Genomic DNA, 72,089 nt, shown 5'->3' with positions numbered 1-72,089 from the left:
AGCTCATGACCATAGGTGAGGATGGGAACGTAGATCGACCGGTAAATTGAGAGCTTTGCCTTCCGGCTCAGCTCCTTCTTCACCACAACGGATCGATACAACGTCCGCATTACTGAAGACGCCGCACCGATCCGCCTGTCGATCTCACGATCCACTCTTCCCCCACTCGTGATCAAGACTCCTAGGTACTTGAACTCCTCCACTTGGGGCAGGGTCTCCTCCCCAACCCGGAGATGGCACTCCACCCTTTTCCGGGCGAGAACCATGGACTCGGACTTGGAGGTGCTGATTCTCATTCCGGTCGCTTCACACTCGGCTGCGAACCGATCCAATCATCAATCAATGTTTACTTATATAGCCCTAAATCACTAGTGTCTACGACATCCTCGGTAGGCCCACATAAGGGCAAGGAAAACTCACACCCAGTGGGACGTCGGTGACAATGATGACTATGAGAACCTTGGAGAGGACGAAAGCAATGGATGTCGAGCGGGTCTAACATGATTCTGTGAAAGTTCAATCCATAATGGATCCAACACAGCCGCGAGAGTCCAGTCCAAAGCGGAGACCGCAGGAAACCATCCCAAGCGGAGGTGGATCAGCAGCGCAGGGATGTCCCAAGCCGATACACAGGCAAGCGGTCCATCCTGGGTCCCGACTCTGGACGAGCGGTCCATCCTGGGTCCAGACTCTGGACAGCCAGTACGTCATCCATGGCCATCGGACCGGACCCCCTCCACAAGGGAGAGTGGGACATAGGAGAAAAAGAAAAGAAACGGCAGTCAACTGGTCTAAAAAGGGAGTCTATTTAAAGGCTAGAGTATACAAATGAGTTTTAAGGTGAGACTTAAATGCTTCTACTGAGGTGGCATCTCGAACTGTTACCGGGAGGGCATTCCAGAGTACTGGAGCCCGAATGGAAAACGCTCTATAGCCCGCAGATTTTTTTGGGCTTTGGGAATCACTAATAAGCCGGAGTCCTTCGAACGCAGATTTCTTGCCGGGACATATGGTACAATACAATCGGCAAGATAGGCTGGAGCTAGACCGTGTAGTATTTTATACGTAAGTAGTAAAACCTTAAAGTCACATCAATCAATCAAAAAGTCTGTTAGTGATGGATGCTAGATACTGTATTTTGTCAGCACTCAGTCACCGGATCATTAGGTACACATTTTCAACCACATTAGGAGATGGATTACATTTTTTTTTTTACCAATACTATGAAGACCTAACATTTCAGAGGCACCGTTCATATTGTTGTTTAATCCACTGCCAACTGTTAAATGACACAAACTGTTCTCAAACAGGTCGCACAATAATGTCTACGATTGACATGTGCTATGCAATAGTCTTTCACAAAGTTTATTCTTTAGCCTACGGAATTTCCAGACAGTCGCGGAAAAAGCACACAAGGCTGAACTTTGATTAATGGTGTGCTATTTCTTTAGCGTGGTACACAAAAAAACAAACACCAACAGATAAACGAATAATGTCCATCGATCTACTTTCTACCGCTTGTCCTTTTCGAGGTCACTGGAGCATAGCCCAGCTTAACTTGAATGGTAGAAGTCGCCAGGGCCAACACAGATTCAAACTTTCACACAAAAGGGCTAATTCAGTGTTGCACTTATAAAGTTAAAGTTAAAGTACCAATGATTGTGACACACACTAGGTGTATTCGACCCATCCCCTTGTTCACCCTTGAGAGGCGAGGGGAGCAGTGGGCAGCAGTGGTGGCCGCGCCCGGGAATCATTTTTGGTGATTTAACCCCCAATTCCAACCCTTGATGCTGAGTGTCAGGCAGGGAGGTAATGAGTCCCATTTTTATAGTCTTTGGTATGAATCGGCCCGGGTTTTGAACTCACAACCTACCGATCTCAGGGCGGACACTCTAACCCATGGGTGTCAAACTCTGGCCCGCAGGCCAAATCTGGCCCGCCGTGTAATTTAATTTGGCCCTTGAGGCAATATCAATTTAGCATTAGAGCTGCCCCGCCGGTGTTATACAGCGTCGGTGCCGCTTTAACACCGCATTCACTGCTAATCCTCATACTTGCCAACCCTCCTAATTTTCCCGGTAGACTCCCGAAGTTCAGTGCCCCTCCCGAAAATCTCCCGGGGCAACCATTCTCCCGAAATTTCTACCGATTTCCACCTAGACAACTATATTGGGGGCGTGCATTTAAGGCACTGCCTTTAGCGTTCTCTACAACCTGTCGTCACGTCCGCTTTTCCTCCATACTAACAGCGTGTCACATAATATTTGTGGCTTTTACACACACACACACACACGCACAAGTAAATGCAAGGCATACTTGTTCAACAGCCATACAGGTCACACTGAGGGTGGCCGTATAAACAACTTTAGCACTGTTACGAATATGCGCCACACTGTGAACCCACACCAAACAAGAATGACAAACACATTTCGGGTGAACATCCGCACCATAACACAACAGACTAAATACCCAGAACCCCTTGCAGCACTAACTCTTCCGGGAAACTTCCAGCAAACTGACCAATAACTAACGTTTTATTCATGCATTTTCTCTTGCTACTTCAAGGCTTGAATGTTTGGTTCATTCATTATTGTTATTTTATTTTCAAATGTATTATTAGCCTGTGGAAAAAAATTGATATTTACCTCAGAAGATTGCAAATAGAAAAAAAGGCATAACATTTTTATTTAAATTTTATTTGATGTGCCATTGATATTTTTTTAATTATTATTATTATTATTATTTGAAACTGGATTTTGCATGTTACTAAAGTTATATAAGCCTTGCTTGTTCAATATTTAATGCAAAACTTGTTTGGGTCCCCAAGGTTGAGCAAAGGTTAATTTGCTCAACCTTGGCCCGCGGCTTTGTTCCGTTTAAAATTTTGGCCCACTCTGTATTTGAGTTTGACACCCCTGCTCTAACCACTAGGCCACTGAGTAGGTGCAGGTCTTTGGAGGTGGGAGGAAGCCGGAATACCCGAAGAAAACACATGCAGGGCCGTGCTGCCCCCCGCTATTAATGTATTCTGACTAAATAAGTCATCCATCAATACGGCATTTGCGGAAATTTGCCCCACGGACATGATTTTTTTTTTCTAGATATTTAGATGGATCAAATAGTTAACATTATTAAGAAGTGCATACAATACAAACGCCTTCACAGATGTGTAAATTACCCATGCCTTGGGCACTAATACACCCCCATACCATCACAGATGCTAGCTTTTGAACTTTGCGCCTAGAACAATCCGGATGGTTCTTTTCCTCTTTGGTTCGGAGAACACAACGTCTACCGTTTCCAAAAATAATTTAAAAATGTCAACTCGTCAGACCACAGACCACTTTTCCACTTTGCATCAGTCAATCTTAGATGAGCTCGGGCCCAACGAAGCTGGCGGCGTTTCTGGGTGTTGTTGATACATGGCTTTCGCTTTGCACAGCAGAGTTTTAACTTGCACTTACAGATGTAGCGAACGACTGTAGTTACTGGCGGTGGTTTTCTGAAGTGTTCCTGAGCCCATGTGGTGATATCCTTTACACACTGATATCGTTTTTTTTTTATGTAGATCCGCCTGAGGGATCCAAGGTCATTCAATGTTACGTGCAGTGATTTCTCCAGATTCTCTGAACCTTTTGATGATATTATGGACCGTATATGGTGAAATCCCTAAATTCTTTGCAATAGCTGGTTAAGAAATGTTGTTCTTAAAATGTTCAACAATATGCTCACGCATTTGTTCACAAAATGGTGACCCTCGCCGCATCCTTGTTTGTGAATGACTTCTTTTATACCCAATCATGTCACCCAGCTGTTCCCAATTAGCCTGCTCACCCGTGGGACGTTCCAAATAAGTGTTTGATGAGCATTCTTCAACTTTCTCAGTCTTTTTTGCCACTTGTGCCAGCTTTTTCGAAACATGTTGCAGGCATCAAATTCCAAATGAGCTAATAGTTGCAACAAATAACAAAGTTTTCCAGTTCGAACGTTAAGTATCATGTCTTTGCAGTCTATTCAATTGAATATAGGTTGAAAAGGATTTGTTTATCTGTTTTTATTTACCATTTACACAACGTGCCAACTTCACTGGTTTTGGGTTTTGTAGTACCGTAGGTGAGGAAACACGAAGTGACTCATGGGTGGTGACTACGTCACAACAGGTGTAATCGATACACACCTGCAGTACAGTAAGACCAGGGACGTCAAAAGCTTTACTGGAACCAGCAGACACGTGTCATAGGAAGGGTGCAAATAAGGCAAGTGTGAAAAGTTGAAACTTGCTTGTTTTCTCTTTGGTGTCAGAAGTGGAGTTGAGAGGAGAGGAGCGCTGATTGAATTTCCTGGAAAATCAGCCGGGAGGATGTCCTGCTTTCAGCCAAGGGCAGAGGAACGCCCGACGAGAGAGGACCGGCTTTGCGGCTGACAATCCTGAGAACGAGCTATGAGGACAATGGAAAAGACAAACACACATGCTTTATTCAGGGGTGTCCAAAGTGCGGCCCGGGGGCAGCTAATCGTTTACCGCCCGCCACACATTCTGCAAAAATTGCCAAATTGATAGTACTGCAAAAAGAAAGAAGAAAAAAAAAAAACTTTATAAAAAGTGGAATGAGGTGAAATGTAATGAGCAAAAAAGTTGCAATGTTGACACAAAGCTGCAATGCAGGCAGTTTTTTTTTCCTTTTGTCTTTTTTTTTCCATTGCTCAAAAAAAAGAAAAAGAAAAAAAAATCGATGTTATAATGAAATATTACTTAAAAATGATCACTTTAAAATGTTTTATGTGGAAAAAATATTGCATATGTTGTAGGGCTGTGAATCTTTGGGTGTCCCATGATTCCATTCAATATCGATTCTTGGGGTCATGATTCGATAATATATCGATTTTTTTCGATTCGACTCTCGATTCAAAAACGCTATTTTTCCGATTCAAAACGATTTCATTCAATACATAGGAATTCAGCAGGATCTACCCCAGTCTGCTGACATTCAAGCAGAGTAGTAGAGCGGAGTCTGTTTGGAGGGACTGGCGGAGATGCGGATGAGGGGACAGGACTGCAGAGTTTGGAGGGACTGGAGGAGATGCGGATGAGGGGACAGGGCTGCGGAGCTAGCACTGAGCGCTGGGACGGAGAGGCTTCGCGGTGTCTTGGCTGGGTGAGCAGGTGTCGGACACCTCAGTCACCTTGGACGTATCCTCGCTCATCCATGCGGACTGGACACAGGCCGAAAAAGGAGTCGGCTGTCTTGCTTGCTTTGTTGGGTCTGCTCCTGTCTCTGGCCATGCTCCCTCCACCCCAGCGGACGATGGCGTGGAACACCGCAGAGGCCACCACAGTGGATATGTTTCTTTTACTTTTTATTCATAGCTAGTATGTAGAAGTGTCTGGTTGTATCTGCTGCTTTAATGTCTTTAATGTCCTCTGTGTTCTTTGATGTTTCCCTCTTACACACATGGAAGAGGCCTGTGTACCATGGCTATGAGTTGTCGTTTTTTCCCCTTGGCCTCAGTCTGCACCCCCTCTCCAGGGCCCAGGCTAAGATCGATTTTTTTTATTTTGTTTTAATCTTCTATTCCCCCTCCTTGTTTACCTGTATCTCATCTTTTTTGTAAGGAGCGCTGGAAGCCGGCAGACCCGTCAGCGATCCTGTTCTGTCTCCCTGTAATGTTTGTCTAAACTTGAATGGGATTGTGCTGAAAATTTTAATTTTCCTGAAGGAACTCTCCTGACGGAATAAATAAAGTACTATCTAATCTATCTAGATTTAAAAAAAAAAAAAAGCTTTTATAAATGTAAAAGACAATGTTTTATCAACTGATTGCGATAATGTAAATTTGTTTTAACTATTAAACGAACCAAAAATATGACTTATTTTATCTTTGTGAAAATATTGGACACAGTGTGTTGTCAAGCTTATGAGATGCGATGCAAGTGTAAGCCACTGTGACATTTTTTTTAAATGTTTTATAAATGTCTAATGATAATGTCAATGAGGAATTTTTAATCACTGCTATGCTGAAATTATAATTAATATTGATACTGTTTTTGATAATATTCATTTTTGTTTCACTACTTTTGGTTTGTTCTGTGTCGTGTTTGTGTCTCCTCTCAATTGCTCTGTTTATTGCAGTTCTGAGTGTTGTTGGGTCAGGTTTGGTTTTGGAATTGGATTGCATTGTTATGGTATTGCTGTGTAGTGTTTTTTTTGGATTGATAATAAAAAATAAAAAAATAAATCGATTTTTAAAAAATAAGAATCGATTCTGAATCGCACAACGTAAACGATTCGATTCGTATTCGAATCAATTTTCTCCCACAGCCCTAATATGTTGTGTGGTTGCCATATAAAAACATAAAAGTTTTGACAAAAGAGCGTAAAATAAACAAAATAATAGTTTAAACTTAAAATCGACAGATATATAGGAAGTTGATCTTGAAATACCAACCTCGTCACGTCCGTTGTGTCCTGAGCAAGACACTTCACCCTTGCTCCTGATGGGTGCTGGTTAGCGCCTTGCATGGCAGCTCCCTCCATCAGTGTGTGAATGGGTAAATGTGGAAGTAGTGTCAAAGCGCTTTGAGTACCTTGAAGGAAGAAAAGCGCTATACAAGTACAACCCATTTATCATTTATTTATTTATAAATTTAAGTGTTAAAAGTAAAAACGAAAAAAAAAAACTAATAAAAATTTATGAGTGTGGAACCTTTTGGATCTCAAATATAATTAGTAGGATTTTATTTAACTTTTCACTGTGATTACTCAAAAATATTAAATAATTAAAATCAATGGTGTCCTGCAATATTGATCTTTCAGTGCTTTAATTGCTAAATAAAGGAACTCTCCTGAAGGAATCAAAAAAGTACTATCCATCTATCTATCTATCTAAATACTGCATATTTCAGTTTTACTATAAAAAACAAGTTGTCTTTGACAGAAAAGGCATAAAACCTTATTTGTTTTACTTTATATCAACCTCAAGTTGATATAGAGATTCACTGTAAGCATTAAATTTAAAAAAATTTGAATAATTTGACTTATTTTTAACATTTTAGTGACTGAGACCCTCAATGCTCCCCAGGAGCCCAAAGGATTAAAAAAAAATCCATATATTTTGTTATGGTTTGAAAATGTAAAATATCAAAATGGCCCGCGCATGCCTAAATTTTTCCGTGTGCGGCTCTCTGTGGAAAAAGTTTGGACACTCCTGACCTTTTTCATCTAAAGCAGACCTCGGCACATTAAGGCCCGGGGGCCAGATGCGGCCCGTCAAGTTTTTCAATCTGGCCCGCCGGACATTCCCAAATATATTTTTTAGATCTCTAAGATGGAAAGTGTAGCTGCCACTATGATGTGCAGTCATGTTTTCTAATGAACGTAAGTCTTCAACTATACAAAGTATTTCAATGGTTGAAATCTGCACTTTTGCATGATATACTAATTACTATGGTCATCGAATTAGTTACTATAGTAATGTGATTAGTTACTATGGTAATCTAAGTCACAGCAGCTCAGACCAGGCACCAAGCAGTGTGGGTGGGGAGCGTTTCCACAAAGTGTTTCCAGAGTGGCCAGCCTGAAATGCGGGTGTCAGGGACAGACAGAAGTAGATTTTTACTACAAAGTTCTAAAGCTTACTGATATATCAGATATATCAGATCGTAGATGTTTTTTTTCTTACACTTAGCGTTCATATTTCGCTCTTTGTTGTTCAATATTCACTGTTTTATCGTTCATAGTGAATATTGTAAATTCCAAATTCTTTGTATACATGTACATTCTGGGTGTCTCATTCAGTAAAAACAATTTTGATTCCATTGTGTTATTTAAGGCCGTATTTATTAAGCATTCAATCAGACATTATTGTGAGGTTTTGTATTAGTGTTCCTAAAAACACATTTTTCCTTGAAATTTGGCTCCCCGAGTCAAAATATTTGCCCAGGCCTGAACTAAAGTGTGTGCATGCAGTCCAACAAAGTACTAATGAACTAATACAGTAACACAACACTGTCATGTTCTGTGGTCTGGATTCCGTTTAGTTATGTTCGGTTTAGTTTTTCCCTCCATTAAGTCCTGTTTTAGCGCACCCTGGTTTGTTTTAGTTTCAATGACAACCATTAGTTTCACCTGCCTCATTTGTTTGAACTCACGCACCTGTTGTTAATCATGTCACTTTTATTTAAGCCTGTAGTTGCCAGGTAGTCGACCTGGCGAAATTACCCCTGATACTCTACTGACATTATTCATCTCTTGCTCTGCCCATGTTGGATCTCCTGTGTTTGTTCAGTCCATGCCACAGTTTTTGTCACCGTAAGTGTTTTTGTTTCATGTTCATAGTTCTGCCTTTGTGTTAGTTTTGTCCCCTGCATTAAGTTTTGTGCCTCCACTGTGAGCGCCTTTTGTTTGTAGCTTTTGAGTTAGAATTAAAATCATGTATTTACCTTAGTGCCATGTCCGGTCCAGTTCGTTTGCATTCCGGGAAAACAACCCTGGCAGCAAGCTGCGAAAGCCACACAGCAAGTTGCACCAAAGTCCACGTTCTTACAAACACAACATACAGTCCGGGCCAAAAGTTTGGACGACACAACTGATTGTCCAAACCCCATTGATGAAGCACGAAATTCCACTAATCAACCCTGATAAAGTGAAAACCCTTTCAGGTGACTACCTCTTGAAGCTCATCGAGAGAATGCCAAGATTGTGCAAAGCAGCAATCAGAACAAAGGGTGGCTATTTTGAAGAAACTACAATATGAAACATGTTTTCAGTTATGTCACCTTTTTTTTGTTAAGTACATAACTCCAGATGTGTTCGTTCATAGTTTTGATGCCTTCAGTGACAATCTACAATGTAAATAGTCATGAAAATAAAGAAAATGCATTGAATGAGAAGGTGTGTCTAAACTTTTGGCCTGTTAAAGAATAGAATAGAAAAGTGGATTATTGGCATCCGCACAGGTACAGGACAGTACAGGTGCACTGAAATTGTTGTGCGTTTCTCACTGAGTCAGCTTGCACACACACAGAAAAAATCGAATGGCATCGTAAGAAAGAAAAGGGTACAAAAATAAAGTAAAAATAGTTAACAGAAGTTATGCATTGTATTAAGGTACATATATAATAATTTAAAGGGGAACATTATCACAATTTGCAAAGGGTTAAAAACAATAAAAATCAATTCCCGGTGGCTTGTTGTATTTTTGGAATTTTTTTTCAAAATTTTACCGGTCCCGGAATATCCCTAAATAAAGCTTTAAAGTGCCTTATTTTCGCTATCTTCGTAACCACTATCCATTTCCCTGTGACGTCATACAGGGCTGCCAATACAAAAAACATGGCGGTTACCACAGCAAGATATAGCGACATAAGCTCGGATTCAGACTCGGATTTCAGCGGCTTAAGCGATTCAACAGATTACGCATGTATTGAAACAGATGGTCGGAGTATGGAGGCTGATAGCGAAAACGAAAATGAAGAAGAAATTGAAGCTATTGAGCGAATAGATATTGACGCTATTCGGCCATAGCGTGGGTGTACCTAATGAAGTGACCCATAGCATGGCTGCCTTATTAGCATCGCCGGTAAACTGCGGACCAAACGATCATGACTTTCGCATCTTGTGACACTGGAGCAACTGAAATCCGTCGATTGGTAAGTGTTTGTTTCGCAGTAAATGTGGGTATCTAGTTTCAAATGTACATACAGCTAGCGTAAATAGCATGTTAGCATCAATTAGCGTAGCATGTTAGCATCGATTAGCTGGCAGTCATGCCGTGACCAAATATGTCTGATTAGCACATAAGTCAACAACATCAACAAAACTCACCTTCGTGATTTCGTTGACTTAATCGTTGCAAATGCATCTGCAGGTTATCCATACATCTCTGTGCCATATCTGTCTTAGCATCGCCGGTCAAATGTGAAGACACTTTGGTATATTCAATGGGGGTCTGGCGGAAGATTTCTTGCCAGTGGTGCAACTTGAATCCCTCCCTGTTAGTGTTGTTACACCCTCCGACAACACACCCACGAGGCATGATGTCTCCAAGGTTCCAAAAAAATAGTCGAAAAAACGGAAAATAACAGAGCTGAAACCTGGTGTTTGTAATGTGAAAATGAATATGGCGGGTGTGTTACCTCGGTGACGTCACGTTCTGACGTCATCGCTAAAAGACCGATAAACAGAAAGGCGTTTAATTTGCCAAAATTCACCCATTTAGAGTTCTGAAATCGGTTAAAAAAATACATGGTCTTTTTTTCTGCAACATCAAGGTATATATTGACGCTTACATAGGTCATGTGATAATGTTCCCCTTTAAAAAACAACACAATGAGCTCATCAAAGTTCTTATATATGACAAGAGCACTTTGCTGTTTGTGAGGTTATGTTGCAGAAATCCAAGTAAAATATCCTTTATATGACAGAAGCGTTGCATTTTTTTAAGACGAAGAGCAAAAACACTTGTCAAAGATTGTCTATATGACAGAAACACTGTATTGTTTTTACAGACAAACTGCAAAAACATTAGTCAAATATCCTTTGTATCAGTGTGTCTTAACCAAGTGCCCCTTAGAGGGCCGCCAAAATAATGTCTGTTTCTCAGCTGTGGTCCCTATGGGTTATAGCGGTATTCAGTTGTAATATACTTTTCCACCACTTGTGGCAGTAATGACAATATCAAACAAACAGAAGAAGTCTGGAGCTAAAGTCAGAGAAGTTTCTTAAGCGCAAAAAATATGACAATGGTGAAGCTGTATTTTCATTTGCATTTGAATTTCTTTTGACAATTTAAGAAAATTATATGTATATAATTTTTTAAATGATTGTTTGATCATTTATTTTAGCACTAAATACTGTAATAAATTTTTTTGAGTCCTTCATATGCAGTATATTTGATTAGTATTTATTTTTATAATCATCTTGACCTAAGCCTAAGGATTATGTGTTAAATAAATAATAATCTGTGTGATTTACACATGCTTTCATATCATTTGACAAGGTGAATCCGTTATTTATTTATTTTTTTTCTTTGTCATGAAAAAGGGAGGATTTTGTGGTTCGTGCACTAATTGTAAGTTTATATTGTGTTTTTTTTATGTTGATTTAATAATTTTTTTTTTTTTAATTTATTTATTTATTTATTTTTTAAATAAAAATTAATAAAAAATTCTTCTGCGGCCCGGTACTAATCGGGCCACGGTACCGGGCCGGTGGTTGGGGACCACTACTTTATATGACAGGAGCTCTGTACTGTTTTTAAGGACCAACTGCAAAAAACACTAGTCTAAGATCCTTTAAATGACAGGAACTCTGTACTGTTTTAAGGACCAACTGCAAAAAACACTAGTCTAAGATCCTTTAAATGACAGGAACTCTGTACTGTTTTTAAGGACCAACTGCAAAAAACACTAGTCATAGATCCTCAATATGACAGGACCTCTGTATTGTTTTAAGGAACAACTACAAACACACTAGTCGAAGATCATTTTTAAGACAAGAAATCTGTACTGTTTAAGGACCATCTGCAAAAAACACTAGTCCAAGATCCTCAATATAACAGGAGCTCTGTACTGTTTAAAGACCATCTGCAAAAAACAATAGTCCAAGATCCTCAATATGACAGGAGCTCTGTACTGTTTTAAGGACCAACTGCAAAAACACAAGTCAAAGATCCTCAATATGACAGGAACTCGGTACTGTTTTTAAGGACTAACCACAAAAAACACAAGTCAAAGATCCTCTACATGACAGGAGTTCTGTACTGTTTTAAGGACCAACTGCAAAAAATACTAGTCAAAGATCCTCAATATGACAGGAGCTCTGTACTGTTTTTAAGGACCAACTGCAAGAAACACTAGTCAAAGATCCTTTATATGACAGGACTTCTGTACTATTTTTAAGGACCAACTGCAGAAAACACTAGTCCAAGATCCTCAATATGACAGGACCTCTGTATTGTTTTAAGGAACAACTACAAACACACTAGTCAAAGATAATTTTTAAGACAAGAGCTCTGTACTGTTTAAGGACCATCTGCAAAAAACACTAGTCCAAGATCCTCAATATGACAGGAGCTCTGTACTGTTTTAAGGACCAACTGCAAAAAACACTAGTCAAAGATCCTCAATATGACGGGAGGTCCGTACTGTTTTTAAGGACCAACTGCAAAAAACACTAGTCAAAGATCCTCAATATAGATGGATAGTACTTTATTGATTCCTTCAGGAGAGTTCCTTCAGGAAAATCGAATATGACAGGAGCTAAGTTCTATTTTTAAGGACCAACTGCAAAAACACAAGTCAAAGATCCTCAATATGACAGGAACTCGGTACTGTTTTTAAGGACTAATGGCAAAAAAAACACAAGTCAAAGATCCTCTACATGACAGGAGTTTTGTACTGTTTTAAGGACCAACTGCAAAAAACACTAGTCATAGATCCCCAATATGACAGGACCTCTGTATTGTTTTAAGGAACAACTACAAACACACTAGTCAAAGATCATTTTTAAGACAAGAGCTCTGTACTGTTTAAGGACCATCTGCAAAAAAAACTAGTCGAAGATACTCAATTTGACAGGAGCTCTATACTGTTTTAAGGACCAACTGCAAAAAACACTAGTCAAAGATCCTCAATATGACAGGAGCTAAGTACTATTTTTAAGGACCAACTGCAAAAACACAAGTCAAAGATCCCCATTATGACAGGAACTCGGTACTGTATTTAAGGACTAACTGCAAAAAAACACAAGTCAAAGATCCTCTACATGACAGGAGCTCTGTACTGTTTTTAAGGACCAACTGCAAGAAACACTAGTCAAAGATCCTTTATATGACAGGACTTCTGTACTATTTTTAAGGAACAACTGCAGAAAACACTAGTCCAAGATCCTCAATATGACAGGACCACTGTACTGTTTTAAGGACCAGCTGCAAAAAACACTAGTCCAAGATCCTCAATATGAAAGGACCTCTGTATTGTTTTAAGGAACAACTACAAACACACTAGTCAAAGATCATTTTTAAGACAAGAGCTCTGTACTGTTCAAAGGACCAACTGCAAAAAACACTAGTCCAAGATCCTCAATATGACAGGATATCTGTACCGTTTTAAGGACCAACTGTAAAATACACTAGTCAAAGATCCTCAATATGACGGAGGTCCGTACTGTTTTTAAGGACCAACTGCAAAAAACACTAGTCAAAGATCCTCAATATGACAGGAGCTCTGTACTGTTTTAAGGACCAACTGTACAAAACAGTAGTCAAATATCCTCAATATGACAGGAATTACGTACTGTTTTTAAGGACCAACTGCAAAAAAACACAAGTCAAAGATCCTCAACATGACAGGAGCTGTCTGTACTGTTTTAAGGACAAACTGCAAAAAAAAATAGTCAAAGATCCTCAACATGACAGGAGCTCTGTACTGTTTCAAGGATCAACTCCACAAACACTTACTGTAAATAAATAAACCATTTTAACAGGTGTTGGTTATAGTTGATGTCTGCAGCCACAAGACAAGGTGTATGTTAAGTTTTATCCACTAGAGGGCGCCATCAGTCTATGATGATTAGTTCTTGAACGATCACTTTGGTCCATCATAGATTCACACTTTCTATGTGCATTTTTGTTTGTGTTTGTTGACGTCATCTACCTGTGAAGATGTCCTCTTTCTGCTGTGAAGGATGACATCATCTTGGAAGGGAGGAGGAGCATCACTTTCACTTCAAGTTGTACAATCTGCACGTCAGGATATCAAAACAGTTTTTCAGATGAATCATGATTTTTATTTACAAAGATTACTATAGATAGAAAGTATTTGTATTTATTTATTATTTTAAATCTGTCCTGTCAGGTCATTAAGGCAAATCATATTGTTGATGTAAATGCTCATATTTGCTGTATTGATTCACTTTAGAGAAGAAAAGTGTAGAATATTTCTACTGTTGCCTTATTTGTATTTGACTTTATTGTTATTATTATTATTATTATTATTAAACAAATGCAACAAATGTTTTTCTTTTAAGTCAGGGTTGTCCAAACCTTTAGACTATGGGGCAGCAATGGGCAAAAAAAAATTGTTCAGGGCCAAAAGCTGAGTGCATTTAAAGTTGCATAAACATATATCCATCCATCCATTTTCTACCACTTGTCCTTTTAGGGTCGCGGTGGGTGCTGGAGCCTATCTCAGCTGCATTCGGGCGGAAGGCGGGGTACACCCTGGACAAGTCGCCACCTCATCACAGGACCAACACAGATAGACAGACAACATTCACACTCACATTCACACACTAGGGCCAATTTAGTGTTTTATATATATATATATATATATATATATATATATATATATACATATATATATATATATATATATATATATATATATATATATATATATATATATATATATATATATATATATATATATCCTCAATATAGATAGATAGTACTTTATTGATTCCTTCAGGAAAATCAAATATGACAGGAGCTAAGTTCTATTTTTAAGGACCGACTGAAAAAACACAAGTCAAAGATCCTCAATATGACAGGAGTTCTGTACTGTTTTAAGGACCAACTGCAAAAAACACTAGTCATAGATCCTCAATGATTGGTCCTGGGTTCAATCCAGGGCTCGGGATCTTTCTGTGTGGAGTTTGCATGTTCTCCCCGTGACTGCGTGGGTTACCTCCGGGTACTCCGGCTTCCTCCCACCTCCAAAGACATGCACCTGGGGATAGGTTGATTGGCGACACTAAATTGGCCCTAGTGTGTGAATGTGAGTGTGAATGTTGTCTGTCTATCTGTGTTGGCCCTGCGATGAGGTGGCGACTTGTCCAGGGTGTACACTGCCGTCCGCCCAATTGTAGCTGAGATAGGCACCAGCGACGCCAAAGGGAATAAGCGGTAGAAAATGGATGGATATATACACACACACATAGTTTTGCTGTGGTTACCTCCCTGCTTGACACCCAGCATCCCGGGTTGGAATTGGGGGTTAAATCACTAAAAATGATTCCCGGGCGCGGAGACTGCTGCTGCCCACTGCTCCCCTCACCTCCTAGGGCAGGGGTGCCCACACTTTTTCTGCAGGCGAGCTACTTTTCAATTGACCAACTCGAGGGGATCTACGTCATTTATATATATCATTTATATATATCATTTATATGTATTTATTTATGAAAGAGACATTTTTGTAAACAAGTTAAATGTGTTTAACGATAATACAAGCATGTGTAACACATATAGATGTCTTTCTTTCACAAAGACAAGAATATAAGTTGGTGTATTACCTGATTCTGATGACTTGCATTGATTGGAATCAGACAGTAATGATGATAACGCCCACATTTTCAAATGGAGGAGAAAAAAAGTTGTCCTTTCTGTACAATACCACATGAAAGTGGTTGGTTTTTGGCATCTAATTCATCCAGCTTCCATACACTTTACAAGAAAAACATTGGCGGCAAATTCCGTAGCTTGCTTGATTGACATTCACGGCACCCGAGGGTCTTGTGAGATGACGCTGGCTGCTGCCAGTTCATTATTATGAAAAAATGACAGAGAGGAAGGCGAGAAACACTTTTTATTTCAACAGACTTTCGCGCCGTCCCTTCCGTCAAAACTCTAAAGGCCGACTGCACATTTCCTATTTTCACAATAAAAGCCCTGCTTCATGCTGCCTGCGCTAACAAAATAAGTGTCTCGGAAAGCTGGCGTGCACAAGTGCTGTGCACGCCAGCTTTCTGAGGGGTCGCTTGTGCACGCCAGCTTTCCGAGACTCTGTATTTAGTTAGCGCAGGCAGCATGAAGCAGGGCTTTTATTGTGAAGATAGGAAATGTGCAGTCGGCCTTTAGAGTTTTGACGGAAGGTACGGCGCGAGAGTCTGTTGAAATAAAAAGTTTTTCTCGCCTTCCTCTCGGTCATATTTTCATAATAATGATCTTGCAGCAGCCAGCGTCATCTCACAAGACCCTCCGGTACCGTGAATGTCATTTAAGTGACGTCTTGGTGAAGATTGATGATCACTAATTTTTAGGTCTATTTTTTTTAAAAGCCCGGCTCGAGATCGACTGACACACCCCCCGCGGTCGACTGGTAGCTCGCGATCGACGTAATGGGCACCCCTGTCTTAGGGGGTGATCAAGGGTGATGGGTCAAATGCAGAGAATAATTTCGCCACACCTAGTGTGTGTGTGACAATCTTTTTTTTTTTAAATATCTGTCATGTGGACGCTATGGATCCTTTAGGCGTGTAAACGAGACCTTCATCACTCTGCACCTTGCGTGCAACCGACCCAGAAAGCTGAGCTGCAAGACAAGAAGCGTAAAGACGCATGTGAGACACCTGTAAGACACCTGTGAGGACGCTTTTTTTGACGAAGCACATCCTTCACCCCCTCTCCTGTCCGCCCAACAATGGAGGAGCAGCAGGTCTTTACAAAACCTGACACACACAAAGCGGGCGGGTCGAGACGCCCATTCCCAAGGGTGGGGGGGGGGTTCTCGCACGCACCGTCACATGACTTCGGACCACTTCCTTTGCCCTGTCGAGGGGGCTTCGCTTCCCCCTTCCACTGCCGTCTCAGTCAAAACACACAGAAGGTTAGCGTGCCAAAGGGAGGCACAAACGAACACCTGCACACGGACGACTAAACATAGGGGACGCATGGAGGTGGTGGCTGGGGTGTCAGCTTTTATCATTTCTTCTTCAGAGAGACACAAAAAAATGGACGGATTAAATTTCCCTATGGGACAGATGGTAGTGTCGTGCTTGACATAGCAATATATTATATAAAAATATGATCCAAAATGTTTTATTATATACAAATTATATATAATTTTGTATATTGTATTTTATTATATATAATATATATTTTTTTATATAGTATATTTTATTATATATTTTTAGTCTACTCTATACCTGCATTATCCTTTCCATCCTTTGTAACTGAGCTATTGTGTGGAACAATTTCCTTTGTGAATCAAAGTCTAAGGGACCAATTCACGACGACCTATATGTTCATTTTAGTGCTGTCAAATTATTATATTTTTTAATCAGATTCATCACACTTTTGAATTTGGATTACTCACCCGTTATTACTCATGTGCTAATAAAAATACTCTTTTAAAAAGGCAGCAAAATTTGGAAACAAATGCAGTTTTATTTACCTCCTCCAATCTTCGAGGACCAAGCTACAAACAATGGGAGACCATGCTTTCTGCTCCGCCGCTCCCAGTCTGTGGAATGCTCTCCCTGACCATCTGAGGGCACCACAGACTTTTAAAAAGGCCACAAAATTTGGAAACAAATGCAGTTTTATTTACCTCCTCAGACCTCCAAGGACAGAGCTACCAGCTATGGGAGACCGGGCTTTCTGCTCCGCCGCTCCCAGTCTGTGGAACGCTCTCCCTGACCAACTTAGGGCATAGCAGACTGTGGATGCTTTTACAAAGGCCACAAAATTAGGAAACAAATGCAGTTTTATTTACCTCTACCAACCTCTGAGGACCAAGCTACGAACAATGGGAGACCGGGCTTTCTGCTCCGCCGCTCCCAGTCTGTGGAACGCTCTCCCTGACCACCTGAGGGCACCACAGAAAGTGGATGCTTTTAAATAGGCCACAAGATTTGGAAACAAATGCAGTTTGATCTACCTCCTCCAACCTCTGAGGACAGAGCTTTGAACAACGGGAGACCGGGCTTTCTGCTCCGCCGCTACCAGGCTGTGGAACGCTCTCCCTGAGCACCTGAGGGCACCACAGACTGTGGATACTTTTAAAAAGGCCACAAAATTAGGAAACAAATGCAGTTTTATTTACCTCCTCCAACCTCCGAGGACCAAGCTACAAGCAATGGGAGACCGGGCTTTCTGCTCCGCCGCTCCCAGTCTGTGGAACGCTCTCCCTGACCAACTTAGGGCATAGCAGACTCTGGATGCTTTTACAAAGGCCACAAAATTAGGAAACAAATGCAGTTTTATCTACCTCCTCCAACCTCTGAGGACAGAGCTACGAACAACGGGAGACCGGGCTTTCTGCTCCGCCGCTCCTAGGCTGTGGAACGCTCTCCCTGAGCACCTGAGGGCACCACAGACTGTGGATACTTTTAAAAAGGCCACAAAATTAGGAAACAAATGCAGTTTTATTTACCTCCTCCAACCTCAGAGGACAGAGCTACAAGCAATGGGAGACTGGGCTTTCTCCTCCGCCGCTCCCAGTCTGTGGAACGCTCTCCCTGACCACCTGAGGGCACCACAGACTGTGGATACTTTTAAAAAGGCCACAAAATTAGGAAACAAATGCATTTTTATTTACCTCCTCCAACCTCCAAGGACAGAGCTACGAGCAACGGGAGACCGGGCTTTCTGCTCCGCCGCTCCCAGTCTGTGGAACGCTCTCCCTGACCACCTGAGGGCACCACGGACTGTGGATGCTTTTACAAAGGCCACAAAATTTGGAAACAAATACGGTTTTATTTACCTCCTCCAACCTCCGAGGACCAAGCTATGAACAATGGGAGTCCGGGCTTTCTGCTCCGCCGCATCCAGTCTGTGGAACGCTCTCCCTGACCACCTGAGGGCACCCCAGACTGTGAATGCTTTTAAAAAAGGTTTAAAAACCCTTCTTTCAAAAAAAAAAAATATACATATATATATATATATATATTTTTTTTTAGATATATGCATACTTGTTTTAACTATTTGGCTGTTCTCGTTTTTATTTTGATTTATTTTTTATTATCTTTTAATTTTAATTTTTTTAATACACTAGCACTTTGAGGTTGTTTACTCAATGTAAAGGTTTTTTTTTTTTTACAAGTAAAATCTATTACTATTATTATTATTGTCAGAATGTCCTCCAAGAACATATTTTACAGTGTTTCACCTTATTTGGGTCGGTATAGCTTGGTTGGTAGAACTGCCGCGTCAGGGTTCCAGGTTCGATCCTGGCTTCCGCCATCCCAGTCACTGCCGTTGTGTCCTTGGGCAAGACACATCACCCACCTGTTCCCAGTGCCATCCACACTGGTTTAAATGTAACTTAGATATTGGGTTTCACTATGTAAATCTCTTTGAGTCACTAGAGAAAAAGCGCTATATAAATATAATTCACTTCACCTGCGCTTCCCCGATACGACTCATCATGTACCACCGCAAATAGCCAAATAAGGCTGGTTTTCTACCGCTCCGACATTAGTGGCTCGCATGTCAGAGTGCAACGCAGCTCATGAATGACTTACAGTAGATCCCTTTATTCCAGCTGCCAAAACAGGGAGGGATCAAGCCCGTCTCCCCTGGTTGTCCTCAAGTATCCTTGACCCGACTGCAAGATGGGCCAACAAAGGTTCACGCCGCACATCAGCCGAAGGTTTCAAGGAATTTTGTTAAAACCATCCCATGATATTGACGCCAATTTGGTTATCCTTTGACGTCATTTCATAGAGATCCAATAAGAACGCAAGACTCGAACAGCACGCACTAGAATGCAGACCCTCCGCCGGGTCAAACAATCCTAAGTAGACTCGGACCAAAACATTTACAGTGGGGCAAAAAGTATTTAGTCAGCCACCGATTGTGCAAGTTCTCCCACTTAAAATGATGATAGAGGTCTGTAATGTTCATCATAGGTACACTTCAACTGTGAGAGACAGAATGTGAAAAAAAAAATCCAGGAATTCACATTGTAGGAATTTAAAAAAATATATTTGTAAATTATGGTGGAAAATAAGTATTTGGTCAACCATCCAAAGCTCTCACTGATGAAAGGAGGTTTTGGCTCAAAATCTCACGATACATGGCCCCATTCATTCTCTCCTTAACACGGATCAATCGTCCTGTGCCCTTAGCAGAAAAACAGCCCCAAAGCATGATGTTCCACCTCCATGCTTCACAGTAGGTATGGTGTTCTTGGGATGCAATTCAGTATTCTTCTTCCTCCCAACGACGAGTTGAGTTTATACCAAAATGGATACATGGATGATACAGCAGAGGATTGGGAGAATGTCATGTGGTCAGATGAAACCAAAATACAACTTTTTGGTATTAACTCAACTCGTTGTGTTTGGAGGAAAAAGAATACTGAGTTGTATTTTTACCCTTCCATCACGCAAGACCTACTGACCCAAGCACTAAACTTCGCCTCGGACTACGATTCAATCACAGGCAACGAAAGAAACATCATCATCCATGCAAAGAACTCCATACTCATCCACAACAGTTCACCATGGCAGAAAAAGAACAATTCAACATTTGACGTTACTATGGGGAGTTTTGACGGAGCAGAAACGTGCGAACTCGTTGGGAGTTTCCTCCTCTCCCAGCTTGCTAGCCTCAACCTGAACCTTGGTATTTACCGTGATGACGGACTGGCAGTGTGCCGCACCTCGCCAAGGAGCAGCGAGAACACCAAGAAACGCATCTGCCAAATCTTCAAAGAAAACGGCCTACGGATCACGATTGAAGCCAACAAGCAAACCGTCAACTTCCTCGACGTCACTTTCAACCTGAGAAATAACAGCTACCAACCATTCACGAAACCCAACACAACACTCCAATACGTGCACCACGACAGCAACCACCCACCCACCACCACGAAAAGAATACCTACCGGAATCAATAAAAGGCTATCGATGCTGTCATCTAGCAAAGCTGAATTCGACCAAGCAACCCCCCTGTACCAGAAAGCACTTGATGAAAGCGGATACAACTTCACCCTCACCTATGAACCCACTCCAGGAAACCAACCAAAAAAGAGCAGAAAACGAAACAACATCATCTGGTACAATCCGCCATTCAGCAAAAACGTCTCAACCAACATCGGCCACAAGTTCCTCACTCTGATCGACAAACACTTCCCCAAAGGCAACACCCTAAGAAAAATATTCAACAAGAACAACATTAAATTGAGCTACAGCTGTATGAATAACATGCAACAAATCATTTCAAACCACAACAAAGCAATTGCAAAAGGACTGCCTACCCCCAGACTAAACGACTCTGAAACCAATAAGGAATGTAACTGTCGCAAGAAACCTGATTGCCCTCTCAACGGAGGGTGCTTACAGACATCAGTCGTTTACCAAGCAAAGGTAACACGCAAGGACATTAACACATCCGACACGTACGTAGGATTAACCGAAGGAGCGTTCAAAACAAGATGGAATAATCACAACGCCTCCTTAAGAAACCAGACTTTGCGGAATTTTACAGAACTCAGCAAGCACATTTGGAACCTCAAAGACAATAATGTTGAATATTCAATAACATGGCAAATTCTTGCATCCAGCACACCTTACAACAGTGGCAATAAGAGATGCAACCAATGCTTGAAATAGAAACTGTTTATTATATATCATCCAGTTCTATCATCCCTCAACAAGCGCAGTGAAATCATTTCAACATGCCGCCACGGACGGAAACACCTCCTAGGTAACACATGAGCCAATCACCACACCCTACGCCTGCTTGTACCCACCCACTATGTGCCCTATATAAACCATTGTATGTGAATGCTTCCATTAAAATCTCCTGATGATTGAGGGAACCCCTCATGAAACAGTTCTGTAGAGATGAAGTAGTCTTGTGATTTTTCCCACACCTACATATATATATATATATGTATATATATATATATATATATATATATATATACATATATATTTATTTTATTATATATAAGAGAAATACTTGAATTTCAGTGTTCATTTATTTACACATTTACACACACATAACACTCATCTACTCATTGTTGAGTTAAGGGTTGAATCGTCCATCCTTGTTTTTCTAACCATATGCATGTACAGTAGGTGGCAGTATTGTCCTGTTTAAGAGTGTCACAACATTGCTGTTTGGCAGACGAACTGCTTTACGGTAGACGAAAACGGACTGCTGTTGTTGTGTGTTGTTTTACCGCGCTGGGAGGACGTTAATGAAACTGCCTAACAATAAACCCACATAAGAAACCAAGAAGTCGCCCTCGATCATTCTATAGTTATAACGCTCATTATAGAAGCATTTAAGTCTCACCTTAAAACTCATCTGTATACTCTAGCCTTTAAATAGACCTCCTTTTTAGACCAGTTGATCTGCCGCTTCTTTTCTTTCTCCTATGTCCCCCCCTCCCTTGTGGAGGGGGTCCGGTCCGATGACCATGGATGAAGTACTGGCTGTCCAGAGTCGAGACCCAGGATGGACCGCTCGTCGGGACCCAGGATGGACCGCTCGCCTGTATCGGTTGGGGACATCTCTACGCTGCTGATCCGCTTGAGATGGTTTCCTGTGGACGGGACTCTCGCTGCTGTCTTGGAGCCACTATGGATTGAACTTTCACAGTATCATGTTAGACCCGCTCGACATCCATTGCTTTCGGTCCCCTAGAGGGGGTTGGGTTGCCCACATCTGAGGTCCTCTCCAAGGTTTCTCATAGTCAGCATTGCCACTGGCGTCCCACTGGATGTGAATTCTCCCTGCCCACTGGGTGTGAGTTTTCCTTGCCCTTTTGTGGGTTCTTCCGAGGATGTTGTAGTCGTAATGATTTGTGCAGTCCTTTGAGACATTTGTGATTTGGGGCTATATAAATAAACATTGATTGATTGATTGATAGACGTCACGGTCACTCAGGTCCGCATGGAGCTGGAGGGGGGCGTGGCCTCCAGCTCCGCCTGAATTTCGGGAGATTTTCGGGAGAAAATTTGTCCCGGGAGGTTTTTGGGAGAGGCGCTGAATTTCAGGAGTCTCCTGGAAAATCCGGGAGGGTTGGCAAGTATGCTTTAAGTTGTTGAAAAAGTAATTATCCACTTACGAATGTTTTCTTTAATTGTGGTTTGACACTGTCAGGAAGTCTTTGGGAAGAATATTTTTGTTTTGTGGGGGGGCACCTGCTGCTCATAAGTGCTAGATGAGTGACAGTGTTTGTGCAAAGTGGAGCGCTTTAAAGAGCAAGCACTAATCCGCTGTGCTCTCCTGCCAGTAGCACATTAGCAGGCTAATGAAAGTCAAGCTGCGGGAACTGCACGGCTCAGGATCTCTTTGATAAATAAAGCTGCCGGGAGCCAGTTAAGTCTTTAATGGCCCCCTACGGACCTCTTGGCCTGTTCGCTGAGAACCTGATGGCCTCGCCTTGCTGGGCGCGCATGACCCCTGCCGCCCCCCCCCCACCCACATCGGCTGCACTGACGTGCAACGCGGGGCCCCGACGGACACGCACACCGTCACGCAACGCGGGACAATTACACGGACGCACGCAGGGCGCATGACACTCATCTCGGGCTTGACCGGCTTGCCTTATCGCTGGGGTTTGTAAGTGGCCAGGAGAGATGGGCCACACGCTGGTGAGGGAACACGAGGGCGGGGGGGACAGGCAAACTGCCTCTTGTCGTGCAAGCTGCCGCCTCCAGTGCCAAAAGTGGGCAGGAAGTGGAATTGTCCCATGCGCGCGCTGATTGCTTCTAACTATTCTGCCAGGTGAGTTTCTTGGCTGGAACAAATCATTGGAACCGCACCAAAGAATTCCTGAATATTGGTGAAAATGCCGGTTATTGATGTAGATCAGAGCTGGGCAAATGTTTTCACTCGGGGGGCCACATTTGTCAGAGTTAGTGACGAACCCCAAGATGCAGAGAAGGAGGCAGGCATTGAGTAAGGAAACATGATTTAATTAAAATACTAGGACAAGCACAAAAAAAAAAATGGTACTAACAAAATGCGCACACAAAGCGGATAACAAACTAAAAGAACTAGCACGGGAGCTAGAAGATAACGAGCAGGAAACAGAAGTCGTTACTTGTAGCATGAAAACAAACTGGAAGCAGGGAACAATAAACGGTAAGCTGCAAACAGCTACCGAAATATGGCTTACCGCTACGCTGCAAAGACACGTCACGAGACGAAAGGAGCGACAATACAATAATTCAGCACTGACTGGAGGATAAAACAGGTCTAAATAGGTGCGGGCTAATTGACACCAGGTGTGGCCGCAGCTGAGGGGACACAGCACTCAGGGAGACAAACAGGAAACTGAACCAAAAAAGAGTTATACTTGTATAGCGCTTTTCTACCTTCAAGGTACTCGAAGCGCTTTGACACTATTTCCACATTCACCCATTCACACACATTCACACACTGATGGCAGGAGCTGCCATGCAAAGCCCTAAACACGACCCATCAGGAGCAAGGGTAAAGTGTCTTGCTCAAAAACGACGGACGCGACGAGGTTGGTAGAAGCTGGGGATTGAGCCAGGAACCCTCAGGTTGCTGGCACGGCCACTCTCTGTCAGGTTCAAACACTGATGACATCTATTAATCAGACAAGAAGCAAGGAACCATGCAGAGACAGAGTTCAATTTAGCTCATGAGGAGAACGCATGGAGCTGCACACTTAGTCACAGTCACAGTCTCGCCCTATGCTCTAAGGTTCAGCTTCCGCATCCCTCTATTTATTTACGAGTTCCCCAGTCAACATCACTGGGGCCGCCTCTAAAAGGAGTGGTCACATATGTCATGCAAAGCAGGTCCAGGACACACAATACGTGACATAATGTGCTGTGATTTCGCCTTGTCTCTGCTTCGTCTGCGTGCTGTCGTCTTATCTGCGTTGAGGTCCTTGAAATCCTTGGCTGTTAGTGGGCTAAAACAAGATAACATCTGCGGCTAAGGCCACCCCTCAGACAAGAAGTTTTTGTCCTTGCACAGATAGAAAAATACCACTTCAGCACAATTGACAATAATTTATATCGACGGCCCTTAAGCATAAAGTTATGATGATAATATCTACATCATTATTTCAACACTCACCTAACTCTCCCCTCTTCCAACGACAAAGCACCACGCAAACTTTGGACCCGCACCGGCCTGCCGATCACTTATCGGGTGTTGGTGCTGGCTGGGTACGTAACAACGTAGATTCCTTAAGTGAGCGTGAAAGCTTCCGCAGTCAAAAGTCCGCCCGCCGCGCTCGACAGTAACATGCCCCCCCCCATACCTTGTTGTCACGCCGTGAAATGCAAGGTGTCAGCACGTGTGCAGTGCCTCTCAAGGGCTCAGAACCTCCAAGGAAATATTCTGGAAAACATGTAAATAGCAGTAATGTGTTACAGAGTTAAACAGTGGCAATCATCAAAACCTGTTTACGTTCCTAACTGTCATACAAGGGTGACTTTGATGACAAGTACTGGACCTAAGATTACTGCCTATGCTAGGCTGATCATATTCTGAAATCCCAAAAAGAGGACACGTATATGCGTGCCAAGGCCGGGACTAGGTGAACATTTGCCAATGATACTCTGAACTTGCTTTATAATTGTGAATTGTATTTATATAGCGCTTTTTCTCTAGTGACTCAAAGCGCTTTACATAGTGAAACCCAATATCTAAGTTACATTCATACCAGTGTGGGTGGCACTAGGAGCAGGTGGGTAAAGTGTCTTGCCCAAGGACACAACGGCAGTGACTAGGATGTCGGAAGCGGGAATCGAACCTGCAACCCTCAAGTTGCTGGCACGGCCACTCTACCAACCGTATTACCTTGAATAGCCGCCGGGGCGCTAATTGATCTAAAACCTCTTCTCACTCCGGCATTTACCAAAGGCATGCAGTAAATTTAGGCCTGCGCTTATCAATTTGAGTGTGATGTAAGGATACCATCATGAAAAGACGTTATTATGTTCTTACCTTTACTTATAAATGAAGTCCATGCGCAGCTCCTTCTGATCAAAAGCATCGATAACTTGTTTAAAGAAGTCATCCTTATCTTTCTTTAGTTTTAAAAGTCTCTCTGTCTCGATGGAGATTTTCCTTTATTACCTCCTGCTTCGATTGAAAGTCCAGTTTAGAAAACTGTTTTATTTTAGATATGTAATCCTCCATGTTAAAAGTGCAAGCGAGAGGAAAAAATAAACGATATTTGCTCATTCTTGCTGCTTGTTGTCTCTTCTTCTGCAGCCGAGTATTCGCAAGAAGGATCACTAGCGGCCTTGATCACCAGGAGGCGGGAGTCATTTAATGACTCATTTGACACACGCAGCTATGGTATATCAATAAAACATAGCTGCTTACTGTTGTTTTTAGCATATTCAATAGCTTGGACCTTAAATCCTACTGAATAGCTCTTAATTTTCTTCCCTTTATGCGATTTCAAATGATTGATATCGGCCTTTGACCCGGCGGAAATTCTAGGCATATGCTAATTATTTTGCGAAATGAGTTTGACCCGGCATTAATCCTGAACCGGCGGTAATACTAAGCATGCGCTAATTATTTTGCCAAACAAGTTTGACCTGGCAGTAATTCTAGGCAGGCGCATACTATATGCCAGGCGGCAATTCAAGGAAATATGTTAATATTTTTATTCAAATAAAGCATTTTTTCTCCTCTGTTGATAGCAATGTTGGCGCTAGGAATTTTTAATTTTCAGAGTAAATTTTTGGGGTCCCACTTTTTTGTAAGCGTTTTGAAAAAAAAAAAAAAGATAAATGTATGCATTATCCTGTTATATCTCACATTCTATATTGTGTTTTGGGAAAAGGTTGTCATAAACGTTACTTAATTCATTAAAAAGAAAAAAAGAAAAAAAAGAAAACAGATTTGTATGCATACGTAAATGTATTCAGTTATAAACATTCATTCACTTTCTTCTTTCCTTCATGGATCTGAACTTTTCCGCTGCTAGTAGTTTTTTCTATGTTTTTATTTAGTAAGTTGTAGGTGTATTTATTAAATATTAAATATCGGTGTGACGCTTTGCTGGCATCGTGGTGTGGTTGCGTTCTCTCGTGGGTGCAGCGGAGATGGAACACAGCTTGAAGGTAGGAATGATGATTTATTTATAATGACAAAACCAGACTAGGAACAAAAACACTTGCACGAAGGCACTACAAACAAAACCAACAGAAAGCACTAGCATGAGCTAGGGACAAACAACACAATAGCGTGGAAGCTAAAGTACACAAAAGTAATTACCACAATGCGGGAAGAGCGATGTCACCTGTTGCATGGAAGCAAATAAGAGTCCGAGAGCGAATTGCCAACAAAGGCAGTCTTAAATGGGTAACTATAACAACGGAACACAACAGGAAGTGCCACCAGGAACTAAGGACGTCAAATAGCAGGATGTGAATATACAAACGGAACAAAAACAGAACATGACATGATCCAAGTCGTGGATCATGACAATCGGATCGGTGCGGCGTCTTCAGTAATGCGGACGCTGTATCGATCCGTTGTAGTGAAGAAGGAGCTGAGCCGGAAGGCAAAGCTCTCACTTTACTGGTCGATCTACGTTCCCATCCTTACCTATGGTCATGAGCTTTGGGTTATGAACCGAAAAGACAAGATCACGGGTACAAGCGGCCGAAATGAGTTTCCTCTGCCGGGTGGCGGGGCTCCCCTTAGAGATAGGGCGACAAAGTAAAGCCGCTGCTACTCCACATCGAGAGGAGCCAGATGAGGTGGTTCAGGTATCTGGTATTTAGGGCCACGGGGAAGACCCAGGACACTTTGGGAAGACTATGTCTCCCGCCTAGCCTGGGAACAACACCTCAGGATCCCCCAGGAGGAGCTGGACAAAGTGACTAGAGAGAGGGAAGTCTGGGCTTCCCTGCTTAGGCTGCTGCCCCCGTGACTTGACCTCGGATAAGTGGAATAAGATGGATGGATGGACATAAAAAACTAAAATGTCACCACCGCTGACGCACTGGAGGTCTTGAACCCCCTGTTAGAAAAGTAAAAAGTTAAAGTACCAATGATTGTCAACAAACACACACTAGGTGTGGCAAAATTATTCTCTGCATTTGACCCATCACCCTTGATCACACCATGGGAGGCGAGGGGAGCAGTCGGCAGCAGCGGTGGCCACGCCCGGGAATCATTTTTGGCGATTTAACCCCTTAAGATCCTTCTGGTCTAATAAACCTCTGTTTAAAAACATTTTACAAAAAAATGTTTTTTTTGTTGTTTACATTGAATTTTGAAAATTATGAATCGGTTAAAAACAGTATGAATTAAAGTTAAAAGTTAAAGTACCCATGATTGTCACACACACACGAGGTGTGGAAAAATTATTCGATAAAAATAACAAGAATCGTGATTCGGATGTAAATGTATTTATTGTGCACCCCTAGAAAAGAAGTACTGTAATGCATATCATACTTTAATAACAACAATTTAACACCTAATTTAGTCCAAAAACATGTAGAATTATTTTTTTTTTAAATTGATTAAAAAAAAGGAATACAATAAAACATCTAGATGTAAGGAAGTTGTGATATTTAAAGAACGATCTAGCGAGGGACGACTGTTTTGCTTAGTTTATTGCTGAGAACGCTATTTTGATTAATTGTGCTTAAAAGTAATTGCATTACTGGCGGCAACCAGCAGAGGCACTCAACTAGTTTGGGACCAATTTGGAATTGTCTTTTTTTTAACAATAAATCCATTAATGGATGGCTTAATTTTACCATCATCGGTCAAAGAAACGTTTCCCAAAAAAACATTCCCTACTGGCTGTCCAGAGTGGACCACTCGGGATGGTCTCCTGCTGACCCCACTATGGACTGGACTCTCACTATTATGTTAGATCCACTATGGACTGGACTTTTACAATATTATGCTAGACCCACTCGACGTCCATTGCATCCGGTCTCCCCTAGAGAGAGAGAGATGGGGGGGGGGGGGGGGGGGGGGAGTATCCCACATCTGCGGTCCTCTCCAAGGTTTCTTCTAGTCATTCATATTGACATCCCTGTCATGCCTTGTGCTCATGTTATGTTTAGTTATGTTATGTTTTGTTTAAGACTCCATTGCTTCCTGTTTTTGCTCTTCCTTGTTTGCTTTGTATTTATGCCAACCCATTAGTTTTCACCTGTCCCCATGTCCCGTACCTGTTTTCAATCACCACAGTATTATTTAAGCCACAGTTATAGTTAGCCTGGCGACATCATGTTCTACTCACCCTCCACACCCATGTATCCATGCAAAAGACCCATGTTCCTTTCTCGTCACAGTAAGTGTTTTTGTTTTAGTTGTTCATAGTTTTGCCTTAGTGGAAGTTTTTGGTTTCATAGTCAAGTTTTCAACCTCCACTGAGAGCGCCTTTTGTTTATACCCTTTGTTTTTTGTAATATTTTTGAGTTAAGATTAAAGATGTCACTACCTTCATGCCATGTCCGTTACAATCATTTTGCACCGCGGGAAAACAAACCCCGCCAAAGTCTACGCCTTGACAATCCCACTGGGTTGTGAGTTTTTCCTTGCCCTTTTGTGGGCTCTGAAAAAAGGATGTTGTTGTGGCTTGTGCAGCCCTTTGAGACACTTTAGGACTATATAAATAAACATTGATTGATTGATTTATTCCCAGTTTTATGTTTTCATTATGCTTAACCGAGTTCACTTCTTTTTACACTTGTAGGGCCGGAGGTGACATCAACCTGCCAGTCACACTAACAAAGCCACAGCTGAGGCATACGTGAAAAAACACTCCGCGACAAACTCAGAAAAGTTGACATAAAAGTAAGCGCAGGAAAAAAAAAAAAAAATGAAGTGAGAACAAAAAAAGAAAAACTGGAAAAACCTGGCCTTCAGCCCTTAGCTCTCACGCTAACCAGGAGTCGAGGAGGTAAAGTCGCACGCTACCGTCACCGCGGCAGCTAAGAACCTCTGGATTCTCACGCGAGAAGTCGGAGGCTCACGCAAAGACAAAAAGCACCACAAGCCTGACGGACAGGACTTCCTTTTCTTGTTACAAGCTTTGATTTATCCTTTTTTTGCTGACCCAAATCTGCCCTTAAAACACAGACGAGTGTGGGAAGGAAGAGGGAGGGTGGATAGTTGGCGCGCTCACCTGTGTGAACAGAGCGGCCGGGCGTCTTTATTGCGCCGAGCAACAATGACATTAGTGGCTGGGAAAGGTTTTTGTCACGCTGCCGATAGACACACGCGAAGGAAGCGGGCGGCCGTCCAAGTCAAACGGGCCGATGATGTCGCCGCTTTAGTTTAGACGAAGCCCAAACAAACACGCGCGACACAATGACGAGCATAAACACCCTTCACACAAGTGCACATTCTACACATCGTTGCAACATTTAAAACCGATACGGTACCAACTCCCACTACATTGGGATTGATCGCAGTACTAGTTTTTGGCACTTTTTATGCGGTAATAAATGTAAATTGTGTGTTAATAACACCTATCTTTTGTTTAAAGGCCTACTGAAAGCCACTACTACCGACCACGCAGTCTGATAGTTTATATATCAATGATGAAATATTAACATTGCAACACATGCCAATACGGCCGGTTTAGTTGACTAAATTACAATTTTAAATTTCCCGCGGAGTTTCCTATTGAAAACGTTGCGGAATGATGCGTATGATGACGTCACTAATTGTTGGGGACATCTTAAGTCAGCCTTTACCGATCCGTTGTGGTGAAGAAGGAGCTGAGCCGGAAGGCAAAGCTCTCAATTTACCGGTCGATCTACGTTCCCATCCTCACCTATGGTCATGAGCTTTGGGTCATAACCGAAAGGATAAGATCACGGGTACAAGCGGCCGAAATGAGTTTCCTCCGCCGTGTGGCGGGGCTCTCCCTTAGAGATAGGGTGAGAAGCTCTGCCATCCGGGAGGAGCTCAACGTAAAGCCGCTGCTCCTTCACATCGAGAGGAGCCAGATGAGGTGGTTCGGGCATCTGGTCAGGATGCCACCCGAACGCCTCCCTAGGGAGGTGTTTAGGGCACGTCCCACTGGTAGGAGGCCACGGGGAAGACCCAGGACACGTTGGGAAGACTATGTCTCCCGGCTGGCCTGGGAACGCCTCGGGATCCCCGGGAAGATCTAGACGAAGTGGCTGGAGATAGGGAAGTCTGGGCTTCCCTGCTTAGGCTGCTGCCCCCGCGACCCGACCTCGGATAAGCGGAAGATGATGGATGGATAGATGGGTATATATATATATATATATATATATATATATATATATGTATATATATATATATATATACATGTGTGTGTTTTTTAATTTATTATTAATATCAACTTGTCAGCTTTTTTTCATTACATGATGCCTTTATCTCTATTTTTACATGTTGATAGAGGGAGTTTATTTTTTTATTTATGTTTTTAAGTTATGTACATACATATGTACATGTAAATGCTGTATCGGGACAGATCCATTAAGAGTTTGAGCAGAAATATGTCGTATAGGAATTAACTGTACAAAATTAAACATTAACAAAATGATGTATCACATGAATGTTTTTTTAAGTTTGTGACATAAAAAAACTCACGAGAAATGGAAAAAAAAACATGGCGTTTACTTTTTGATATTAGTCTAAAACTCAAAGCAGTTTGGCTAATGAAGATGAAGTCTAATAAACAAGCTTTGTCCTTTCTCTGTTCTCCAACAGGGCGGTCGCGGCTTTTGCCACGGTTGCCGTGGTTAAATTCGAGCCCTGGTATTGTACTTACAGAATTACACACCAGCTGTTTGATTGGAAAGTGCATCTTAGCTGTAGTTTTATTTATTTATTTATATGTTTGGAGGAGAAAAGGTGTGACTTAACACCCTTTTCACCAGCATAGCCAAAACGGCCTTTTTTTTATCTCCGTAATATCGCTAAAATTCGCTCCATTCTGTCCACTAAAGACGCTGAGATCATTATCCATGCCTTTGTTACGTCTCGCCTCGATTACTGTAACGTACTATTTTCGGGTCTCCCCATGTCTAGCATTAAAAGATTACAGTTGGTATAAAATGCGGCTGCTAGACTTTTGACAAGAACAAGAAAGTTTGATCACATTACGCCTGTACTGTATATACCTTTATATACATATATACATACATATATACCTGTACTGGCTCACCTGCACTGGCTTCCTGTGCACTTAAGATGTGACTTTAAGGTTTTACTACTTACGTATAAAATACTACACGGTCTAGCTCCAGCCTATCTTGCCGATTGTATTGTACCATATGTTGCGGCAAGAAATCTGCGTTCAAAGGACTCCGGCTTATTAGTGATTCCCAAAGCCCAAAAAAAGTCTGCGGGCTGTAGAGCGTTTTCAATTCGGGCTCCAGTACTCTGGAATGCCCTCCCAGTAACAGTTCGAGATGCCACCTCAGTAGAAGCATTTAAGTCTCACCTTAAAACTCATTTGTATACTCTGGCCTTTAAATAGACTCCCTTTTTAGACCAGTTGATCTGCCGTTTCTTTTCTTTTTCTCCTATGTCCCACTCTCCCTTGTGTAGGGGGTCCGGTCCGATGGCCATGGATGACGCACTGGCTGTTCAGAGTCGAGACCCAGGATGGACCGCTCGTCCTGAGTCGGGACCCAAGATGGACCGCTTGTCCTGAGTCGGGACCCAAGATGGACCGCTTGTCCTGAGTCGGGACCCAGGATGGACCGCTTGCCTGTGTATCAGCTTGGGACATCTCTGCGCTGCTGATCCGCCTCCGCTTGGGATGGTTTCCTGCTGGCTCCGCTGTGGACGGGACTCTCGCTGCTGTGTTGGATCCGCTTTGGACTGGACTCTCCAGGCTGTGGTGGATCCACTATGGATTGAACTTTCACAGTATCATGTTAGACCCGCTCGACATCCATTGCTTTCCTCCTCTCCAAGGTTCTCATAGTCATCATTGTCACAGACGTCCCACTGGGTCATCATTGTCACAGACGTCCCACTGGGTGTGAGTTTTCCTTGCCCTTATGTGGGCCTACCGAGGATGTCGTGGTGGTTTGTGCAGCCCTTTGAGACACTAGTGATTTAGGGCTATATAAGTAAACATTGATTGATTGATTGAACTCTAGTCAACAAGCTGCCCGACTACTCTGGTCGCTTTGGTGTAGAAAACATTAAAGCCTAGTACAGAAAGTTAGGAGTATCCAAACAACGATTTCAAATTAAAAAAAGGTCTCAGCTAACGAGGTGCATAAAAAATTGAGCATGCTCCACCTAAACCGCCCACAAAACGGCCCATCCTGAAGCGACTGTCAGAAAGCGGCTTGAAGATGATCTGTAAAACATAATCCATGCAACATTTTGACCAAAGAACCACCATTACATGTTATATAAAACACAAGGAAGTTTTTTACATTTAGAAAAAATAATATCAATATGATTTCTTTAGGTTAGATTGGGGCTTCACGGTGGGAGAAGGGTTAGTGCGTCCGCCTCACAATACGAAGGTCCTGCAGTCCTGGGTTCAATCCCAGGCTCAGGATCTTTCTGTGTGGAGTTTGCATGTTCTCCCCGTGAATGCGTGGGTTCCCTCCGGGTACTCCGGCTTCCTCCCACTTCCAAAGACATGCACCTGGGGATAGGTTGATTGGCAACACTAAATTGGCCCTAGTGTGTGAATGTTGTCTGTCTATCTGTGTTGGCCCTGCGATGAGGTGGCGATTTGTCCAGGGTGTATACCCCCTTCCGCCCGATTGTAGCTGAGATAGGCGCCAGCGCCCCCCGCGACCCCAAAAGGGAATATGCGGTAGAAAATGGATGGATGGATATATTAGATTGGATTAGATAGTATTTTATTGACCCCCAAGGGGAAATTACATTGCGCCCTATAATCCGGTGCGTCTTTTGTATGAAAATAGACCTGACTAGACCCGCTTATGGTCCGGAAAACACGGTAATTGATTTATTGTCCCTTGAAGAACTATACCGAAATGCTCGCTGAAACATGAGCTAATGTTTGTGCTGTAGTACTCTTATGCAGGGATGGAAGGGAAAACGCGTCCCCTTTGATTAGGGTTGTTTATCTCCCACGGACGGGACTTAAAGTTGCTAAGGCCGTTCTCCCACACAGATCAATGGCAGATATCATTAAAGAACATTCCAGCGGCAAGAGAGGGCCCAACCCGCTTTCCCTCGTCTGTGGCCTGAAGCAAGGGTGGGCAAGGGGTCTTGTTGGGAGCATGGCATCGCGTGTGAAGGCGGCCGCCCCGCCCGGGATAGTCGGCACGTCGGCCCTCGACTCCCCGACCTCACGCCTGAGAGCTAGAGATTAAAATAAAAAAACTCTCAAGGTAAACATTGCTTCCACAATTGATATCGCGCCGGCCTTTTCCGAGCACTCCGGGACTTCACGGCTTCCTGTCTGGGGGCGGAGGGGTGCGTCGGGGTGGTTTCCTGTGCTGGGCAGGAGGGAGCGGAGATTGGGCGGAGGAGGAGGACACGGCGTAACCTTCTCTTTAGTGGCAGACAGAGAGAGGGAGGGGGGATGTTTATTGATCTTAGTCAAACACGTATTGTAAAAGGGAACTTTGGTACGAGACGCTAGCACGCTATGGGAATTTTTCAGGGGTCGATCGTGTCGGATGGCAGCTTTCTTGGTGCCATGCTCGGGCATCTTCACATACACACGGCAGCAGGACACAGATATAATACTTGGTAGCCTCACACTACAGGTCGATTCCGATTGTTTTGCCCATATGTGACCCGTATCGTATTTTCTCATGCCATTGTGAACTGTGCAATTATGAATTTTTTTACGCATCTTTCGTATGTGGAAATAAATTGGATATGTATCCTGATGCGACTGGTCTTCATTTTTGATAGGCCATAAAAAATATCAACAAATATCGATATCGACCGATATAAAACGCTTACCGTATTTCCTTGATTAGCCGCCGGGGCGCTAATTAATTTAAAACTTCTTCTCATTCCTGCGCTTATTCAAGGCATGCGGTAAAAAATAAGCAGGCGCTAATCATTTTAAAACCTCTTCTCACCCCTGCGCTTACCAATGGCATGCAGTAAAAAATTGAGTGCGATAAAAAAAAAATGTGATAAATAATTTTTCTGCAGCCGCGGCCCGGTGGTTGGGGACCACTGCTCTACAACATGTCATCGCGCCCACCTTTACACCATGCTATCTGCGTGCCGGTCGGACGCATGCATTTCGCTGCTTCTCATACGAGATTGCAATGCATATTTGCTCAACAGCCATACCTTTTACATTGATGGTTGTGATATAAACATCTTTAACACGCTTACTAATATGCGCCACACTCTGTGAACCCACACCAAACACATTCCTGGAGAACATCGGCTCTGTAACACTTTATAAACGCAACATAAGAATTACCTAGAATGCAATGCATCCATGACTCTTGGCTGTATTATACACACGCCCCCAACCCTGCCCACCTCAACTGACGCACGGAGAGGGAGAGGGAGTTGGTGCTAGCGGGGTGTATAATATAGCCAAGAGTCATAGATGCATGGCATTCTGGGTAAGTGGTATGTTGCATTTATAACGTGTTACAGAGCCGATGTTCTCCAGAAATGTGTTTGGTGTGGGTTCACAGAGTGTGGCGCATTTTAGTAAGAGTGTTAACGTTGTTTTATGTCACAACCATCAGTGTGATCTGTATGGCTGTGGAACAAGACCCCTGGTTTACACATAGTAAAAGCAAAAATAACTCCTCCACCATTTTGAAAAAGACAACAGGGGAAGCATCACTCGTGATGTCAGCAGTTTGACCCGGCAGTAAAAGTAAGCATGCAAGCATGCGCTAATAAATTTGGGGAGCGAGGTTCACCCGGCAGTAATTCAAGGCAGGCGCATATTACATGCCCGGCGGTAATTCAAGGAAAAACGGTATATTGTGAGACTGTTTTCAGTGAAGTATGTCTCGTGTCTAGTGCAGGTGTCTGCAACCTTTCCCATCTAAAGAAACATTCTGGTGCCTCGTCCACTAAAGAAAGAGTATTGTGCTGCAAAACATTACTAGACTGCTTGGAAAGTACAGACTGGGACGTGTTCAAGGCAGCCGCCACCGAAAATCATTACACATGTGTGGAGGAGTGTGCTTAGTCCGTGTCCTCATACATTCAGAAGTGCATGGAGGATGTTAGTGTGATCAAGAACATCCCCACATGGGCCAACGAGAAACCCTGGATGAACAGTGAGGTACATTCTACAGAGAGCCCGACTGAATCACTGTCTGGACTGGAGCCTGCAGTGCCTATGACTGGAAGTCTCTGCAGAGTGGTGAGGACGGCGGAAAAGATCTTCAGGACTCCTCTTCCTCCTATACGGGAAATCACAAAAAGCCGCTGCCTGACCAGGGCTCAGAAAATCTGCAGAGACTCCTCCCACCCCTACCAAGGACTGTTTTCACTGCTGGACTCAAGAAAGAGTTTCCGCAGCTTCCGTAGCAGAACCTCCAGGTTCTGTAACAGCTTCTTATCTCAGGCCATAAAACTCTTGAACGCATCATAATAATCCAATCAGTTTCCCCCCCAAAAACGGATTAACTCGCTGCAATTTAAAGACAATCTTACATACATCCATAAATGCGTATGATAAAGTGCAATATACTTATCTGTACAGTAATCTATTTATTTATAGCTGCACCTCATTCCTCTTTTATCCTGCACTGCAATGAGCAAGTCTAAGTCTAAGTCTAAGTCTAAAACGTAACTTTTAAAAGTTATCATCTTTTTTATTTTCAATCATTCAATCAATTTTTATGTGTATAGCCCTTAATCACAAGTGTCACAAAGAGATGCACAAGCCACAACGGCATCCTCGGTTCAGATCCCACATCAGGGCAAGGAAAAACTCAACCCAGTGGGATGACAATGAGAAACCTTGGAGAGGACCGCAGATGTGGGTGACCCCCCCCTCCTCTAGGGCGACCGGTGCAATGGACGCCCAGTGGATCTAGCATAATATTGTGAAAGTCCAGTCCATAGTGGATCTAACATAATAGTGAGAGTCCAGTCTATAGTGGGGCCAGCAGGAGACCATAGCGAGCGGAGACAGGTCAGCAGTGCAGAGATGTCCCCAACCGATGCACAGGCAAGCGGTCCACCCCGGGTCCTGACTATGGACAGCCAGCACTTCATCCATTGCCACCGGACCTGTGCCCCCCCCCCTCCACGAGGGAGAAGGGGGCACTAGAAAAGCATATTAAACACATTTTAATTGTCTTTCTTCTTGTTTGGCAAGTATCCATGGTGAGTTTACCCACAGGGTTGCACACTCAACTGAACCATTAGGCTTCCAGTCTCTTTTATTTGCTTTTCTTGCGCCTCAGAACACAGCCTGTTTGCGGTCACTGCCTCACAGACAGTCAGAAATGTTAGAACTCTTTAAAAATGTACACTTTTTTCACTCTGGGTTTTTAAAAAAAAACACCCAAAGGAGCCGCAACAAGGAAGCAGAGGAGCAACATTAGGCTCCAGAGCCGCAGGTTGCAGACCCCTGGTCTAGTGGGGGCATTTCTTTTGAATATGTGATGAGACAAGGCGAAGAAAAAGCCAAACACAAGCCTAGAAATTAGCATTTCATTTCCAAAATGCATATCTTCCTGAAAAAAATTCAGAATTTCAATACTTAATGGCCATTTTTGGCTTCACGGTGGCAGAGGGGTTAGTGCATCTGCCTAACAATACGAAGTTCCTGCAGTCCTGGGTTCAAATCCAGGCTCGGGATCTTTCTGTGTGGAGTTTGCATGTTCTCCCCGTGAATGCGTGGGTTCCCTCCGGGTACTCCGGCTTCCTCCCACTTCCAAAGACATGCACCTGGGGATAGGTTGATTGGCAACACTAAATTTGGCCCTAGTGTGTGAATGTGAGTGTGAATGTTGTCTGTCTATCTGTGTTGGCCCTGCGATGAGATGGCGACTTGTCCAGGGTGTACCCTGCCTTCCGCCCGATTGTAGCTGAGATAGGCGCCAGCGCCCCCCGCGACCCCGAAAGGGAATAAGCGGTAGAAAATGGATGGATGGATGGATGGCCATTTTCATCCCACAGTTTGTTTTAGACACATTGTAAAGCTGACATCATTGAATTACTATTGAGATATAACAATAAATATTACACTAGTATGCTTTGTCAGCTCTGTGATGAGGTGGCTACTTGTCCAGGGTGTACCCCTCCTTCCGCCCGAATGCAGCTGAGATATGCTCCAGCACCCCCCTCCCGACCTCAAAAGGGACAAGCGGTAGAAAAAATGGATGGATGGATGGAGGGCTTTGTCAGCCACAGCACATAACGTGGGTGTTTTGGTCGGATAGCCTAGCATGTATTATTATCGTACTGTGTGCAGGAAAAAGTCATACAGGTCATTTTCAGCAGCAACAACAAGAGCATGTCTTCAAACATTAGCCGGCAATTTTAGCGACCCCTGACCCCGCTCCATTGTTTGCAGATCCTGAGTGTGAAAGTGAACTGTGTGTAACTTGATGGCATGTGCATAACACACTTCTTGCTGACTCCTGGAAATGCTTAACTACTCGGGAATGTACAACAACACGCTGATCGACAGCTCTGCTGTATGCATGCCAGGCCACTAGTTGGCGACAGCGATTACCTTACTGACCTGTTTTTTAAGACACAATAATTATGACTAATACAAAACCAAAAACCAGTGAAGTTGGCACGTTGCGTAAATTGTAAATAAAAACAGAATACAATGATTTGAAAATCCTTTTCAACTTATATTCAATTGAATAGACTGCAAAGACAAGATATTTAATGTTCGACTGACAAACTTTTTTTTTTTGGCAAATAATCATTAACTTCGAATTTATTGGCAGCAACATGTTGCAAAAAAGTTGGCACAGGGGCATTTTTACCACTGTGTTACATGGCCTTTCATTTTAACAACACTCAGTAAATGTTTGGGATCTGAGGAGACCAATTATTTCAGGTGGAATTATTTCCCATTCTTGCTTGATGTACAGCTTAAGTTGTTCAACAGTCCGGGGTCTCCGTTGTGGTATTTTAGGCTTTATAATAAACATGAAAAACAAGCTCATCATGCGTGTATCGCTTCTAGCAGAGAAAATGACAAAGTTTGCGATTTCTAAGGCGTTCTTATTCAGCCAAAAAGGAGGGAAAAGTATTCCTCTGTCTCAAAATAACGACTTTTTTCTAGAGATCATGATATCATTTTTTTACTGCTTCTCAAGAGCGATAACTGATAACTTATTCCTATGTTTATTTTTTTATAGAGATGTCCAATAATGGCTTTTTTGCCGATATCTGATATTGTCCAACTCTTAATTACCGATTCCGATATCAACCGATATCGATATATACAGTGGTGGATTTAACACATTATTATGCCTAATTTTGTTGTGATGCCCCGCTGGATGCATTAAACAATGTTACAAGGTTTTCCAAAATAAATCAACTCAAGTTACTGAGCCATATTTATTATTGAAGTCACAACGTGTATATATTTTTTTAACAGGCCTCAAAACAGCAGCTTGGAATTTGGGACATGCTCTCCCTCAGAGAGCATGAGGAGGTTAAGGTGGGCGGGGTTGAGGTGTGGGAGGGTAAGGGGTAGCGGGGGTGTATATTGTAGCGTCTCGGAAGAGTTAGTGCTGCAAGGGATTTCAGGGTATTTGTTCTGTTGTGTTTATGTTGTGTTACGGTACGGATGTTCTCCCAAAATGTGTCTGTCATTCTTGTTTGGTGTGGGTCCACAGTGTGGCGCATATTTGTAACAGTGTTAAAGTTGTTTATACGGCCACCCTCAGTGTAACCTGTATGGCTGTTGACCAAGTATGCCTTGCCTTCACTTGTGTGTGTGAAAAGCCATAGATAATATGTGATTGGGCCGGCACGTAAAGGAAATGCCTTTAAGGTTTATTGGCGCTCTGTACTTCTCCCTACGTCCGTGTACCACTCTGTACACCGGTGTTTTAAAAACTCATACATTTTACTTTTTGAAACCGAAACTGATCATTTCCGATATCATGTTTTAAAGCATTTATCGGCCGATAAAATTGTCAGTCCAATATTATCGGACATCGCTATAAATTTGTAAAACCTTTGCTGAAATATAGCTTCCAAAGGCCCATCTCTTATTAAATACCAATAGTAAGAACCAGATTACCAGTTTTTTCTACTAATATTTCATTTCATTATCACAATATTTTTATTTTCTAACCTCATAATCTAGGAGTTTTCCTTTCTTAAATGTGGCTCTAGTAGCACAGTGTGTACTGTGCAGACTGGGTTTAATCCTGAGGAGGATATCAAGCACCTGAATGTAACCTTGTGTGCTCCAAGTTTGGTTCCGACTGATAGATGACATCCCGGATAACCTCAGCAGTTCAAGGATGATAGACACAACATTGGCCAAACAGTCTGTGGCCCCTGCTGCTCCCTTGTTCCTATTCCTGCGGCACAAGACATAACATTAATTAACACACATGCGCTCAGTGGTGCATGGCGCTGAGAGGGAATCTTCATTAAAGGGGAACATTATCACCAGACCTATGTAAGCGTCAATATATACCTTGATGGTGCAGAAAAAAGACCAAATATTTTTTAACCCATTTCCGAACTCTACATGGGTGAATTTTGGCGAATTAAACGCCTTTCTGTTTATTGCTCTGGAGGCGATGACGTCAGAATATGACGTCGCCGAGGTAATACAGCGGCCATTTTCATTTTCAACACATTGTAAACATTGGGTCTCAGCTCTGTTATTTTCCGTTTTTTTGACTATTTTTTGGAACCTTGGAGACATCATGCCTCGTCGGTGTGTTGTCGGAGGGTGTAACAACACCAACAGGGAGGGATTCAAGTTGCACCACTGGCCCGAAGATGCGAAAGTGTCTGCCGCCAGACCCCCATTGAATGTGCGGGAGTGTCTGCACATTTTACCGGCGATGACAGACATGACACAGAGATGTATGGATAACCTGCAGATGCATTTGCAACGATAAAGTCAACAAATCACAAAGGTGAGTTTTGTTGATGTTGACTTATGTGCTAATCAGACCTATTTGGTCGCGGCGTGACTGCAAGCTAATCGATGCTTACATGCTATGCTAATCGATGCTAACATGCTATTTACCGGCGGTGCTAAAGCAGACATGGCACAGAGATGTATGGATAACCTGCAGATGCATTTGCAACGATAAAGTTACCGAAATCACAGAGGTGAGTTTTGTTGATGTTGACTGCCAGCTAATCGATGCTAACATGCTACGCTAATCGATGCTAACATGCTATTTACCGGCGGTGCTAAAGCAGACATGGCACAGAGATGTATGGATAACCTGCAGATGCATTTGCAACGATATTACGTTTCCATTTTACCCGCGATGCTAACGCAGCTACTCGGCCATGCTATGGCTATGAATAGCGCCAATAGCAATTCGCTCAATAGCTTCAGTTTCTTCTTCAATACTTTCATACTCCAACCATCTGTTTCAATACATGCGTAATCTGTTGAATCGCTTAAGCCGCTGAAATCCGAGTCTGAATCCGAGCTAATGTCACTATATCTTGCTGTGGTATTCCCATTGTTTGTTTACATTGGCAGCCCTGTATGACGTCACAGGAAAATGGATAGTGGTTTCGAAGATAGCGAAAATAAGGCACTTTAAAGCTTTATTTAGGGATATTCCGAGATCAGTAACATTTTGAAAAAAAATTCAAAAAATACAACAAGCCACTGGGAACTGATTTTTATTGTTTTTAACCCTTTTGAAATTGTGATAATGTTCCACTTTAAAGCTTTCGCGAGTTACACTGAAAAACATTTGGGCAATGCCAAAGAAAAACAGGTAAATAAATATTTTAAAATAAAGATTTAAAAGATAAAATTAAAACATAATGAGAATAGACAGAATTCAGGATGAATATCAAATAAAATAAATCAGAATAGGCAAAGATATTAAGGATGAAGGAAGGAAAAATATTGGCGTACAAATGATCATTTTCACTGAGGGGCCACATAAAAAAGAGTTTTGTTTGGCCCAAAAGGGCCACTTCTAACAATGAATACTATTATTACACCATTTTTTAAATGCATTTTATTAGTAAATTTTTTAAACACTAAAATGTAAAAAAAAAAAAAAATGGTAAGCTGCAATCATTTCACCTCAAAATGTAGTGTATATTACTGCAAATGAAAAAACAGTACTGCTGTTTTTATGGTAAAAGACAGCTCAGTTGCCAGAATTTTACTGTAAAATTTACATGAATTTTTTTACTATAAATTTAAAAAATGCTATTTTACAGTAACATTTTGGCAACTGGGCTGCCATTTCTTTTTTTTTTTTTTTCTTACCACAAAGCTGTAAATTTTCTTTGGTGTATTACTGTAAATGCCAAAACGGCACCACAGTTTATTACAGTTAGATAAGTACAGTTTTCTTCATTTAGAGAAAAATGCTGTAAAATCCACAGTAAATTTCACAATTTTACCATGAAATCTATGGCTACTTATACATTGCACAATTTGATGGATAACTTGCTTTGAAATCTTTATTATTAGTATTTATTTCTATTTAAAAATGGTTTGAAAGTTTGATAATATATTTTTGCATAATTAGACCAGTGGTTCTCAAACTTTTTTCAGTGATGTACCCCCTGTGAACATTTTTTTAATTCAAGTACCCCCTAATCAAAGCAAAGCATTTTTGGTTGAAAAAAAGAGATAAAGAATTAAAATACAGCACTATGTCATCAGTTGCTGATTTATTAAATTGTATAACAGTGCAAAATAATGCTCATCCATAGTGGTCTTTCTTGAACTATTTGGAAAAAAGATGTACAAATAACTAAAAACTTGTTGAAAAAGTGAAAAGTGATTCAATTATAAATAAAGATTTCTACACATAGAAGGAATCATCAACTTAAAGTGCCCTCTTTGGGGATTGTAATAAAGATCCATGTAGATTCATGAACTTAATTCTAAACATTTCTCCACAAAAAAAGAAATCTTTAACATCAATATTTATGGAACATGTCCACAAAAAATCTAGCTGTCAACACTAAATACTGAATTGTTGTATTTTTTTTCACAGTTTATGAACTTACATTTATATTTTGTTGAAGTATTATTCACTCCTCTCTGAGCTGCCACCTTATCGGGGTAGAGGAGTTTGCGTGTCCCAATGATCCTAGGAGCTATGTTGTCCGGGGTCTTTATGCCCCCTGGTAGGGTCTCCCAAGGCAAACAGGTTCTAGGTGAGGGATCAGACAAAGAGCAGCTTGAAGACCTCTATGAAGAAGATAAAACATGGACCCAGATTTCCCTCGCCCGGACGCGGGTCACCAGGGGCCCCCTCTGGAGCCAGGCCCGGGGTTGGGGTACGATGGCGAATGCCTGGTGGCCGGGCCTGTTCCCATGGGGCCCGGCCGGGCACAGCCCGAAGAGGCAACGTGGGTCACCCCTCTAATGGGCTCACCACCCATAACAGGGGCCATAGAGGTCGGGTGCAATGTGAGCTGGGCGGCAGCCGAAGGCAGGGCACTTGGCGGTCCGATCCTCGCCTACAGAAGCTAGCTCTTGGGACGTGGAACGTCACCTCACTGGGGGGGAAAAAGCCTGAGCTAGTGCGCGAAGTGGAGAAGTTCCGGCTAGATATAGTCGGACTCACTTCGACGCACAGCAAGGGCTCTGGAACCACTTCTCTGGAGAGGGATTGGACCCTCTTCCACTCTGGCGTTGCCGGCAGTGAGAGGCGACGGGCTGGGGTGGCAATTCTGGTTGCCCCCCGGCTTAAAGCCTGTACATTGGAGTTCAGCCCGGTGGACGAAAGGGTAGCCTCCCTCCGCCTTCGGGTGGGGGGACGGGTCCTGACTGTTGTTTGTGCTTACGCACCAAACAGCAGTTCAGAGTACCCACTCTTTTGGGGTACACTCGAGGGAGTACTGGAAAGTGCTCCCCCGGGTGATTCCCTTGTCCTACTGGGGGACTTCAACGCTCACGTTGGCAACGACAGTGAAACCTGGAGAGGCGTGATTGGGAAGAATGGCCGCCCGGATCTGAACCCGAGTGGTGTTTTGTTATTGGACTTTTGTGCTTGTCACAGTTTGTCCATTACAAACACCATGTTTAAACATAAGGGTGTCCATATGTGCACTTGGCACCAGGACACCCTAGGCCGCAGTTCCATGATCGACTTTGTAGTTGTGTCATCGGATTTGTGGCCTCATGTTCTGGACACTCGGGTGAAAAGAGGGGCGGAGCTTTCTACCGATCACCACCTGGTGGTGAGTTGGCTGCGATGGTGGGGGAGGATGCCGGACAGACCTGGGAGGCCCAAACGCATTGTGAGGGTCTGCCGGGAACGTCTGGCAGAGTCTCCTGTCAAAGAAAGTTTCAATTCCCACCTCCGGAAGAACTTCGAACATGTCCCAAGGGAGGTGCTGGACATTGAGTCCGAGTAGACCATGTTCCGCACCTCTATTGTCGAGGCGGCTGATCGAAGTTGTGGCCGCAAGGTAGTTGGTGCCTGTCGGGGCGGAAATCCTAAAACCCCTTGGTGGACACCAGCGGTGAGGGATGCCGTCAAGCTGAAGAAGGAGTCCTATCGGGTCCTTTTGGCTCATAGGACTCCGGAGGCAGTGGACAGGTACCGACAGGCCAAGCGGTGTGCGGCTTCGGCGGTTGCGGAGGCAAAAACTTGGACATGGGAGGAGTTCGGGGAAGCCATGGAAAACGACTTCCGGACGGCTTCGAAGCGATTCTGGACCACTGTCCGCCGCCTCAGGAAGGGGAAGCAGTGCACTATCAACACCGTGTATGGTGCGGATGGTGTTCTGCTGACCTCAACTGAGGGTGTTGTGGATAGGTGGAAGGAATACTTCGAAGACCTCCTCAATCCCACCAACACGTCTTCCTATGAGGAAGCAGTGCCTGGGGAATCTGTGGTGGACTCTCCTATTTCTGGGGCTGAGGTCGCTGAGGTAGTTAAAAAGCTCCTTGGTGGCAAGGCCCCGGGGGTGGATGAGATCCGCCCGGAGTTCCGTAAGGCTCTGGATGCTGTGGGGCTGTCTTAGTTGACAAGACTCTGCAGCATCGCGTGGACATCGGGGGCGGTACCTCTGGATTGGCAGACCGGGGTGGTGGTTCCTCTCTTTAAGAAAGGGGACCGGAGGGTGTGTTCCAACTATCGTGGGATCACACTCCTCAGCCTTCCTGGTAAGGTTTATTCAGGTGTACTGGAGAGGAGGTTACGCCGGATGGTCGAACCTCGAATTCAGGAGGAACAGTGTGGTTTTCGTCCTGGTCGTGGAACTGTGGACCAGCTCTATACTCTCGGCAGGGTTCTTGAGGGTGCATGGGAGTTTGCCCAACCAGTCTACATGTGCTTTGTGGACTTGGAGAAGGCATTCGACCGTGTCCCTCGGGAAGTCCTGTGGGGAGTGCTCAGAGAGTATGGGGTATCGGACTGTCTTATTATGGCGGTCCGCTCCCTGTATGATCAGTGCCAGAGCTTGGTCCGCATTGCCGGCAGTAAGTCGAACACATTTCCAGTGAGGGTTGGACTCCGCCAAGGCTGTCCTTTGTCACCGATTCTGTTCATAACTTTTATGGACAGAATTTCTAGGCGCAGTCAAGGCGTTGAGGGGTTCCGGTTTGGTGACCACAGGATTAGGTCTCTGCTTTTTGCAGATCATGTGGTCCTAATGGCTTCATCTGACCGGGATCTTCAGCTCTCACTGGATCGGTTTGCAGCCGAGTGTGAAGCGACCGGAATGAGAATCAGCACCTCCAAGTCCGAGTCCATGGTTCTCGCCCGGGAAGGGTGGAATGCCATCTCCGGGTTGGGGAGGAGACCCTTCCCCAAGTGGAGGAGTTCAAGTACCTAGGAGTCTTGTTCACGAGTGAGGGAAGAGTGGATCGTGAGATCGACAGGCGGATCGGTGCGGCGTCTTCAGTAATGCGGACGTTGTACCGATCCGTTGTGGTGAAGAAGGAGCTGAGCCGGAAGGCAAAGCTCTCAATTTACCAATCGATCTACGTTCCCATCCTCACCTATGGTCATGAGCTTTGGGTCATGACCGAAAAGATAAGATCACGGGTACAAGCGGCCGAAATGAGTTTCCTCCGCTGGGTGGCGGGGCTCTCCCTTAGAGATAGGGTGAGAAGCTCTGCCATCCGGGAGGAACTCAAAGTAAAGCCGCTGCTCCTCCACATCGAGAGGAGCCAGATGAGGTGGTTCGGGCATCTGGTCCGGATGCCACCCGAAAGTCTCCCTAGGGAGATGTTTACGGCACGTCCAACCGGTAGGACGCCACGGGGAAGACCCAGGACACGTTGGGAAGACTATGTCTCCCGGCCGGCCTGGGAACGCCTCGGGATCCCCCGGGAAGAGTTAGACGAAGTGGCTGGGGAGAGGGAAGTCTGGGTTTCTCTGCTTAGGCTGTTGCCCCCGCGACCCGACCTCGGATAAGCGGAAGAAGATGGATGGATGGATGGATGAGGTATTATTCAATAAATATATTTATAAAGGATTTTTGAATTTTTGCTATTTTAAAAAAAATCTCACGTACCCCTTGGCATGCCTTCAAGTACCATGAATTGATTTACGCGGACCCCGACTAAAACAAGTTGAAAAACTTATTGGGGTGTTACCATTTAGTGGTCAATTGTACGGAATATGTACTGAACTGTGCAATCTACTAATAAAAGGTTTCAATTAATCAATCAATCAAAAAAGTACCCCCAGGGGTACGCGTACCGCCATTTTGAGAACCACTGAATTAAACAATATTTAAGTTAAACTAATTTGCGGTTACATGGAGTTTTTTCTCCCACAATAAAAATAAAGAATACATTTAGTAAGAAATTTTACAGTACTTTATTGATACATATAATTTCCAGGCAAATAAAATGAAGTGGTGGTCCACATCTGGCCCCCGGGCCTTGAGTTTGACACCTGTGATCTAGATTAAACAGTAAGGAAGGGCCGAATGCAGCTGAGATAGGCTCCAGCACCCCCCGCGACCCCAAAAGGGACAAGCGGTAGGAAATTGATGGATGGAAGGGAGAAACATACAGAAGAAAAGGTGTTGACAAAAATATAAATAGGAGTTGAATGACAGACAAAAGTCCATCCATCCATCCATTTCCTACCGCTTATTGCCTTTGGAGTCGCGGGGGGCGCTGGTGCCTATCTCAGCTACAATCGGGCGGAAGGCGGTATACACCCTGGACAAGTCGCAACCTCATCGCAAGGCCAACACAGATAGTCAGACAACATTCACACACTAGGGCCAATTTAGTATTATACTAAAATAAGAGTAAGAAATAGAGACTCAATGCAGTACATAAGATTATTAATAAACATTGACTAAAACTATAAAATACAAGTTATTGGTAAGACTGCGCACTTGTAGATTAAATGTTCGAAATGTAGGTAAACTTTAGCCTAGCTTAGCCTAATTAGCTCCGCTGTTTTCTACCTACGATTTTATATTTTATAGGCTGTCATTAAAATTAATTTGAATTAAAATATCTTGTCCGACCCCGATTCAGTTCAAATTAATCACGGGAAACTTTACCTTGACGTCTTAATGTGACAGCCGGCCATGTTTCTGGATGTGACGGCATTTCCGGTTTGGAGCATGATGTCACTTCCTCTACGCGCCACGCGGGTTTGTTATGGTCGTTTATTTCATGACGTTGGCGCATGACAATTTTTACTGTGGTATTTGTTTATGCATTAAACATAAAAATTACAATTTATAATCTTAAATAAAGCATCTAGAGCTTATTGTACATTATATCATATTTTGTCTTACTCATACAATCATGGAAAAGTTATTACAAATAGAAATGTAAAATTGTCTCGCTAACAGTTGTATTAAAAACAGTTAAATAACTATTTTAAAATAAAGATTTAAAATATCAAATGAAAATGCAATAAGAATAAACAGAATTCCTGATGAATAGCAAGTAAAATAAATTAGAATAGGTAAAGAAGGAATATCCGGTTTGGAGCGTGACGTCACTTCCCTTACGCCCCACGTGGGATTGTTATGTTCGTTTATTTAATTACTAGACAATTTTACCGTAGTATTTATTTATCAATTACACCTACACGTGAACTTTACATTAAAACGCTCTCTACCTCTAACAACAAAAAAAGCTGTGAAAACGATGATACTGTGTTCCAAATTTAAGTTATTTAATGAATCTGAATGAGCCTATGGCTTTGCACTTTGTTTATTATATATATATATATATATTTTTGTATTCTATTTTTGTTATTTTCATGTTTTATAATGATTTATATTGTTCTTTCACTTACTGTTTGTAATTGTTGAAATTTATAAATAAACATTTAAAATAAATAAATATATATATAAACAAATTGCACCTACACATAAAGATTACATTTGATCCTCATCTTAAAGCAGGGGTGTCCAAACTTTTTCCACTTAGGGCCGCAAACTGAAAAATTAAAGCAAGCGGGAGCCATTTTGACATTTTTTAAAAAATTTAAAAAACAATACAATGTATGTAAAACCAATAAACATTTCGGCCTCCACTCAAGCTTGATCTCGGGGACCCCAAAGGGTTTTGGTCCAAAAAATATTAAAAATGTGTCATTATTCAGTATTATTGTGTTTTATTATTATTCAAGTTTCAAATCGCCAGATCAACATCAGGTCCATGTGTCATTATAATGATTTTAAAGATTTAAGTTGGATGCTCTTTTTGTCAAAGAAAACCCTGTTTTTATATTGAAAAAAAAACACAAAACATGCAATATTATCACTAAATTTTTTTTTTAAGTGGAATATTTGAGATTATATAACAATTGGAGCCTTAAAAAAGTCTCTAATAACACCATTGATTCATTATTATTTTTGAGCAGTGACACTTAAAAACAAATCATACTAAAATGATTGGGGATCCAAAACGGTCTTACTATTGGAAGTGTTTTACTTTTTACTTTTAACACAATAATCTCGAGATCAACTTCAGATTTATTCGTCAATTATAAGTTTTATTGTTGTTTATGTTTTTTGTTTGTTCATTTTAGTCCCTTTTATAAAAAAACAGCTCGGTTTTTTATATGGCAAACACAAAATATGCAACATTTCCCCCCCAAAATATCTCAAAGTGGAAAAATTTAACGTGACGTATTTGGAGCCTTTAATAGGTCAAATATTCATAATCAATCAATCAATCAATGTTTACTTATATAGCCCTAAATCACTAGTGTCTCAAAGGGCTGCACAAACCACTACGACATCCTCGGGCAAGGAAAACCCACACCCAGTGGGACATCGGTGACAATAATGACTATGAGAACATGATACTGTGATACTGATGATACTGATGACTATGAGAACATATGAGAACATGATACTGTGAAAGATCAATCCATAATGGATCCAACACAGTCGCGAGAGTCCAGTCCAAAGCGGATCCAACACAGCAGCGAGAGTCCCGTTCACAGCGGAGCCAGCAGGAAACCATCCCAAGCGGAGGCTGATCAGCAGCGCAGAGATGTCCCCAGCCGATACACAGGCGAGCAGTACATGGCCACCGGATCGGACCGGACTCCCTCCACAAAGGAGAGTGGGACATAGAAGAAAAAGAAAAGAAACGGCAGATCAACTGGTCTAAAAAGGGAGTCTATTTAAAGGCTAGAGTATACAAATGAGTTTTAAGGTGAGACTTAAATGCTTCTACTGAGGTGGCATCTCGAACTGTTACCGGGAGGGCATTCCAGAGTACTGGAGCCCGAAATGAAAAAGCTCTACAGCCCGCAGACTTTTTTTGGGCTTTGGGGATCACTAATAAGCCGGAGTCCTTTGAACGCAGATTTCTTGCCGGGACATATGGTACAATACAATCGGCAAGATAGGATGGAGCTAGACCGTGTAGTATTTTATACGTAAGTAGTAAAACCTTAAAGTCACATCTTAAGTGCACAGGAAGCCAGTGCAGGTGAGCCAGTACAGGTATATATGTATGTATATATGTATATAAAGGTATATACAGTACAGGCGTAATGTGATCAAACTTTCTTGTTCTTATCAAAAGTCTAGCAGCCGCATTTTGTACCAACTGTAATCTTTTAATGCTAGACATGGGGAGACCGGAAAATAATACGTTACAGTAATCGAGGCGAGACGTAACAAACGCATGGATAATGATCTCAGCGTCTTTAGTGGACAGAATGGAGCCAATTTTAGCGATATTATAATGACATTGTTTTTGATTCATTATTATTTTTTAAAGAAAGAAACAGCTTGCATGGCAGCTTTGTATTATTATAGTAAACATTGCAACATTTTCTTGTTACATTTCACCCGTTTGCACTTTTATACCACTTTTTGTTTTAACATTTTTTCAATCTTAATTTTAAAATGTGCCGTAAAGAGGGTGTTAAAAAATGACATACGGGCCGCACTTTAGACACTGCTGTCTTAAAGCATCAAGAGTGTCATGATCCGCCTCCCGGATCATACATAGTTTTTGTTCTTGAGTCCTTTTGTGTGTTTTCTGATTATTTTTGGACTCTTCCTGTTCTGAGTTTTGCATTTCCTGCTTTATCTTGTTTCCATGGTTTTTAATTTGTCCCACCTGCTCTTGCTTGTTAGGCGCACCTGTGTTCTATTGTTTCTGTATTTAAGCCTACCTCCTCTCTTGGTTCGTTGTTTGCTCCATGCAACACTCACGTCGATGTCTATACTTGTGCTAAGTCTCGCCTTAGCTTCTCGTCCGCTCGGCACGCTTATTTTGGACTCTTGACTCTCTGCTACGTTTAGCATTAGCTTCTCATGCATAGGCACCCACTTTCTTTTGCTTTTTGTACCAGTGTTTCTTTTATTCTTTGTATTAAACCAAGCTCCTACCTGCAATTCCTGCCTGTTTGGTCCTCATGCATCCTTGGGTGACAAAACGCGCATCCGCAGTGCGTTTACAAAGTGACAAAGAGCTTCTTTTACATATTTTATTGTGTTTGTCTTACTCATACAATCATAGAAACATTATTTCAAATAGAAATGTAAAATTGTCTAGCTTACAGTTGTATTACAAATAAACAAAAATCATTCTTTTGGTATTCAGGCAAATCCAACACTCACACACACACCGACGCAGCAGCAATTTCCCCTCAACAGTGTACAAATATCAGGCACAAATTACTTAAAAAAAATACAAACCGCTTGATACAGGATAAAAATCACATTTTGGGATAGAAATATAGCTTCGGTGTCACATACAGTGGGGCAAAAAAGTATTTAGTCAGTCACCGATAGTGCAAGTTCTCCCACTTAAAATGATGACAGAGGTCTGTAATTTTCATCATAGGTACACTTCAACTGTGAGAGAAAGAATGTGGAAAAAAAAATGTAGGAATTTAAAAAAAATTATTTGTAAATTATGGTGGAAAATAAGTATTTGGTCAACCATTCAAAGCTCTCACTGATGGAAGGAGGTTTTGGCTCAAAATCTCACGATACATGGCCCCATTCATTCTTTCCTTAACACGGATCAATCGTCCTGTCCCCTTAGCAGAAAAACAGCCCCAAAGCATGATGTTTCCACCCCCATGCTTCACAGTAGGTGTGGTGTTCTTGGGATGCAACTCAGTATTCTTCTTCCTCCAAACTCGACGAGTTGAGTTTATACCAAAATGGATACATGGATGATACAGAAGAGGATTGGGAGAATGTCATGTGGTCAGATGAAACCAAAATAGAACTTTTTGGTATAAACTCAACTCGTCGTGTTTGCACTGAGTTGCATCCCAAGAACACCACACCTACTGTGAAGCATGGGGGTGAAAACATCATGCTTTGGGGCTGTTTTTCTGCTAAGGGGACAGGACGATTGATCCGTGTTAAGGAAAGAATGAATGGGGCCATGTATTGTGAGATTTTGAGCCAAAACCTCCTTCCATCAGTGAGAGCTTTGAATGGCTGACAAAATACTTATTTTCCACCATAATTTACAAATAAATGATTTAAAATTCCTACAATGTGAATTCCTGGATTTTTTTTTCACAGTTGAAGTGTACCTATGAGGAAAATTACAGACCTCTGTCATCATTTTAAGTGGGAGAACTTGCACAATCGGTGGCTGACTAAATACTTTTTTGCCCCACTGTACATCCACATTAAATTGGGTTTAGGATACATAAAAAGTCCATCTATTGCATTCAGAGGCAGAGGAGAAGATGCAGGTGGCAGTGGCCTAACTACATGCAGCAAAGGAGTCTTTCAAAAACACAGAAGCTCTCTGGGACCCGAAACCGTGAAAAGGTTTAAATTCCGCGTCCCTTGCCTTACATTCTGACTCTGACCTATGCCGGCGTCACACGCGCTCTGAAAACTTCATCTTCACTGCTCGCCGCCTTGTCGCATGGCGGCCCTCACTTGGCAGCGCTTGTGCTTCATGGTGAGGCCGTACTCCGGAGTCATGTCCACGGCTTCCCCGGGCGCCGCGTGGAACCGTAGCTTCTGCACCAACATGGCCAGGAAGAGGAAGACCTCCTGTTGCGCGATGACCTGGCCGATGCAGCGGCGCTTGCCCAGGCCGAAGATCATCACCTTCTCGCCGTCCACCTTGTTGAGCTCCGTGCCGTCGGCGCTCAGGAAGCGGTCTGGGTCGAAGGACGACGGCTCATCCCAGAGTTCGCTGAATAGACGAAATGCATTCATGGCGTGTCCACATATGAGCCTTATGGTTAAATTGGCATAACCTACAAAACCAGTGAAGTTGGCACGTGGTGTAATTCTTAAATAAAAACGGAATACAATGATTTGCAAATCCTTTTCAACTTATATTCAATTGGATAGACTGCAAAGACAACATATTTGATGTTCCAACTGAGAAACTTATTTTTTTGTGCAAGAATTTAATGGCAGCAACACATTGCAAAAAAGTTGGCACAGAGCATTTTTACCACTGAGTTACATGGCCTTTCCTTTTAACAACACTCAATAAACGTTTGGGAACTGAGGTGACCAATTTTTTTAAGCTTTTCAGGTGGAATTATTTCCCATTCTTGCTTGATGTACAGCTTAAGTTGTTCAACAGTCCGGGGTCTCCGTTGTGGTATTTTAGGTTTCACATTTCCAATGGGAGACAGGTCTGGACTACAGTCTAGTACTCGCACTCTTTTACTACTTGGCATTGTCTTGCTGAAATAAGCAGGGGCGTCCATGATAGCGTTGCTTGGATGGCAACATATGTTGCTCCAAAACCTGTATGTGCCTTTCAGCATTAATGATGCCTTCACAGATGTGTAAGTTACCCATGCCTTGGGCACTAATACACCTCCATACCATCACAGATGCTGGCTTTTCAACTTTGCGCCTATAACAATCGGTAGGGTTCTTTTTCTCTTTGTTCCGGAGTACACAGCATCCACAGTTTCCAAAAACAATTTGAAATGTGGACTCGTCAGACCACAGAACACTTTTCCACTTCGCATCAGTCCATCTTAGCTTGGGTACAGCGAAGCCAGCGGCGTTTCTGGGTGTTGTTGATAAATGGCTTTAGCTTTTGTTTTGGCAAACTCTACACAAGGCCAAGGCCTTCACCCACACAGAAGGCCTCATGTCCAAATATGAGTTTGGCTCCCATTTCCCCCCAGAGGACACCAAATCCCAACAGCTGAAGACCACCACTAATCAGGAAGGCTCTCACCTGAAGCAATCAAATTCACTCCTTTTAAGTCTGCAGCTCCAGCTCAAACTTCAGGCCAACAAACACTGCTCAAGGACAAATGACCAAATACAGAAGTGACAACTCTTTACAGAGACTAGGGTGGCTGACGGTGAGATAACTTTATATCATTTTGATGTTTGGATTTGATATGTTGAATGTATTTTAATTGCCAAGTGGTTGCTTGTTAAATGTTTAAATGTCAAATCCAAGCTGTTAAGGGTCACTATATGTACTTTTGGTAACACGTTTACTTTAAGAATGGTTTATTGTAATTTGTTTATATTTGTCTCTAATTTATCAACCTTTTCCAAAGGTTTTTTCACCTTACAGTTATTCAATAAAAAAAAAAAGAGACAATCAAGTCCAAAATAAAAGGAGAAACAAAGATTTGTCTACAAAACTACTATCGAGGTGCAAAACCGTTATTTTCAAATTAAAATTATTTATAACTTCTTACCCACGGGGAAAATGTTAAAACTATGGAATATGACTGAGTCAGATGATTGCCGCTTTTGCTGTGAGGAATCTGAATCCACCCTGCATTTGTTTTGGTATTGTCATATTGTGTCTTCTTTTTGGGTGGAAGTTGAAAAAACGTGTTCAAGGATTGGTTTGTTTATGAAGCTTGATATAGTTTCTGTTATTTTAGGAGAGTTTATTGACAAGCATGACTTAGTCAATTTAATCATAGTACTTGGTAAAAGGTTTATTTTTAAGGCCAAAAATAGATATTCACTTAGTATTACTTTCTTTAAAACATTTATTCAGTATTTTTTAACTTTAGAAAGATACATGATTGACAACGATAATGATGCCAAAAAACATGAAAAAAGATGGGAAATCCTTAAAGGCTTATTATGAAAATGTAATAATGTTTATAGATATGCAACAACAGTAACATATATGCTATCTGTTGTTGTGTTCCCTTTTTTGGAGTGTAGAAAATGAAGGTGTGTGTTGAGTCTGACTTGGACATAATATGGACTATACACAAATGCTTTTTATGAAAATGTAATTTTGTTAATAACTTATATGCAATCTGTTGTTCCCCTAATTTTTGTTGTTGTACATGGATGAGGGTGTGTGTTGCTGAGCCCCACTTGGACATTGTCTGGACTGGACCTGGTTTTAAAAACCTTTTAGACAAGTCTAATTCCATTAACAACCTGGTCTGATGAAGATAAGGTTATTTTTTTTATTTTTTTAATAAAATAAAATGAGATTTTAAAAAAAAGGAAAACAATGACATTTTTTTGGGATAAAAAAGAAAGTAAAATCATATAAAACAATTATATTGAAAATAGTAATTAATGATAGTGTTAGTGGACCGGCGACAGACACAATCATGTGTGTTTCAGGGACTGTGTCCCTTGCAGACTGTGTTATATATGTTGTGGGAACCAGCATTTTGGTAGCAGAAAGAAACAACCCTTTTTTGTGTGAGTGGGTGTGGCTGGGTGTGAATGGGGGAGGGAGGGGTTTTCTTTGGGGGGTCGATGCACTGATGGAAAGTGTATCTTGTGTGTTTTTGTGTTGATTTAATAAAAAAAAAAAAAATAAATAAAAAAAAAGATTAGTCTCATCATTGGATTGAAGCAAGGAGTAAAGTTCCAGTGAAACCCCTGGTCAAAATATATAAACCCTTTTCAAGTTAGGGGAGAACACAAACAAACAAACATAACTTGACAGCTTTACATAGTAGCCTTTTAACTTGCATTTACAAATATAGAAACTGTATTTACTGACAGTTGTTTTCTGAAGTTTTCCTGAGCCCATGTGGTGATATCCTTAACACACTGATTTCGGATTTTGATGCGGTACCGCCTGAGGGATCAAAGGTCACGGCATTCAATGTTGGTTTTTCGGCTTTGCCGCTTACGTGCAGTGATTTCTCCAGATTCTCCGAACCTTTTGATGATATTACGGACCGTGGATGGTGGGAATCCCTAAATTCCTTGCAATAGCTTGTTGGGAAATGTTGTTCTTAAACGCATTTTTTCGCCCCATCCTTGTTTGTGAATGACTGCGCATTTAATGGAAGCTGCTTTTATACCCAATCATGGCACCCACCTGTTCCCAATTAGCCTGTTCACCTGTGGGATGTTCTAAATAAGTGTTTGATGAGCATTCCTCAACTTTCTCAGTCTTTTTTGCCACTTGCATCATATTCCAAATGAGCTATTATTTGCAAAAATAACAAAGTTTTCCAGTCCGATCGTTAAATATCTTGTCTTTGCAGACTATTCAATTGAATATAAGTTGAAAAGGATTTGCAAATCTTTGTATTCTGTTTTTATTTACGATTTATAGTATGTGCCACCTTCACTGGTTTTGGTTTTTGTACTTACGGGTCGTGGTTGATCTGCCACTGGTTGATGAAGACACAGGTGTCTTTGGGGATGAAGAAGCCATTCAATGATGTGTCCTTGGTGGTGCTGGACGGACATAAAAAGATAATTACTGAGGCGTCCAACCCTTGTGAAAGCATCGCACACCTGCGGCCGGGTGAAGCTCACCAGTGGGGGATGGTGAAGGGCAGGAATGAAGAGTGCCGAAAGATCTCCAGGATGAAGGCCTCCAGCTGGGGCAGGCTGCTTTTGTCGGATAAAAGAGGATTGCGGTGAAGTCCCACTTTGTTTTCTGGAAATGAGAAGGGGACGTGAGTAGATGTGATGTGTGTGTGTTGGAATTCCACGGCTGAATCCCCAACCGATGCTTACTAAGTTCCTGATGAAGTCGTTCCTGGATCTCGGGATAAGCCACCATGTACATGACGGCCCAGGACAGCGCAGTTGAGACGGTGTCGAAGCCTGGAAGGGAACAGTACTCCTTCAGAAGCCGCCAAGAGACATCTCCGGAACGCTTCGCAAATTCCAACCCACCTGCTCCGAAGAGGTCGTTGACGATCCCTACAATCTTCCCGTCCGACACTTGGATGTTGGAGTTCTCGTCCAGCTTCCTGTCCTCGCAGTGATCGATGAGGGAGTCGGTGATGTCCCTGATGTTCTCCTGAAAGTGGATCAACAAACGTGACGTCAATCGATTGCTAAAAGGGGCAGATCATAATTGAATTTTTGACAATTTTGCGTGGTTTCCTATGGGTTGTAGACTTTGGAATGCATGCTAGCATCAGGGGCATGACAAAAACATGATACAATCTGTAATAGAATAGACTTCGTCATTATATTTGCATATAACGAGATTAAAGACTCCAATTTAAGGTGCGGGAGTGGGAACAAATATGGGGTGAAATTAATAACACAAGAGGTAATAAAGGAAAAACTGACAATTGAAATAAACAGATTACTATCCAATTAAAATAATAAGCAATCCTGTAAAATATATAAAACACTATAGAAATACAAAATACTGTACAATATACAGAACAAGACAAGCTGTATACTGGAACTGATAGGAACACAAATAACAATATTATAAAGAGTACGACGTCCTTCGAAGATCATTATTTTGTTAGCAAATCTGTAACGGATGTGACGCTTTATACCAGGGGTCGGGAACCTTTTTGGCTGAGAGAGCCATACAAGCCAAATATTTTAAAAAGTATTTTCCGTGAGAGCCATATAATATTTTTTTTTAAGACTGATCACAACTAAATGTGTGCATTTTTAAGTAAGACCAACATTTTTAGAGTATAACAAGTCTCTTATTCTTTTTAATAACATTGTTATTCTGAAGCTAACCAACAATAAATAAAATATTTCTTACCATTAACGTGACTTCTTGAACAGGTGCGGTAGAAACCGAATGGATGGATTAAAATGCATGAGGATGTTTAGTATTTTGAACGTTATTTTTAACACTGTGATTACCAGCGGAATTATTCATTAATTACCGTGTTAAGCAATGTCCGCTAAGATTTATCTGAGAGCCAGGTGCAGTCATCAAAAGAGCCACATCTGGCTCTAGAGCCATAGGTTCCCTACCTCTGATTTATACAAACCCCGTTTTTGTACGAGTCGGGAAATTGTGTTAGATGTAAATATAAACGGAATACAATGATTTGCAAATCCTTTTCAACCCATATTCAATTGAATGCATGATAAATACAAGATATTTTAAGTCCAAACTCATACATTTTTTTTTTTTTCGCAAATAATAATTAACTTCAAAATTAATGACTGCAACACGTGCCAAAGTAGTTGGGAAAGGGCATGTTCACCACTGTGTTACATCACATTTTCTTTTAACAACACTCAATAAACGTTTGGGAACTGAGGAAACTAATTGTTGAATCTTTGAAAGTGGAATTATTTACCATTCTTGCTTGATGTACAGCTTAAGTTGTTTAACGGTCCGGGGTCTCCATTGTGATATTTTAGGCTTCATATTGTGCCACACATTTTCGATGGGAGACATGTCTGGACTGCAGGCGGGCCAGGAAAGTACCCGCACTCTTTTACTATAAAGCCACGCCGTTGTAACACGAGACTTGGCACTGTTTTGCTGAAATAAGCAGGGGCGTCCATGATATTGTTGCTTGTATGACAACATATGTTGCTCCAAAACCTGTATGGACCATTCAGCATTAATGGTGCCTTCACAGATGTGTAAGTTACCCATGCCTTGGGCACTAATACACCCCCACACCATCACAGATGCTGGCTTTTGAACTTTGCGCCTATAACAATCCGGATGGTTATTTTCGTCTTTGTTCCGGAGGACACCACGTCCACAGTTTCCAAATATAATTTGAAATGTGGACTCGTCAGACCACAGAACACTTTTCCACTCTGCATCAGTCCATCTTAGATGAGTTCGGGCCCAGCGGCGTTCCTTGGTGTTGTCGATAAATGGCTTTCGCTTTACATAGTAGTTGCACTAAGACTTACAGATGTAGCGGCCAACTCTAGATACTGACAGTGGTTTCATGAAGTGTTCCTGAGCCCATGTGGTGATATCCTTTACACACTGATGTCGGCAGTATTGCCTGAGGGATCAAAGGTCCGTAATATCATCGCTTAAGTGCAGTGATTTCTCCAGATTCTCTGAACCTTTTGATGATTTTATGGACCGTAGATGGTAAAATCCCTAAATTGCTTGCAGTATCTCGTTGAGAAATGTTGTTCTAAAACTGTTCAACAATTTGCTTACAAAGTGTTTGTGAATTACTTAACATTTCATGGAAGCTGCTTTTTTACCCAATCATGGCACCCACCTGTTCCCAATTAGCCCGCACACCTGTGGGATGTTCCAAATAAGTGTTTGATGAGCATTCCTCTACTTTATCAGTATTTATTGCCACCTTTCCCAACTTCTTGGTCACGTGTCGCTGGCATCAAATTCTAAAGTTAATGATTATTTGCAAAATAAAACATGTTTATCAGTTTTAACATCAAATATGTTGTCTTTGTAGCATATTTAACTGAATGTGGGTTGAAAATGATTTGCAAATCATTGTATTCTGTTTATATTTACATCTAACACAATTTCCCAACTCATATGGAAACAGGGTTTGTACTTCCTGAATGTTATAAACCACATATTGGTTTCTTTGGACTCATATAGGACTAGGAAAACATGTGAAAAGATACAAAAAGTTACACAGTAGCTACCATTAACGCTGTGCAGACAAAATGAAGACCAGGGATCAATCAACCCACTGACAATGCATGTGCTGCCGGGCACAAAATGGCTACACGCTGAGAGGCACACAATGGTTGGATGTAATGTTTGTATACTGAGACAAGGTTAGTACGCAAAAGCATATTTTCAGTCTGTGGTTTGTAAAAAATCAAAAAGTCCGTACAATGAGGTAAATTAAAGGCCTACAGAAATGAGATTTGTCTTATTTAAACGGGGATAGCAGGTCCGTTCTATGTGTCATACTTGATTATTTCGCGATATTGCCATATTTTTGCTGAAAGGATTTAGTAGAGAACATCGACGATAAAATTCGCAACTTTTGGTCGCTAATAAAAAAGCCTTGCCTTCACCGGAAGTAGCAGACGATGTGCGCGTGACGTCACGGGTTGTCGGACTCCTCACATCCTCACATTATTTATAATCATAGCCACCAGCAGCAAGAGCGATTCGGACCGAGAAAGCGACAATTTCCCCATTAATTTGAGCGAGGATGAAAGATTTGTGGATGAGGAAAGTTAGAGTGAAGCACTAGAAAAAAAAAAGGCGAGTGCAGTGGGAGCAATTCAGATGTTATTACACACATTTACTAGGATAATTTTTGAAAATCCCTTATCTGCTTATTGTTTTAATAGTGTTTTAGTGAGATTATAAAGTCATACCTGAAAGTTGGAGAGCTGCGGTGACCGCCAGTGTCTCTGAGAGAAGCCAATGGAGGAGCCAAGATCACAGCTGCCTTTTTGACAGCTGCTGCAGGAGGACGCTAGCTCCGCACAAGTCTCCGGTAAGAGCGGACGTAATATCACAATTTTCTCATCCAAAAACTTGCTGGTTGACATGTGGTAGATAAACATGTTCGCTATAGCTTCACAACAAACAAAGAAACACCGGGTGTGTTTCGGTTGCTAAAGGCAGCTGCAATCCACCGCTTTCCACCAACAGCATTCTTCTTTGTAGTCTCCATTATTAATTGAACAAATTGCAAAAGATTCAGCAACACAGATGTCCAAAATACTGTGTAATTATGCGATAAAAAGAGACAACTTTTAGCCGTAAGTGGTGCTGGGCTAAAATGTCCGCTACAACCCGGGACGTCACAAACACGCGTCAGCATTCCGCGATTTTCAACAAGAAACTCCACGGGAAATTTAAAAATTGTCATTTAGTAAACTAAAGCGGTCATATTGGCATGTGTTGCAATGTTAATATTTCATCATTGATATATAAACTATCAGACTGCGTGCTCGGTAGGAGTGGGGTTTTGAGGCCTTTAAAGGGGAACATTATCACAATTTCAGAAGGGTTAAAACCAATAAAAATCCGTCTCCAGTGGTTTATTTTATTTTTCGAAGTTTTAAAAAAAATTTTACCCATCATGGAATATCCCGAAAAAAGGCTTTAAAGTGCCTGATTTTCGCTATCTTTAAATCCATCTTCCATTTTCCTGTGACGACATTTAGTGATGCCATTATCAATCAATCAATCAATGTTTACTTATATAGCCCTAAATCACTAGTGTCTCAAAGGGCTGCACAAACCACCACAACATCCTCGGTAGGCCCACATAAGGGCAAGGAAAACTCACACCCAGTGGGACGTCGGTGACAATGATGACTATGAGAACCTTGGAGAGGAGGAAAGCAATGGATGTCGAGCGGGTCTAACATGATACTGTGAAAGTTCAATCCACAATGGATCCAACACAGTCGAGAGAGTCCAGTCCAAAGGAGCTCTTTGTATTATTAGGTCCATCAGTGCTAAATATTATAAACTTATCACTCTCCTCGGGCACTGTTCCCCTAGCATTCAAAAAAGCGGTTATTCATCCTCTTCTTAAAAGACCTAACCTCGATCCTGACTTCATGGTAAACTACCGACCGGTGTCTCACCTTCCCTTTATTTCAAAAATCCTCGAAAAAATTGTTGCGGAGCAGTTAAATGAACACTTAGCGTCTAACAATCTATGTGAAACCTTTCAATCCGGTTTCAGGGCAAATCACTCCACGGAGACAGCCCTCGCAAAAATGACTAATGATCTACTGCTAACGATGGATTCTGATGCGTCATCTATGTTGCTGCTCCTCGATCTTAGCGCTGCTTTCGATACCGTTGATCATAATATTTTATTAGAACGTATCAAAACACGAATTGGTATGTCAGACTTAGCCCTGTCTTGGTTTAACTCTTATCTTACTGATAGGATGCAGTGTGTCTCCCATAACAATGTGACCTCGGACTACGTTAAGGTAACGTGTGGAGTTCCCCAGGGTTGATAACACAGCGAGATATAGCGACATTAGGTGGGTTTCAGACTCGGATTTCAGCGGCTTAAGCGATTCAACAGATTACGCATGTATTGAAACCGATGATTGGAGTATGGCGCCGGATAGCGAAAACGAAATTGAAGAAGAAACTGTAGCTATTAAGCGAATAGCTATTGACGCTATTCGGCGATTGCCTTCTATTGAGTGTCGCAGGGTATCCATACATCTCTGTGCCATGTCTGTCGTATCATCGCCGGTAAAATGTGCAGGAGCAACTTAAATCCGTTGATTGGTAAGTGTTTGTTTGGCATTACATGTGGCTGGAGTGAAAGGCTGGATTCAAATATAGCTACAAATGTACATACAGCTAGCCTAAATAGCATGTTAGCATCGATTAGCTGGCAGTCATTCCGCGACCAAATATGTCTCATTAGCACATAAGTCAATAACATCAAAAAAAGTCACCTTTGTGATTTCGTTGACTTTATCGTTGGAAATGCATCTGCTTTGAGTGTCGCAGGGTATCCATACATCTCTGTGCCATGTCTGTCGTAGTATTGCCGGTAAAATGTACAAACGAGGGACTTTCCGATCTTTTGACACTGGAGCAACTTAAATCTGTCATGGTCCGCTATGCGGATCGTTTATTGTTTTGTCGTTTATAGGTTCTACTCATGTTTAGTTCTAGACTTGGCAGATCCTTGTTTTTGTGCAGTTCCTGTTTTGTCTCGTTTCCATGGTTTCGTCATTTGTTCACCTGCTCTGGCGTCAGGCACACCTGTGTTCTAATTATTGCTGGAGTATATAAGCCTGCGTTATTCCTTAGTTCGTCCTTGCTCCATTGTTTGCTTTACACAACAAGTCACGGTTAGTATCCCGTCTTGGAGTTTCTTTTGTGCCAAGTTCCGCCTTAGCTTCGCGTGCGCTCGGCACGTCTTTTGTTTTGTACTTTAGTCCCCTGCTAAGTTTTAGCTTTAGCTTCCCGTGCGTAGGCATGCCCTTTATTTTGTCATTTTGTGTCAGTGTTCTGTTGTTGTATTAAAAATGAAGTTCTTACCTGCACTCCTGCCTGACTGGTCGTGTGCATCCATGAGGTGGCAACTCCGCGCAGCAAGTGCGCCGAACGCGTGACAAAATCTCTCGATTGGTAAGTGTTTGTTTGGCATTAAATGTGGGTGGAGGGAAAGGCTGGATGCAAATATAGCTACAAATGAGGCATAACGATGCAATATGTATATACAGCTAGCCTAAATAGCATGTTAACATCGATTAGCATGCCGTGCTAATCGATGCTCACTCCACGTAAGTCAACTTGAATCCCTCCCTGATCGTGTTGTTACACCCTCCGACAACACACCGACGAGGCATGATGTCTCCAAGGTACGGAAAACAGTCGAAAAAAGGGAAAATAACAGAGCTGATTTGACTCGATGTTTGTAATGTGTTTGAGAAAATGGTGGATTGACTACCTAGGTGATGTCACAACGCCCCCGAGAGCGAATAATAGAAAGGCGTTTAATTCGCCAAAATTCACCCATTTAGAGTTTGGAAATCCATCCATCCATCCATTTTCTACCGCTTATTCCCTTTCGGGGTCGCGGGGGGCGCTGGCGCCTATCTCAGCTACAATCGGGCGGAAGGCGGGGTACACCCTGGACAAGTCGCCACCTCATCGCAGGGCCAACACAGATAGACAGACAACATTCACACACTAGGGCCAATTTAGTGTTGCCAATCAACCTATCCCCAGGTGCATGTATTAAAGATTTGGATTTTACAACTAATAACTCAATTCACTTGAGATATTTGGGAGGAGGAATTGACTCTCAAATTCAACACGATTATCGAATCAAATGAAAATGTTTTCAAACATAATACAATTTCTTCAAAACAGAAGGTTTTAAAAGCTCCACTAAGGTTAATAAATGACACATATGTGCAAGTAAGCCTAAAAAATTATATTTTTAAAAATGATTCTTGAAAATTAAGTATTGATTCAGAATCGTAACAGGAATCGCAAATTGGATATAGTTTTTTTTCCGGCCACCCTTAAAATTTTACGGAATCAACCTTCCATCCATCCATTTTCTACCGCTTATTCCCTTTGGAGTGGCGGGGGCGCTGGTGCCTATCTCAGATGTACACCCTGGACAAGTCGCCACCTCATCGGTTAAGAAATAGACCTCCTTTTTAGACCAGTTGATCTGCCGCTTCTTTTCTTTCTCCTATGTCCCCCCGTCCCTTGTGGAGGGGGTCCGGTCCGATGACCATGGATGAAGTACTGACTGTCCAGAGTCGAGACCCAGGATGGACCGCTCGTCGGGACCCAGGATGGACCGCTCGCCTGTATCGGTTGGGGACATCTCTACGCTTCTGATCCGCTTGAGATGGTTTCCTGTGGACGGGACTCTCACTGCTGTCTTGGAGCCACTATGGATTGAACTTTCACAGTATCATGTTAGACCCGCTCGACATCCATTGCTTTCGGTCCCCTAGAGGGGGGGGTTGCCCACATCTGAGGTCCTCTCCAAGGTTTCTCATAGTCAGCACTGTCATGGCGTCCCACTGAATGTGAATTCTCCCTGCCCACTGGGTGTGAGTTTTCCTTGCCCTTTTGTGGGTTCTTCCGAGGATGTTGTAGTCGTAATGATTTGTGCAGTCCTTTGAGACATTTGTGATTTGGGGCTATATAAATAAACATTGATTGATTGAAGAAAATATATGGTCTTTTTTCTGCAACATCAAGGTATATATTGACGCTTACATAGGTCTGGTGATAATGTTCCCCTTTAATGTGAAGGCCTAAGGTGTGTGACTGGTGGGAAAATGAGAGCTCTTGACGGTGGCTGTGTTTGAATGTGTTTTGAAGTCCCAGGCACCTGCTTGTGTTTACCTAATGTTGAGTCCGCCCCTGGCTAGCATACACACAAAAAAAACAGATGTCAAAGCTTTATGACCAGAGAAGAACATCAGTAACTTATGGACAATTAGTGGTTTTCTAGCCAAGAGATTTGGCTTGATGGTGGCTATGTTTTTCAACCATGCTTGCTCAAAATTTGCACAATTGTGCCTGCCAGTCCCTTAAAAGGTGCTACTTTTTTGTGGTGATTCGGCTTAACACTGGAAACTTTACATAATTACACAGTATTCTGGACATCTGTGTTGCTGAATCTTTTGCAATTTGTTCAATTAATAATGGAGACGTCAAAGAAGAATGCTGTTGGTGGAATGCGGTAGATTGCAGCTGCCTTGAGCAACCTAAACACAGCCGGTGTTTCTTTGTTTGTTGTGAAGCTCTAATATGGAACAGAGTGGTCAAGCGAACATGTTTCCAGACCACATGTCAACCGGCAGGTTTCGGTGAGAAAATTGTGGTAATAAGTCGGCTCTTACCGGAGACATCAGCAGAGCTTGCATCCTCCTGCAGCAGCTGTGACTTTTTTGGCTCCTCCATGGCTTCCATCAGAGACACTGGCGGTCAACACACCCCTCCGACTTTCAGGTATGACTTTATAATCTCACTAAAACACTAATAACACAATAATCAGATAAGGAATTTTCCAGAATTATCCGAGTAAATGTGTCTAATAACATCTGAATTGCTCTCACTGCCCTAGCCTTTTTTTTCTCTTTTAGCTCGGTTGGTAGAGCGGCCGTGCCAGCAACTTGAGGGTCGCAGGTTCGATTCCCGCTTCCGCCGTCCTAGTCACTGCCGTTGTGTCCTTGGGCAAGACACTTTACCCACCTGCTCCCAGTGCATCCCCACACTGGTTTAAATGTAACTTAGATATTGGGTTTCACTATGTAAAGCACTTTGAGTCACTAGAGAAAAGCGCTATGTAAATATACTTCACTTCACTTCTAGTGCTTCACTCTAACTTTCCTCATCCACAAATCTTTCATCCTCGCTCAAATTAATGGGGAAATTGTCCCTTTCTCGGTCCGAATCGCTTTTGCTGCTGGTGGCTATGATTATAAACAATGTGAGGATGTGAGGAGCTCTACAACCCGTGACGTCACGCGCACATCGTCTGCTACTTCCGATACAGGCAAGGCTTTTTTATTAGCGACCAAAAGTTGCGATCTTTATCGTCGATGTTCTCTACTAAATCCTTTCAGCAAAAATATGGCAATATCGCAAAATGATCAAGTATGACACATAGAATGGACCTGTTATCCCCGTTTAAATAAGAAAAATCTCATTTCAGTAGGCCTTTAAAGTACCACTGATAGTCACACCCACACACAACCGAGCTATGGGGCGGCATAGCTCGGTTGGTAGAGTGGCCGTGCCAGCAACTTGAGGGTTGCAGGTTCGATTCCCGCGTGTGCCATCCTAGTTACTGCCGTTGTGTCCTTGGGCAAGACACTTTACCCACCTGCTCCCAGTGCCACCCACACTGGTTTAAATGTAACTTAGATATTGGGTGTCACTATGTAAAGCGCTTTGAGTCACTTGAGAAAAGCGCTATATAAATATAATTCACTAATTCACTTTAAAGTACCACTGATAGTCACACCCACACATTAGGTCTGGTGAAATTACTCCCTGCATTTGACCCATCCCCTTGTTCCAAATCCTTTCAGCAAAAATATGGCAGTATCGCAAAATGATCAAGTATGACACGTAGAATGGACCTGCAATCCCCGTTTGAATAAGAACATCTCATTTCAGTAGGCCTTTAAAGTACCACTGATAGTCACACCCACACACTAGGTCTGGTGAAACTGCTCCCTGCATTTGACCCATCCCCTTGTTCCACCCCCTGGGAGGTGAGGGGAGCAGTGAGCAGTAGCGGTGGCCGCGCTCGGGAAACATTTCGGTGATTTAAGTCCCAATTCCAACCCTTGATGCTGAGTGCCAAACAGGGAGTTAAAGGGTTCTATTCTTTTAGTCTTTGGTATGGCCTGGCCGGGGTTTGAACTCAAGACCTACTGATCTCAGGGCGGACACTTTTACCACCAGGGTTAGGATTAAACGCCACATTTGTCAGCAAAATAAAGCAGATGTCGCCTTAGAAGTTAGTTAGTTGGGGTGTGTCATGACGGTACCTTGTCAAAGGTGGCGTAGTGGTCCATGACGATCTTCTGCACAAAATCATTGAATCGGTTGTTGAGGCTGACAAACTTCCTCATGGTGGCGCTGGGCAGGAACTGGAGTGCCGGGATGAAGTCGGCGGGGTTGCCGCCGCCCACCACCTGGCCGAACTCGTTGCTGAGGTACACCAGGCCGACGAGCTCCTGGTCGTCGTGGTCGTAGCGGCGGCCGAAGCACATGCCGCAGATGACGTTGGCCACCGACACCACGATGTGGCGGAAGGGGTCGAAGCCGCCGTCGGCCTTCATGACGCTGTCGAGCCGTTTGATCAGATACTCGCCCTCCTTGCAGATGTGCTCCTCCAGCATGCACGAGTACTCCGACGTGGTGCCATCCAGCGTGGCGAAGGAGCGCAGGGCGCTGTAGGCCAGCTTCCTGCGAGCCCGCCAGACGCCGGCCTGGTCCGTGCTGAAGGAGAGACTCTTGCCGTCGTTGATGAAGCGGAAGCTGTACAGGTCGGGCCTTCCCGAGAAGTCCTCGCCTTGCTTGACCAGAGCCTGCCGGACCGTTTCGCTGCCGCTCAGCACCACCACGGGGCGCATGCCGATCTGGATCTGGAACACGGGGCCGTAGCGTTTGCTCATGTCGGTGAGACTCAGATAGGGTCTGCTGCCCATCTCCAGCATGTTCCCGATGACCGGCAAGGGTCTGGGCCCGGGGAGACGCTTGAGCCCCTCGGGAACGACCACGCGGAAAGACTTGAGCACCAGGTAGACCAGACAGAGCGTGATACCGGCCACCAAGCTCTCGGACACGGACACGGGTCCGAGATAGGGCATCGTCATTAGCGCCATGATTTCCTTGCTTCTAGAGCACCTGGGAATCAGAGGTGGAACATTAGGAGCAGAGAGTGGCAGTGTTGCGCAACATGCCCACTACCTGCTGCAGAGTGGGAATTATCACGCAAAGCGATGCATGCCGTGCAACGACAAAGGACTTAAGGGTAATTATCTGCAAAGACGCGGGAGATGTTTTTCGACCATGCTCAAACCTAACAGGCCTCTCGGTTCCTTGAAAGTGTGGGCCCAATTTCAAGTTAGAGTGGGTATTTTTGCAACACACGTGTGAGAAATTTCAAGTCAGTTCCATGCACGGGAGTCAAACTTTGTGGTTCGATGACAAGCAGAGGCAACGCAGAAGCGATGCATGTTTTGACAAAGGTTTGCCCTTTTTTTTCTGGAAGACTGTGATCACAAAGTGTCACATGACCCTACCTGGTTAAAAGGTACGGCCGTGCAAAGTGATGCATTGTGCTGAATGTAGAACGATAGAGAAGGTGCTTGGAATAATCAATGCAAGTAACAATCACTCTGGCAGCCTCCTGAATCAGACTTGCAGAAAATGAGCTTACCTTAGTCCTGCAAATGAGCAACGCCACAAAGCAATTCACCCAATTGGGCCAAATATTGCCAAGCTGAGTCCAACTTTACGCTCCCCGCTTCCCCAAAAGAGAGAAAGGGCTCTTGCTTTATAGCGTGCTCCTCAACTTGATTGGCTGCAGCTCATGATGTAATCACCCTCCCTCCCTCCAACTTCTGTGTTTGTCATGAATGAAGTCTGGTGCACGGAAAAGGTGTGTGTGCGCGTGTGTATGTGATGTGTGTGTGTTTATTTCGAAACAGCAGTAGTACATAAAAGCTGTCTGCAACAAAGTTTTTACGGCCTTTAAGGGCGTTTTATATTGCTGATAAGGTCTTAATAGGCTGTCATTGGCCGCTCTAATTTCCAAGACTACAAACGGCGGCTGTAATAAGAACTTCAAGAGTTTTACATGCAGTCTGAGTTTCTCGTATAATATATCATACTATCTATCTATCTATCTATATATATATATATATATATATATATATATATATATATATATATATGTAGTCTGTTTTTCTCGCATCATATATTATACTATATATATATATAGTATAATATAGATAAGAGTAATATATATATATATATATATATATATATATAGTATATGATACGAGAAAAAATATACATATAGGCAGTCTGATTTTCTTGTATCATATATTATACTATATATATATATACACACACGTATAATATATGATACAAGAAAGTCAGAGTGCATGTAAAACTCATTATCACATATACATAGATGTATGTGTGTGTATATATGTATGTATGTATTTATATATATATGTATATATATATATATATATATATATATTTGTATGTATATATATACACATATATATATATATACATACATATATGTATATATACATATGTATATAGACATATATACACATACACATATATATGTACAGTTAATATATATGTATATATCTTTATATTTATATAAATATATATATATATATATCTTTATATATATATATATATATATATATATATGTATGTGCATATATACATTTATATACATATATGTGTGTGTGTGTATATATATGTGTGTGTATATATACTTATGCATATATATATATATATATCCATTTTCTACCGCTTATTCCCTTATGGGGTCGCGGGGGGCGCTGGCGCCTATCTCAGCTACAATCGGGCGGAAGGCGGGGTACACCCTGGACAAGTCGCTACCTCATCGCAGGGCCAACATTGATAGACAGACAGCATTCACACTCACATTCACACACTAGGGCCAATTTAGTGTTGCCAATCAACCTATCCCCAGGTGCATGTTTTTGGAAGTGGGAGGAAGCCGGAGTACCCGGAGGGAACCCACGCATTCACGGGGAGAACATGCAAACTCCACACAGAAAGATCCCGAGCCTGGGATTGAACCCAGGACTTCAGGACCTTCGTATTGTGAGGCAGAGGCACTAACCCCTCTGCCACCCAGAAGCCATGTATATATATATATATATATATATATATATATATATATATATATATATATATATATATATGTGTGTATATATGTATATATGTATACATACAGTAGGATAATATGATAATAAAATATATATACAAATATTTTCTAATATTATATAAATACTTATTTTACTCTTAATAATTTATAATTGACATGTTTGAAATGTGAAATCTGCACACAACTAAAGTCAGACTCTGCTTATTTCTTTACAGTAATCTCTTCCAATGAGTCTTTTTGAACGCAAAACAAATCTCGGTGTAACTTTTCGGTAGCATTTGGGCTCAGAGGGAGGGAAGTGTCCAGAATCCAATCATGCACGTGGAGTCTAGCGGAGGTTTCTGTGTGACAACATCTACCACCCAGGCAGCGTTAAGTCCTGATAAAGCAGTCGAATGCCATTGCGTGCTAGTACCTGTTAGTGGGAGTTAAACATTGACCAGTTGCGTGAGAGCGCAGTGATCAAACCCTCACCTCCCCTTTGAGGTAACCTTGCTGGGGGGGGGGATTCGACTGTAAGTGTAGACGAGTTCAACACCAGCTTTTTTTTTTAATCTACATTCACTGTAACCTGCATGCAATCATATGTAGCAATAATACAATTTTATTATTTCAACTTAACCTGGTCAGTATCTTCACTAATGTTGTTGTTTCTCCCTAAAGTACAATTGTTGGTTTGCAAAAAAATAATGTAATGTTAAAACATAATAATACAAATAGTCTTCTGGAATAATTAAGCATCTACTTAAAGTTGCAAGATAGAGTCGCAATGTTTATAAAAATAATGTTTCAAAATGATGACCATGTAACTTTTTTTACTTTGTCTTTTTGAACAAAAGACAGGTACTTTGACCACCCCCGAACTGTGAACCATCACTGTAGACACGTTTCACCTTTGATCACTAAAGACACTTTAACTGCTGCTGTGACCCAAGGTCACCTCCATATTTACCCTGTTGACTGTCAATCAGAATGTGCAATAATGTTATGTTACTTACTGTGCCTTGTATATACATTTTTAGTTTTAGTTTTAGCTAAGTACCGTGTTACTTGTTGAAGGGTGGACTAGCAAAGTAAGATTTTCATCCATCCATTTTCTACCACTTATTCCCTTTTGGGGTCGCGGGGGGCGCTGGCGCCTATTTTCATTGTACTGCAAATTGTCTAACTGTGCATATGACAATAAACAATCTTAAATCTTGAATCTTGAAATGTTACGAGAAAGGTAGGAATGTTGCATAGTCTCAATGTTTCTGGTTTAAAGTCACGCTGTTACAAGAAAAAGAAAGAAATAAAAAGACGTCGAATGTTACAACATTTTATTTGTAATGTAACAATTTCCTTGTCGCAAGTAAAGGTTGAAATGTTACCTGTCACACGTTACGGGAAGAAATAAATTGGAACGGTAAGTCATTTATTTCTGATTTTCCATCATTTTCATCCTATTGTTGCAAGAAAAGGTTGTAATGTTACGTGTCATACATTAAGTTGTAATGTTGCAAAATAAAAGTCATGCTGTAATTAAAAAAAAAAAATAACAATAATTGTGTGAAATTTAATTTGAAATGACACATTATTATCTTTGTAATGCTACAAGAAAAGGTTGGAACGTTACATGTCACACAATAGGTCGTAATGTTACTAAATTGAAGTCATGCTGTTACAAAAAAATGTCGGATGAATACGAAATTTAATTTGTATTGTTACATTATTAAATGATAAATGGGTTGTACTTGTATAGCGCTTTCCTACCTTCAAGGTACTCAAAGCGCTTTGACACTACTTCCACATTTACCCATTCACACACACATTCACACACTGATGGAGGGAGCTGCCATGCAAGGCGCTAACCGGCACCCATCAGGAGCAAGGGAGAAGTGTCTTGCTCAGGACACAACGGACGTGACGAGGTTGGTACTAGGTGGGGATTGAACCAAGGACCCTCGGGTTGCGCACAGCCACTCTCCCACTGTCCCACGCCGTCACATCGTAATGTTACGGGAAGAGGTGGAAATGTTACACGTCATACACTAAGTCGTAATGCAACGACTTAGTGTAAGCAATGCTGTTACAAGAAGAAAAGTCGTAATGTGGCAAAATGTATTTGTAATGTCACAATATTCACATAATGTTGTCACATATTATGTTGTAATGTTGCTGGATTAGAGTTATGCTGTAACAAGGAACATGTTGGAATGTTTTTCATTTGTAATGTTACAATCGTAATGTTACGACAACATTTTGGAATTTTACAAATTACACATTAAATCGGAACGTTGCTGGATTAAAGTCGCGCTGTTACAAGAAAAATGTTGGCGCGTTATTTAATTTTCAATGGTACAGTATTCTTATCGTAATGTTAAGACCAAATTTAGGGATTTTACAAATTTCACATTAAGTCGTAATGTTGCTGGATTAACGTCACGCTGTTACAAGAACAATCTTGAAGCGTCATTTAATTTTTTTACGTTTCAAAATTCCCATGGTAATGTTCCAAGAAAATGTTGGAATGTTACACTTCCCAAAACAACTCATAATGTCACTATAAGTCATGCTGTTATGAAAAAAATAAAATAATGGTAACACATTAAATTTTGTAATGTTACAATATTCTCATCATAATGTTACAACAAAAGGTTGGAACATTGCATGGCGCACATTATTTTATGATAATTAAAGTCATGCTGTAACAAAATTTCATTTCAAATGTTACAATATTCTCATTATAAAAGGTTGGACTGTTACATGTCACACTTTCAGTCGTAAAAGTTACTGGATTCAAGTCAAGCTGTTACAAGAAAAAAAAGTCAGGGAGCTACAAAATGTTATTTGTAACGTTACAAGATTCTCATCATAAATGGTTGG

At 42.2% G+C, this 72,089-nt stretch overlaps 3 protein-coding genes across 27 annotated transcripts in view; all 3 read right to left on the bottom strand.

The window, feature by feature from the left end:
• The window catches only part of LOC133536091 (tyrosine-protein kinase CSK), a 134,406-nt gene extending 127,822 nt beyond the window's left edge, over positions 1-6,584 (bottom strand). Inside the window, exons 1-2 of the mRNA XM_061876302.1 lie at positions 6,451-6,584; positions 4,285-4,442 (exon numbers count right to left, since the gene is read on the bottom strand). The gene's annotated coding sequence lies outside the window, so the exon portion shown is untranslated. The remainder of the gene's footprint in view (positions 1-4,284; positions 4,443-6,450) is intronic.
• Positions 6,585-13,696: 7,112 nt separating this feature from the next.
• Positions 13,697-47,352, bottom strand: LOC133536104 (uncharacterized). Of its 25 annotated transcripts, none has more exons than XM_061876373.1 (11): positions 47,275-47,340; positions 40,007-40,142; positions 18,320-18,437; positions 18,155-18,247; positions 17,990-18,098; positions 17,825-17,917; positions 17,660-17,768; positions 17,495-17,587; positions 17,330-17,438; positions 17,174-17,266; positions 13,697-13,743 (listed from the first exon to the last, which is right to left on the bottom strand). In XM_061876373.1, exons 1-8 carry the CDS (start codon positions 47,337-47,339, stop codon positions 17,519-17,521), a joined length of 792 nt encoding a protein of 263 aa, XP_061732357.1. In that variant the 5' UTR covers position 47,340; the 3' UTR covers positions 13,697-13,743; positions 17,174-17,266; positions 17,330-17,438; positions 17,495-17,518. The 25 variants fall into 25 exon arrangements, 9 of the variants coding, with proteins under 9 accessions (XP_061732357.1, XP_061732346.1, XP_061732367.1 ...); XM_061876362.1 differs by having other exon boundaries at positions 17,330-17,422; XM_061876383.1 differs by having other exon boundaries at positions 17,330-17,414.
• A 3,318-nt stretch (positions 47,353-50,670) lies between these two features.
• On the bottom strand, positions 50,671-67,881 carry LOC133536082 (cytochrome P450 1A1). Its single transcript, XM_061876283.1, has 7 exons — positions 67,722-67,881; positions 66,325-67,186; positions 56,290-56,416; positions 56,128-56,217; positions 55,924-56,047; positions 55,756-55,842; positions 50,671-52,372 (listed from the first exon to the last, which is right to left on the bottom strand). Exons 2-7 carry the CDS (start codon positions 67,162-67,164, stop codon positions 52,075-52,077), a joined length of 1,566 nt encoding a protein of 521 aa, XP_061732267.1. The 5' UTR covers positions 67,165-67,186; positions 67,722-67,881; the 3' UTR covers positions 50,671-52,074.
• Between the last annotated feature and the right edge of the window lie 4,208 nt (positions 67,882-72,089).

The sequence above is a fragment of the Nerophis ophidion genome, linkage group LG02 (assembly GCF_033978795.1).
Source record: "Nerophis ophidion isolate RoL-2023_Sa linkage group LG02, RoL_Noph_v1.0, whole genome shotgun sequence".
NCBI lineage: Eukaryota > Metazoa > Chordata > Actinopteri > Syngnathiformes > Syngnathidae > Nerophis > Nerophis ophidion.
The sequence above is the reverse complement of the archived record's forward strand: the minus strand, read 5'-3'. Positions and strand labels throughout refer to the sequence as shown.

Coding starts and splice junctions, on each gene's coding strand:
- LOC133536104 (XM_061876330.1), bottom strand. CDS start 47,339: ATGCTCCAAACCGGAAATGCCGTCACATCCAGAAACATGGCCGGCTGT. Junction 40,143..47,274: donor TGTCACATTAAGACGTCAAG/GTAAAGTTTCCC, acceptor CTTGTGCCGCAG/GAATAGGAACAAGGGAGCAG. Junction 17,588..17,659: donor GTCCTCAGAGGTTGGAGGAG/GTAGATCAAACT, acceptor TGGTGCCCTCAG/GTGGTCAGGGAGAGCGTTCC.
- LOC133536082 (XM_061876283.1), bottom strand. CDS start 67,164: ATGGCGCTAATGACGATGCCCTATCTCGGACCCGTGTCCGTGTCCGAG. Junction 56,417..66,324: donor ACTACGCCACCTTTGACAAG/GTACCGTCATGA, acceptor ATCCACTTTCAG/GAGAACATCAGGGACATCAC. Junction 56,218..56,289: donor CAACGACCTCTTCGGAGCAG/GTGGGTTGGAAT, acceptor GTTCCCTTCCAG/GCTTCGACACCGTCTCAACT.